Below are 70,034 nucleotides of genomic sequence, written 5' to 3' on the forward strand. Positions count from 1 at the left end.
ATGAAGAACTACATAGAGCTTGTTAAATTTGGTTTGCATGATTGATCTCTGGAGTCTAGATATTTTCTGGTTAAGGTGTTTGAACAACAAGGAGACGATATAAAGTCTTATAATACTTACAATATGTTCATATGTGAGCTTTGCTGCACCTTTTATACTTGAGTTTGCTTCAAACAACCTTGCTAGCCTAGCCTTGTATTGAGAGGAATTCTTCTCGTGCATCCAAATCCTTGAGCCAATAACCATGCCATTTGTGTCCACCATACCTACCTACTACATGGTATTTCTCTGCCATTCAAAAGTATATTACTTGAGTGCTACCTTTAAAATTCTATCCTTTGTCTTTGCAATATATAGCTCATGGGAAAATAGCCTAAAAACTATTGTGGTGGATAATATGTACTTATGTGTCTTATTTCTTAATAAGTTGCTTGTTGAGCGGTAACCATGTTTCTCGGGACGCCATCAACTTTTACTTTTGTTGAATATCATGTGAGTTGCTATGCATGTTCGTCTTGTCTGAAGTAAGGGATATTTTCATGATCATATGGTTTGAGTATGCATATTGTTAGAGAAGAACATTGGGCCGCTAACTAAAGCCATGATCCATGGTGGAAGTTTCAGTTTGGACAATTAATCCTCAATCTCTTATGAGAATTTTAATCTGTTGTTGAATGCTTATGCATTAAAGAGGAGTCCATTATCTGTTGTCTATGTTGTCCCGGTATGGATGTCTAAGTTGAGAATAATCAAAAGCGAGAAATCCAATGCGAACTTTCTCCTTAGACCTTTGTACAGGCGGCATAGAGGTACCCCTTTGTGACACTTGGTTGAAACATATGCTATGCAATGATAATCCATGTTAATCCAACCTAATTAGGACAAGGTGCGAGCACTATTGGTATACTATGCATGAGGCTTGCAACTTATAGGATATCTTATACATAACACATATGCTTTATTACTACCGTTGACAAAATTGTTTCTTGTTTTCAAAATGAAAAGCTCTAGCCCAAATATAGTAATCCATGCTTCCCTCTGCGAAGGGCCTATCTTCTACTTTATTGTTGAGTCAGTTTACCTACTTCTTTCTATCTTAGAAGCAAACACTTGTGTCAACCGTGCATTGATTCTTACATGTTTACTTATTGCACTTGTTATATTACTTTGTGTTGACAATTATCCATGAGATATACATGTTGAAGTTGAAAGCAACCGCTGAAACTTATATCTTCCTTTGTGTTGCTTCAATACTTTTACTTTGAATTTATTGCTTTATGAGTAACTCTTATGCAAGTCTTATTGATGCTTGTCTTGAAAGTATTATTCATGAAAAGTCTTTGCTATATGATTCATTTGTTTACTCATTATCTTTGTCATTGCTTCGAATCGCTGCATTCATCTCATATGCTTTACAATAGTATGATCAAGATTATGATAGCATGTCACTTCAGAAATTATCTTTGTTATCGTTTACCTACTCGAGGGCGAGTAGGAACTAAGCTTGGGGATGCTTGATACGTCTCAAACGTATCTATAATTTCTTATGTTCCATGCTACTTTTATGATGATACTCACATGTTTTATACACATTATATGTCATTATTATGCATTTTTCGGCACTAACCTATTGACGAGATGCCGAAGAGCCGGCTTGTTGTTTTCTCGCTGTTTTTGGTTTCAGAAATCCTAGTAAGGAAATATTCTCGGAATTGGACGAAATCAACGCCCGGGGGCCTATTTTTCCACGAAGCTTCCGGAAGACCGGAGGAGATACGAAGTGGGGCCACGGGGCGCCGCCACACTAGGGCGGCGCGGCCTAGGGGGGCCCGCGCGGCCCTAGCGTGTGGGGCCCCCGTGACGCCCCCTGACCTGCCCTTCCGCCTACTTAAAGCCTTCGTCGCGAATACCCCAGTACCGAGAGCCACGATACGGAAAACCTTCCAGAGACGCCGCCGCCGCCAATCCCATCTCGGAGGATTCGGAGATCGCCTCCGGCACCCCTGCCGGAGAGGGGAATCATCTCCCGGAGGTATCTTCATCGCCATGATCGCCTCCGGATCGATGTGTGAGTAGTCCACCCCCTGGACTATGGGTCCATAGCGAGTAGCTAGATGGTTGTCTTCTCCTCATTGTGCTATCATGTTAGATCTTGTGAGCTGCCTATCATGATCAAGATCATCTATTTGTAATCCTACATGTTGTGTTTGTTGGGATCCGATGAATATTGAATACTATGTCAAGTTGATTATCAATCTATCATATATGTTGTTTATGTTCTTGCATGCTCTCCGTTGCTAGTAGAGGCTCGGCCAAGTTGATACTTGTAACTCCAAGAGGGAGTATTTATGCTCGATAGTGGGTTCATGCCTCCATTAAATGCGGGACGATGATGAGAAAGTTTTAAGGTTGTGGATGTGCTGTTGCCACTAGGGATAAAACATCGATGCTTTGTCTAAGGATATTTGTGTTGATTACATTACGCACCATACTTAATGCAATTGGTCTGTTGTTTGCAACTTAATACCGGAAGGGGTTCGGATGATAACCCGAAAGTGGACTTTTTAGGCATAGATGCATGCTCGGATAGCGGTCTATGTACTTTGTCGTAATGCCCCGATTAAATCTCATAGTACTCATCATGATATATGTATGTGCATTGTTATGCCTTCTTTATTTGTCAATTGCCCAACCGTAATTTGTTCACCCAACATCTCGTTTACCTTATGGGAGAGACACCACTAGTGAACTCGTGGACCCCGGTCCAATTCTTTACATCTGAAATACAATCTACTGCAATTGTTCTTTACTTGTTCTTCGCAAACAACCATCATCATCCACACTATACATCTAATCCTTTGTTTCACAGCAAGCCGGTGAGATTGACAACCTCACTGTTACGTTGGGGCAAAGTATTTTGATTGTGTTGTGCAGGTTCCACGTTGGCGCCGGAATCCCTGGTGTTGCGCCGCACTACACTCCGTCACCAACGACCTTCATGTGATCCTTGACTCCTACTGGTTCGATAAACCTTGGTTTCTTTCTGAGGGAAAACTTGCTGCTGTGCGCATCACACCTTCCTCTTGGGGTTCTGATGTCTACGGGAGCTTCTATTCTTGTAGAGAGTGTTGGGCCTGCAAGAGCAGAGGTTTGTAGAACAGCAGCAAGTTTCCCTTAAGTGGATCACCCAAGGTTTATCGAACTCAGGGAGGAAGAGGTCAAAGATATCCCTCTCATGCAACCCTGCAACCACAAAGCAAGAAGTCTCTTGTGTCCCCAACACACCTAATAGGTGCACTAGTTCGGCGAAGAGATAGTGAAATACGGGTGGTATGAATAAGTAGTAGCAACGGCACCTGGAAAAGTGCTTTGCCCAGGACAGTAAACAAGCAGTAGTAACACGCAGTAGTAACGCGATAGAAACGATGAAACAAGCAGCGATAGCGATATTTAGGAACAAGGCCTAGGGATTAGACTTTCGCTAGTGGACACTCTCAACATTGATCACATAACGAGAATAGATAAATGCATACTCTACACTCTTGTTGGATGATGAACACATTGCGTAGGATTACACGAACCCTCAATGCCGGAGTTAACAAGCTCCACAATTCAATGTTCATATTTAAATAACCTTAGAGTGCATGAAAGATCAATTCGACTAAACCAAGTACTAACATAGTATGCACACTCGTCACCTTCACACTATGTAGGAGGAATAGATCACATCAATACCATCATAGCAATAGTTAACTTCATAATCTACAAGAGATCATAATCATAGCATAAACCAAGTACTAACACGGATGCACACACTTGTCACCATTACACCGTGCGGGAGGAATAAAACTACTTTAATAACATTGCTAGAGTAGCACATAGATAAATTGTGATACAAAATACATTGCAATCATAAAGGGATATAAATAAGCACTTCACTATGCCATTCATAACAGTGAATAAGTATTCTGTGAAATATAGCCTAAGAGACCCACACGGTGCACACACTGTCACCTTTACACACGTGGGACAAGGAGTCTCCGGAGATCACATAAGTAAAATTCACTTGACTAGCATAACGACATCTAGATTACAAGCATCATCATATGAATCTCAATCATGTAAGGCAGCTCATGAGATTATTGTATTGAAGCACATAGGAGAGAGATGAACCACATAGCTACCGGTACAGCCCCGAGCCTCGATGGAGAACTACTCCCTCCTCATGGGAGCAGCAGCGGTGATGAAGATGGCGGTGGAGATGGCAGCGGTGTCGATGGAGAAGCCTTCCGGGGGCACTTCCCCGCTCCGGCAGGGTGCCGGAACGGAGACTCCTGTCCCCCGGATCTTGGCTTCGCGATGGCGGCGGCTCCGGAAGGTTTTCCGTATCGTGGTTTTTCGCATCGGGGTTTTCGCGACGGAGGCTTTAAATAGGCGGAAGGGCAGCCTCGGAGGGGGCTCGGGGGCCCACACCATAGGGCGGCGCGGCCCCCTCTCGGCCGCGCCAGGGTGTGGTGTGGGCCCCCGGGGCTTCTCTCCGGCGGCTCTCGGGTGTTCTGGATGGTTCCGGGAAAAATAGGAACCCGGGTCTTGATTTCGTCCGATTCCGAGAATATTTCTTTACTAGGATTTCGGAACCAAAAACAGCGGAAAACGAGAACTGGCCCTTCGGCATCTCGTCAATAGGTTAGTTCCGGAAACGCATAAATATGACATATAATGTGCATAAAACATGTAGATATCATCAATAATGTGGCATGGAACATAAGAAATTATCGATACGTCGGAGACGTATCAGCATCCCCAAGCTTAGTTCCTGCTCGTCCCGAGCAGATAAACGATAAACAAAGATAATTTCTGGAGTGACATGCCATCATAACCTTGATCATACTATTTGTAAACATATGTAGTGGATGCAGCGATCAAAACAATGGTAATGATATGAGTAAACAACTGAATCATAAAGCAAAGACTTTTCATGAATAGTACTTAAAGACAAGCATCAATAAGTCTTGCATAAGAGTTAACTCATAAAGCAATAATTCAAAGTAGAGGTATTGAAGAAACACAAAGGAAGATGAAGTTTCAGCGGTTGCTTTCAACTTATAACATGTATATCTCATGGATATTGTCAACATAGAGTAATATAACAAGTGCAATATGCAAGTATGTAGGAATCAATGCATAGTTCACACAAGTGTTTGCTTCTTGAGGTGGAGAGAGATAGGTGAACTGACTCAACATGAAAGTAAAAAGAATGGTCCTTCAAAGAGGAAAGCATCGATTGCTATATTTGTGCTAGAGCTTTTATTTTGAAAACATGAAACAATTTTGTCAACGGTAGTAATAAAGCATATGAGTTATGAAAGTTATATCTTACAAGTTGCAAGCCTCATGCATAGTATACTAATAGTGCCCGCACCTTGTCCTAATTAGCTTGGACTACCGGATCTTTGCAATGCACATGTTTTAACCAAGTGTCACAATGGGGTACCTCCATGCCGCCTGTACAAAGGTCTAAGGAGAAAGCTCGCATTTTGGATTTCTCGCTTTTGATTATTCTCAACTTAGACATCCATACCGGGACAACATGGACAACGAGATAATGGACTCCTCTTTAATGCATAAGCATGTGGCAACATTTATTATTCTCATATGAGATTGAGGATATATGTCCAAAACTGAAACTTCCACCATGAATCATGGCTTTAGTTAGCGGCCCAATGTTCTTCTCTAACAATATGCATGCTCCAACCATTAAGGTGGTAGATCTCTCTTACTTCGGACAAGACAGGACATGCATAGCAACTCACATGATATTCAACAAAGAATAGTTGATGGCGTCCCCGAAGCATGGTTATCGCACAACAAGCAACTTAATAAGAGATAAAGTGCATAAGTACATATTCAATACCACAATAGTTTTTAAGCTATTTGTCCCATGAGCTATATATTGCAAAGGTGAATGATGGAATTTTAAAGGTAGCACTCAAGCAATTTACTTTGGAATGGCGGATAAATACCATGTAGTAGGTAGGTATGGTGGACACAAATGGCATAGTGGTTGGCTCAAGGATTTTGGATGCATGAGAAGTATTCCCTCTCGATACAAGGTTTAGGCTAGCAAGGTTATTTGAAACAAACACAAGGATGAACGGTGCAGCAAAACTCACATAAAAGACATATTGTAAACATTATAAGACTCTACACCGTCTTCCTTGTTGTTCAAAACTCAATACTAGATATTATCTAGACTCTAGAGAAACCAAATATGCTAACCAAATTAGCAAGCTCTAAGTGTTTCTTCGTTAATGGGTGCAAAGTATATGATGCAAGAGCTTAAACATGAGCACAACAATTGCCAAGTATCAAATTATCCAAGACATTTTAGAATTACTACATGTAGCATTTTCCAATTCCAACCATATAACAATTTAACGAAGAAGAAACTTCGCCATGAATACTATGAGTAGAGCCTAAGGACATATTTGTCCATATGCTACAGCGGAGCGTGTCTCTCTCCCATAAAGTGAATGCTAGGATCCATTTTATTCAAACAAAACAAAAACAAAAACAAACCGACGCTCCAAGCAAAGTGCATAAGATGTGACGGAATAAAAATATAGTTTCGAGGGAGGAACCCGATAATGTTGTCGATGAAGAAGGGGATGCCTTGGGCATCCCCAAGCTTAGACGCTTGAGTCTTCTTAGAATATGCAGGGGTGAACCACCGGGGCATCCCCAAGCTTAGAGCTTTCACTCTCCTTGATCATATTGCATCATACTCCTCTCTTGATCCTTGAAAACTTCCTCCACACCAAACTCGAAACAACTCATTAGAGGGTTAGTGCACAATAAAAATTAACATGTTCAGAGGTGACATAATCATTCTTAACACTTCGGACATTGCATAAAGCTACTGGACATTAATGGATCAAAGAAATTCATCCAACATAGCAAAAGAGGCAATGCGAAATAAAAGGCAGAATCTGTCAAAACAGAACAGTCCGTAAAGATGGATTTTATAGGGCACCAGACTTGCTCAAATGAAAATGCCCAAATTGAATGAAAGTTGCGTACATATCTGAGGATCATGCACGTAAATTGGCTTAATTTTCCGAGCTACCTACAGGGAGGTAGACCCAGATTCGTGACAGCAAAGAAATCTGGAACTGCGCAGTAATCCAAATCTAGTACTTACTTTACTATCAAAGACTTTACTTGGCACAACAAAGCACAAAACTAAGATAAGAAGAGGTTGCTACAGTAGTAAACAACTTCCGAGACACAAATATAAAACAAAGTACTGTAGCAAAATAACACATGGGTTATCTCCCAAGAAGTTCTTTCTTTATAGCCATTAAGATGGGCTCAGCAGTTTTAATGATGCACTCGCAAAGATAGTATGTGAAGCAAAAGAGAGCATCAAGAGGCAAATTCAAAACATATTTAAGTCTAACATGCTTCCTATGCATAGGAATCTTGTAAATAAACAAGTTCATGAAGAGCAAAGTAACAAGCATAGGAAGATAAAACAAGTATAGTTTCAAAAATTTCAGCACATAGAGAGGCATTTTAGTAACATGAAAATTTCTACAACCATATTTTCCTCTCTCATAATAACTTTCAGTAGCATCATGAGCAAACTCAACAATATAACTATCACATAAAGCATTCTTATCATGAGTCTCATGCATAAAATTAGTACTACTCCCAACATAAGCATAGTTATTCTTATTAATTGTAGTAGGAGCAAATTCAACAAAGTAGCTATCATTATTATTCTCATCAAGTGTAGGAGGCATAGTATAATCACAATAAAATTTACTCTCCATAGTAGGTTGTACCAAAAGACCACTATTATAATCATCATAAATAGGAGGCAAAGTATCATCAAAGAAAATTTTCTCCTAAATGCTTGGGGGACTAAAAAGATCATGAAAACCAGCTTCCCCAAGCTTAGAACTTTCTACATTATTATCAACAATCGTGTTCAAAGCGTTCATACTAATATTACTACCAGCATGCAAATAAGATTCCATAGGTTTTTTAATTTTCGCATCAAACAATCCATGTTTTAAATCGGGAAATAGAATAAGAAGCTCATTGTTGTCCATTATGCCAAACTAGTGTAAACAAGAAACAAAAAGATGCAATTGCAGGATCTAAAGGAAATAGCTTCGAGCACGCACACAACAGCAACAGAAAAGTACTTTACCTGAGACCGGAGTATGAGTGCCTTTTACCTTTCCTCCCCGGCAACGGCGCCAGAAAAGTGCTTGATGTCTACGGGAGCTTCTATTCTTGTAGACAGTGTTGGGCCTCCAAGAGGAGAGGTTTGTAGAACAGCGAGCAAGTTTCCCTTAAGTGGATCACCCAAGGTTTATCGAACTCAGGGAGGAAGAGGTCAAAGATATCCCTCTCATGCAACCCCGCAACCACAAAGCAAGAAGTCTCTTGTGTCCCCAACACACCTAATAGGTGCACTAGTTCTGCGAAGAGATAGTGAAATACGGGTGGTATGAATAAGTAGTAGCAACGGCACCGAGAAAAGTGCTTTGCCCGGGACGAGTAAACAAGCGGTAGTAACACAGCAAGTAGTAATGCAGTAGAAACGAGTAAACAAGCGGCGATAGCGATATTTAGGAACAAGGCCTAGGGATTAGACTTTCGCTAGTGGACACTCTCAACATTGATCACATAACAGAATAGATAAAGGCATACTCTACACTCTTGTTGGATGATGAACACATTGCGTAGGATTACACGAACCCCCAATGCTGGAGTTAACAAGCTCCACAATTCAATGTTCATATTTAAATAACCTTAGAGTGCATGAAAGATCAATTCGACTAAACCAAGTACTAACATAGTATGCACACTGTCACCTTCACACTATGTAGGAGGAATAGATCACATCAATACCATCATAGCAATAGTTAACTTCATAATCTACAAGAGATCATAATCATAGCATAAACCAAGTACTAACACGGATGCACACACTGTCACCATTACACCGTGCGGGAGGAATAAAACTACTTTAATAACATTGCTAGAGTAGCACATAGATAAATTGTGATACAAAATACATTGCAATCATAAAGGGATATAAATAAGCACTTCACTATGCCATTCATAACGGTGAATAAGTATTCTGTGAAATATAGCCTAAGAGACCCACACGGTGCACACACTTGTCACCTTTACACACGTGGGACAAGGAGTCTCCGGAGATCACATAAGTAAAATTCACTTGACTAGCATAACGACATCTAGATTACAAGCATCATCATATGAATCTCAATCATGTAAGGCAGCTCATGAGATTATTGTATTGAAGCACATAGGAGAGAGATGAACCACATAGCTACCGGTACAGCCCCGAGCCTCGATGGAGAACTACTCCCTCCTCATGGGAGCAGCAGCGGTGATGCAGATGGCGGTGGAGATGGCAGCGGTGTCGATGGAGAAGCCTTCCGGGGGCACTTACCCGCTCCGGCAGGGTGCCGGAACAGAGACTCCTGTCCCCCAGATCTTGGCTTCACGATGGCGGCGGCTCTGGAAGGTTTTCCGTATCGTGGTTTTTCGCATCAGGGTTTTCGCGATGGAGGCTTTAAATAGGCGGAAGGGCAGCCTCGGAGGGGGCCTGGGGGGCCCACACCATAGGGCAGCGCGGCCCCCCCTCTGGCCGCGCCAGGGTGGGGTGTGGGGCCCCCAGGGCTTCTCTCTGGCGGCTCTCGGGTGTTCTGGATGGTTCCGGGAAAAATAGGAACCTGGGTCTTGATTTCGTCCGATTCCGAGAATATTTCTTTACTAGGATTTCTGGAACCAAAAACAGCAGAAAACAGGAACTGGCCCTTCGGCATCTCGTCAATAGGTTAGTTCCGGAAACTTCATCTTCCTTTGTGTTTCTTCAATACCTCTACTTTGAATTATTGCTTTATGAGTTAACTCTTATGCAAGACTTATTGATGCTTGTCTTTAAGTACTATTCATGAAAAGTCTTTGCTTTATGATTCAGTTGTTTACTCATATCATTACCATTGTTTTGATCGCTGCATCCACTACATATGTTTACAAATAGTATGATCAAGGTTATGATGGCATGTCACTCCAGAAATTATCTTTGTTTATCGTTTACCTGCTGTTTTCGGGTGCCATTGCTCTCATATTATCATGTATCGCCACTGTGTTATCATGTACTCTTTGCTCTCATATTATTGCTTGCTTTCACATCACCCTCGTTACTAGTGCTTTTCCGAGTGCAGCTGAATTGACAACTCAGTTGTTAAGGCTTATAAGTATTCTTTACCTCCCCTTGTGTCGAATCAATAAATTTGGGTTTTACTTCCCTCGAAGACTGTTGCGATCCCCTATACTTGTGGGTCATCAGCGGAGAAGAAGACAAACTCGGAATGTCAAACAGGGAACAGCCAGCCGCTTGGTCGGCAGACATCATGCAACACCATAGGCAACCGGGCAGACGCCACTGGGCCTAGATCGGCCCGCCCAGCCACCATCAAAGGTTGTCGCACCACCACCAGCGAGCGATGTCGTCGTTGGCCGCCCCTCCTATCCTCCGCAAGATGCCCATGGTCCATCGTGACGTACCCAAACGCCCGAGGAGATCGTCCGTACATGCCCTCACAGGCCCTCCGAATTTGGCAAGATGGTGATGCATGTAAAATGCATACATGAACTTCGCACTTTATTGCAGCATATTACCGCATATTTGCTTCTTATATAATGTTATTCCCGTGTTTTGTGATGTTTTAGGGATTTTCTAAACAATCCCCTCTCCTCTGGTTCTAATTCTGTTTAGCAGAAAACACCTCTTTTTAGTGTTTTTGACATTACAAGAGCTATAGGACTCAAGAAGTGAGCCTAGCTCACTTGATTAGGGAAGTGGATGTACAACCCAGCCACCCAGGTTCAAGTCCCCAGGGACTGAATTTGGGTTCTTATTATTTAAAAAAACAAAATCACTGTAGGGGCTTCCCCTACCGTATTCCTTTCAAAAAAAAGGGCAAGGTCAGGGACCATGCTTCGGAAATTTCAAGACTGTGAGACTACCGGCAACCGGGGTGCCTTGTCTCTTAGGTTGTTGGGAGCCCAAAGGTTACAATCACTCTGGGAGGAAACTCCGGAGTGAGGCTCCGCGAGGGTCGAACCCTTGTGGACCATCCGATGCCCCTCCAGAAGGGGTTGGGAGGGGCACCAAGTCAAAGAAGCCTTGGATGCTCCTCGCACGGGCCCCGTACCGAAGGGGCGTCTAAGGATCCCTTTCCGGACCACCGGACAAACCAAGAAAGCATGGCATGCGTCACGGCTGGGCTCAACAAGCTCCATCCTGAGGAGGAGAGGTACAATTACCCCTTTGGTGAAAGCGGGCTCGACGAGGACCAGAAGACCAAGGCCCTGTCATTGCCTCTTTAGTGCAAGACCGGGTAGACGGCGCTATTTGCCAACGGAGGTGTCGTTGGCGACCCCATCACCTGCCATGGACCGACACTTTAATCGGACATGGACTATGTCTATCTTGTAAAGGGCGGGAAGTTTCCCGCCCTCAGTTTGGAGATGTGGGAACCCTTCCCCCTCAAGATATTTCGAGGGGAAGAGGAACAACTCCTCTATAAAAAGGGCTAGCCCCGCTAGCATAGGGGGACGATCCTTAGCGATCACAAACCCTAGACATCTGAGAATTGAAGTGGGCCACCAGGATATCAACAGGGAGATTCCAATCACCTTCTTGTAAACACATGCCTCCTCGCCATTCTTGATAAAGCCAAAACCCTTGACTACTTCATCAAAGCGAAGATTTCAACTTTGTGATGCTTGCTTCGGTCCATTGAACGCCGAAGTTTGCATACTTTATTAACATTTGCTGGATCGACAAAACCTTCGGGTTGTATCATGTATACATCCTTGGAGAGCATTCCATTAAGGAACTTTGCTTTGAAATCCATTTGCCATATCTCGTAATCGAAATATGCTGCAATTACTATTAGTATCCGACTAGACTTTAGCATCGCTACGAGAGAAAAAGTCTCATCGTAGTCAACTCCTTGATTTTTTCGAACGTCCCTTGCAACAATTTGTGCTTTATAGACGTGAACATTTTCATCAGCATTTGTTTTCTTCTTATATATCCATTTACATTCGATAGCTTCACGCCTTCGGGAGGGTCTATCAAGTTCCAAACCTGATTTTCATACATGGATTCTATCTCGGATTTCATGGCATCCAGCCATTTGACGGAGTCAACCGGCTCATCATTGTCCAACAATAATAATTCGTCCTCAAATCTTAAAATTTTGATTTTGAAAGAGCACTATGAGCAACTAGAGGGGGTTGAATAGGAGCTAGTCAATTTTTAGTCTTTTTTCAATTTTAGGCGGTGCAGGAATGTAAATGTGATGACTTTAAGATGCAAATGGACATATATCATGCAACAAGTAATAGGCATAGTACGACTAGATAGGAACAATGAAGAAACAAAATGAAGGAGTTAAAACAATCGAGCTGGTGGCGGAGATGATGAGATGTGGCAGATGTTTCCCGTAGTTCATTGCCAAGGGAAGTATGTCTACGTTGAGAGTGTGTGGCACCACGAATGTTGCCAACCGCCACAAAGGCGCCACCCTATTCCTCGGTGAGCACACCACAAAGGCGAACCCACTTCTCCACTAAGCAAAGCCGATCGAGGAGGCAAACCTTCACAACGCGTTGGGGCAATACTCCACAACCTTGGAGGCTCCCAACATCACCTAGGGCTAGCACAACACTAAGCTAGCCTCTAGGTGAGCTCTTCTTCAAGGAATTCGACAAAAGGAATTATAGGGTTCCTAAATCCACAAGAGGATCAAGGGGAATTCGATTTTTTTCTTTGGTGGAAAGTTAGACCAAGGCCCCATCCTTTGATTTCCCAAGTATGGGGTTGATTGGTAGGTTGAGGAGGGAAATTTGTGAGATTTGAGCTTCAAAACAATAGAGGATAGAGCGCGAAAGTCATGGTGCTGCGAGGAGGAACAAGACCTTCTTATATATCTCTCCGCTCGCTGGATATATATCCACTTAGTCTGGAGATTCTGTCTCAGGAGTCCAGAGATTCTGGCCCGAATAGATGGACATTTTAGCATGCTGGTCCGGACATTCCAACCTCACCCATAGGTTCGAGTCGAATGTCTGGCTAGCTCCCAGCCTGGCATCAATGTTGTGCGCAGCCTGGCCCGTCCAAGTTCAGGATAGAGATTTTGGACCGACAAAACGGAGATTCCGGGTAGGTTTGGAACCGATATAAGTGAGAGACGCATCTCGGGCGGGCGCGGGGCTGGAAACCTCTAGGCCGAAGATTCCCTGAGGGACTAGAGACTCCGACCCAAAGGTCCGAAAATTTCGGTATGTCCAGAGACTCCAGTCTACCTCTGACATAGCAGCTGTGCGATACACACTAAGATCCAACACATGTGGGAATGCCACAGGAGGAGATTCCAGCCTGGACAAGTGAATTTTGGCATCTAAATTTCAGAGAGCTCTCTCCAACCATCTACAAAACTACGAAAACAACACACACCTACAACTTCACCACCATGAGGTGTAGAGCACCGTATTCGATTTTTTCAACCTTTTTGAGGGGTCTCACATGGTCTTGTGGCTAGAAGTGATTCTTCCCTAAATAGATTATAAAAATATATTATAATGTGAATCTACCAATATTGATTTCGTATTGTAAATGTTAATGTTTCTGTGTATGAAATTAGTCAAACTTAGAGGATGTTAACTTGTAACTAAATTTATAAGCCTTATTCATTGGTTGGAGGAAGTATCATTTTGTATACGATATACAGATCAGATGAAAAGTATTGCAAGCATACTAAAATATGTTGCATGGGGAGGCTTGGTGTTGTATTGATTCGGTCGTTGTTGATTTTATCAAAGTGATATTGTTGTCATGGCATTACCCCTATGGGATGCTGGATGGATTTTTTTCGAGTTAACTATTCGCGCGACCATCACTCTAACTGAACCGAGAACTACTCCCTCCGTCCTACCAAAAGTGTCTCAACTTTATTGAACTTTGGATATATCTACTCTGTCTCGGTTTACAAGGCCTACATGTATCCCAAGGTCGTCAATTTGATCAATATAATATAAGTTTTACGCTATAAAAATTATAATAGTAGAAAGTACAACATCTAAACTTTCTAATGATATATATTTTGTAGTATATATCTTGTATTATGTTAGTTAAATTGGCAATGGGCAGTGCTAGAAATCCTTCGGAGGCTCCAAACTTTCCAGCCTCCTGCTTGCATGCGTGACACGTGTCCACTTTCACCTGAAATTTAGACTTTGCTTCATCGCAGAAAAAACCTCCGTTCGACTAAAACAGAAGGAGTGTTGTAACTCGTTTAGACTTTGTTTCTTCACAGCAAAAAAGTCATGCTTTTGATTTAGTGAAGCAAAAAAAAACGGTTCACGTAAATACAAATAAGAAAAAGACACGTCAGACGGAGCAGGCCGGAGACTCGTCGGAGATTCACCGGAGACCTCGCCAGTGGGGGATGCTGCGATCGGCAACGGTGGTGCTGCAAGCCAGGGACGGAGGTGCTACAAGCCGGGGCGACGACGCTACCATCTGGTGGAGGCGGTGCTTCAAGGAGTGGGCATCGATGATACGGTAATACAATATTGTTGCTTCAATTGTTCCCCTATTCCGCTTTAGTAGAAATATTTTGCTACAAGGTTTCCGACGATGTTCTCCGACGAGGTCGTGTTTTTAGTACAAATAATGCTATAATAGTATATATTATTTTTCCTACAATTGTTCTGTCATGTTGCTACTTCAGTACAAATGTTTTTTTCTACGAGGTCTTCGGAAAAGTACGTTGCTCCGGTGAAGTACGGTGCTCCGGCGAGGTCTCTAGTGAAGTACGGTGCTCTGGCGAAGTCTCCGGCAAGATCCACAGCCGAATGGTCTTTGTGTTTTTGTTTTTAGTCAAACCGTTTTTTGCTTCAATGAAGCAAAAGCGGGGGTTTTTTTTTTTGCTTCAATGAAGCAAATGTGTGATTTAAAGCAAAACTGAAGAGAGAACCGGATCTAACGACTTAATTGATTGGATCCAACGATGGAGAGTCCGGAGGCTAGGAGGTTTGTAGCCTCCGGAGGATACAGAGCATTTTCTATTGGCAATCTAGAAATACGCGCATGACCTATAAATCGGGACGATGAAGGTAGTAGTCGAGACACTTATGGTGGGAGGGATGAGACTAGCTACAATGGGAGTATCATAAGTAGTATCATGCACGCCATGTTGGCAAAAATCTGATGTGCCACACCAATTAATGAGGTGAGAGATGGGAGTGGTATCATAATATGATACCGTATCATATCATGCAAAACTAGAAAACTTTTAGTGACAAACACATCATGTAGACCAATTTGCATTGAGATTCTACAAAACATTAAATATGATGATATATGATACTATCTTATGATACTATGCATTGTGGGGTAGTATCATAAACTAGTATCATGTGCATGATACTAGTGTATGATACTTCCCATTGTGACTTGTCTTACTCGTAGCAATGCTCATATCATGACAACGCCATAATAAATTAATAATTAGGCATCTTAATAACTAATTACCACACTCTCACACGGTGAGGAGGTTTATAAAATATTTTAAACAAGAACTAATCCACCTCCAGGCAGGACAAAAGGCGGTAACAGGATTGCGGAACTTGCGGGTCGCGAAATGTCCAAACCGACATCCTTTCTCTATGAAACAGGAAACATATAATAGTCGTATGCTCAAAATCCTACGGACGAGATTTGCCTCAGCGACAGCCACCATCCTTAGATCAGACGGCCAGGAATTAACCCTAGCGCCCGTCGTCCCTGATATAAAGAGGGGAGCCATTCAGATCGTCCTAGCCCCACCCCCAGTTCTTTCCCTGACAGACGCCTTCCGCCGCCGCCTCATCTCGGTTCCAACTCCATCCTTCGAGGTCAGTGTTCCGAATTCCGATCCAGCTACCTCTCTTTAGACGCGGTGTTCATGGTTGGATAGAAGCATTGTCTAGAAGCCCTAATCTGCCAGTGGATCGAGTTTTAGTTGCTTTTGCGCTCGGATGCAACGCTTTTTTTTCTTCTTTCTCATCGTCTGTGTACTCTGGCTCACTTTCCACTCATACGATCGCATTGATCTGTAGAATTTTTAGGGTGTAATTTAACATTTTGTTAGAGCAGCTGCAATCGTGAAATATTACCGAATGATCTCCGTGCTTGGTTGATTTATCACCTTGATATGTAGATTTTCTACGGTGCAATTTAATATTTTGTTAGAGCAGCTGCAATCGTGAAATATTATCAAATAATCTCTGTGGGTGGTTGATTTTGTCGCTATATAGATGTGTAGCATAATTTCGTGCGTCCTGGAATTGACATCCTTCACTTGTACTGTTATCATGTGGTGATCTAATCTTGAATTGTTTTCCTCCTATCTCTAGTCGCGTTGATATGACTCTTGTGGTGTAGTTCTGGCGTTATATTTTTTGTTTCCGTCTTTGTGTAGTGCCTAAATCTACTAGTCCTTATTTCTGATAGGCGAGTGCTGAAGTATCTCAACTATTATAATTGATCTATCAGCTTTGTTCACGTAGTGATTATCTATCTCTGTCATTTTCAATCCTTGTTTGTTTTGGTGTTCAGTTTGTTGGCTGACACTCAGCCATGGGTAAGGAGAAGGTTCACATCAACATTGTGGTCATTGGCCATGTCGACTCTGGAAAGTCGACCACCACTGGCCACCTGATTTACAAGCTTGGAGGAATTGACAAGCGTGTCATCGAGAGGTTTGAGAAGGAAGCCGCTGAGATGAACAAGAGGTCTTTCAAGTATGCGTGGGTGCTTGACAAGCTCAAGGCCGAGCGTGAGAGGGGTATCACAATCGATATCGCTCTCTGGAAGTTCGAGACAACCAAGTACTACTGCACGGTCATTGATGCCCCTGGTCACCGTGACTTCATCAAGAACATGATCACTGGTACCTCCCAGGCTGACTGCGCTGTTCTCATCATTGACTCCACCACTGGTGGTTTTGAGGCTGGTATCTCCAAGGATGGACAGACCCGTGAGCACGCTCTCCTTGCTTTCACCCTTGGTGTGAAGCAGATGATCTGCTGCTGCAACAAGGTATTACTTCTCAAAACTTTTGTGGAACAACGTAATACTATGTAGTCTAATACTATTGATTTAAGCTTGCTGCATGATGTGAATGCTTATTTAACATTTACTTTTTCTGTTGCTTGATTTCAAACTAGTGCACACATGGATCTTAAATGTGATATCTAGTTGTTCACTGAAATTTCTGCTTGTGGTTATACCACCTGCTGTCAGTAGTCATGTACGATTGTATATTAGCATATGCTGGATACCACCATCGTTGCAGTTTTTTGTGCAGCTAGTTTGATTCTGCTCTTGTATATTAGCATATGCTGGATACCACCATCGTAGCAGTTTTTTGTGCAGCTAGTTTGATTCTGCTCTTGTAGCTTGTCTGAACTCTATTTGCTCATGGAATGACATGTTACTGCAAATTGTGGAACTAATCCTTGGTTTGATTTACTTTTGCTGCCTGATTTGAATGCCTGATCTTAATTAACATTTAACTTTCTGCATCCAGTGCTTTATTTTGAAATTAGTTCACATGTTATAAAAGTAATGGTCTAATGCTATCCGTAATCATGTAAGATTATGTATTACTATATCCCTGATAGTGGTTATTTCTGTCCGTTTTATTGTACTACCATCCATGCTGTTTTAAATTGGAACTTTCTGTTGCTTTTATGTTATCATCAAATGTCTGCTACTGCAGTTTCATTACATATTTTTCCATGTCTTTTCTTATCGATTGGTATGAGCTGGAAGTTTTATTTAACAAATGCCATTGTCCTGATGCTCTTTGTAGATGGATGCCACCACTCCCAAGTACTCGAAGAGCCGTTATGAAGAAATTGTGAAGGAAGTCTCATCCTACCTGAAGAAGGTTGGCTACAACCCTGAGAAGGTCCCATTTGTCCCCATCTCTGGTTTTGAGGGTGACAACATGATCGAGAGGTCCACCAACCTTGACTGGTACAAGGGCCCAACCTTGCTTGAGGCTCTTGACCAGATCAACGAGCCCAAGAGGCCCTCAGACAAGCCCCTGCGTCTTCCCCTTCAGGACGTTTACAAGATTGGTGGCATTGGAACTGTGCCTGTTGGCCGTGTTGAGACTGGTACCATCAAGCCAGGCATGGTGGTCACCTTTGGTCCCACTGGTCTGACCACTGAGGTCAAGTCTGTTGAGATGCACCATGAGTCTCTCCTGGAGGCGCTCCCTGGTGACAATGTTGGCTTCAATGTCAAGAATGTTGCTGTGAAGGATCTCAAGCGTGGGTTTGTGGCATCCAACTCCAAGGATGACCCTGCCAAGGAGGCTGCCAGTTTCACCTCCCAGGTCATCATCATGAACCACCCTGGTCAGATCGGCAATGGCTACGCCCCAGTGCTTGACTGCCACACCTCGCACATTGCTGTCAAGTTTGCTGAGCTGGTCACCAAGATTGACAGACGATCTGGTAAGGAGATTGAGAAGGAGCCCAAGTTCCTGAAGAATGGTGATGCTGGTATTGTGAAGATGATTCCCACCAAGCCCATGGTCGTTGAGACCTTCGCCACTTACCCTCCTCTTGGTCGCTTTGCTGTGCGTGACATGAGACAAACAGTTGCTGTTGGTGTCATCAAGGGTGTGGAGAAGAAGGACCCAACCGGTGCCAAGGTGACCAAGGCTGCTGCCAAGAAGAAGTGAGGTGTTTACCGATCCATGTCTGGTTTTGCGATACCTACTAGTTTAGTGTCTGAGTTTTGTTAAGAGGACATCGTCATCTTGCAGTGTCTGCAGTTTTCTTACTGTTTGCACTGTATGATATTTGCCCGTGATGTGTCGTTTTAAGTACTTTCTTTATTTCGGCTTTAGGCAAACCTGATGCTTCTGAGACTTCTGTTATGGCAAATATATGCAAGTTAGGTAGTGAGTTATCTTTGGCCATGCTGTTTCTCGTGATCTACATGAAATCCTTTGCTTGATCTGTCTTAATTTACCATTTTGCCTGCTGCTTTTGTAATTGTCATTTTGTGTTGAGAACTATTAATTGCTTTGTCATTACACCGATTCAATCACAGGCTGCACAACATGTAGACTTAATTAATTCTAACACAATTTTATTGAGGTGGGAGATGGTGCTTTCTATACAATTGATCTAGCAGTTATCTTTATGTCTAGAAATGAACAATTTAATTATGAATGGCCACTCGCCCACTCCCACACACTGAAGAAAAATGAATTTTAACCATACTTTAGGCTGGCCATAATAGGTAATGTTCTTATTTGCTGAAATCTTAAGATGAAAATGTGATTTAGGTTATGTGCTGTCTTCCATCTATATATATGTATCTTCAAGTAGACCAAAGGGGCCGCAAGCGTCTTGGAATTGTTGTCTACCATAACAACTGTAGAAGCCAACGCCATTTTTGCTAAGGACGTTGTGTTACCGTCATATCTTCAGTTTTCTTTGTATCTAAAGAGGAGTAGATGCGAACTTAAGCAGTTTCCATACGATATGGAGTTCGGTATACATCAAAGCAATGTTTGTATGCCCTCAAACACACAATCTCTGGAATGCATGTTTCGTTGAGCTGTGGACAACTTTTACAAAATAATTTCAGTCGATCTTCAGATGAACAGACTTGATTTCAAAATATTTCTTCTTGCATAAGACGTACAAGCCAAGTAGCCAACTCGATGAAACAAAAATTGTATAGGTTGACCAGTAATCGAAAGTTGCTTGACCGGAGTGTCATTGTCTATCAGCATGTGCCTGCTACCAATACCCTACAGCTCATCTTGAAGCCCTGCCTCTCCTGCTTTCTCAGCTTCGTTCAACACAAAAATATTGAGAGCCTCCACGTCCCTAGGTCCTGCAATACCATCGGGGAGTCGGATTAGGCATTGGCTAGCTGAATACCGACATGAAAGGACGTAGGAGGTCATAGAAAAACGAACAATAGCAGCAGCACGGCAAAAGATTACAGACAGTAGGTGGAAAATACAAATAAGAAACGCAATGGCAAACTGCATATGATCAAACGACAAATTTGTTGCATTAATTTCGTTCATGTCCCCCTGTTACGTGAACCAGAAGTTAGAGAATCACTGCCAGAAGGAAGTCATCAATAGATGTGTAGTTTTGATCCTTGATGTCAGGAATGACAGCGCAACATGGTGAGATACAGTCTATTACAAGGATTGTGATTTGTTGAAAGTGGATACTTGCTGTTGAAGAGTATTTTCACAAAGTACTACAACAAATCCAGTGGATGTAGCAACATGGTGAGATGTTCATCAAATATTAAACTAGCACCCCTTCATGACAAACAGAACAATAAAAGTTACCGAGACATGAGCAGAGTTGTATGCGAAGTCTTCCACTGAACGGCTAATAAGAATTGGCTGGTCTAAACAGCGGACTTTTCGAAACAGTGATTGTCATGTTAAATCCTGGTATATAGGATAATCGCCATAAGATTTTTCCAGCCTATTGGTGCAAGTTCACATAGACATAGGTTTTGATCTTTTAGAGCCATGTTCTACTCAGAGCCAAGTTCAGAAGCCCTCGTAAATCGTAAACACTTTCCCTGGAATGCATGTTTCATCGAGCTGTGGACAACATTTACAAAATCATTTCAGTTGATCTTCTAACTCAGAAAAGGCTTAAGATTACAAAATATTTTCTTCTTGCATCTGATGTAATAAGTACTAAGTTAGCAACAAACGACAGGAGGCAGTACAAGCCAACTCGATCAAACAAAAATTGAACAGGTCCAGCAGTAATCGAAAGTTGCTTGACCGGAGTATCTTTGTCTATCAGCATCTGCTTGGTACCAACACCCTAAAGCTCATCTTGATGCGCTGCCTCTCCTGCTTTCTCAGCTTCATTCAGCACAAAATTCTTGAGAGCCTCCACGTCCCTAGGTCCTGCAATATCACCCAGGAGTTGGATTAGGCATTGCCTTACCTGAATATTGACAAAATGAGGATGCAGGGGATGATAAAAATAGAAGCACAACAGCATGGGAGAAGGTTACAAAGGGCAAGTTGAAACTAGAGAAATAAAAAAAAAACGTATTGGCAAACTGCATATGACCAAGCACAAAAATGTCCAGAAGGAACTCCATTTCATTTATGAAGGAAAACATCCCCTGTTTTATGAAACAGAAGTCAGACGATCACTACCGGAAGGGAAGCCGTTAGCGGATGCGTAGTTTTGATATTTTGAGTGATGTTGGGAAACCACGAATCCACGATGCAAGAAAAGTGTAACAGTTACATGTAATCATCTTCTGAGTAACAATGGTTATGATTTGGTTGTCGAAAGTGGATACTTGCTGTTGAATAACATTCTGCGAACAAAGCACCAGAACGAATCCAATGGATGGAGCAACATGGTCGGATGTTCAAACATTAAACAAGCACACCTTTATGACCAATAAAATCATAAAAGTTACTGACATATGGCAAGAGTTGTATGCAAAGTCTTCCTGTGATGTTTTTTTTTTACTTATTTATGAAACACTGACATCTTGGCTACTAAGGACTAGCTGATTATTTGCAATATCCAGGTCATGGCTGGTCTAAACAGGGTGCAGCGAATGTCATGTTAAATCCTGGTATAGGATATAATCTCCTAAAACGTAAGATTTTTCCAACCTACTGGTGCAAGTTCACAGAGCCATGCCCTACCTACGAGTCTCTGAAAATAAAGTCCACATTGAACCGAATGCAACGGATTGTAACATGGTTTTCATGGTAGTACTAGTATGTACTTTACCTCCTCCATGTCAATCAAACAGAAGACATAACAAAGATTACCTTTATATTTCGCAACCTCTTCGCCATCGTAAAACACCTTGAACGTTGGGTAAGAATGAATGTCCACCTTCGAGCATACTGGTTTGCTCGCACCACAGTCAACTTTCCCGACCTCGATTTCGTCCGTACCTTCGATAACTTTCCCCAGGTCCTCCCAAAGTGTTCCTAGGCTCTTGCTGCAAAACGCGAACCCGCATCCTAGTTCAGAAGCGAGCAACCAAGTCTTGTGTATGATATAAGTGAATATATCCATCTCACCGCTAGGGCATGCAGAGCTTACCAGTGTTTACACCAAGGGACGCAGAACTGCACAAACCACACCGTGTCCTTCTCCTTTATCTAAACAAGAGATGAATCTGTCATGATCAAACTTGCTTAACTAACAACGAACAAACAAGGGATCATCATGGCAAAGCAACTTGAGTTTCATTGAGTTCCATGGTGCTAAGGGCAATGGCGTGCTAAGGGCAATGGCGTGCTGCGACCTTTGTTTCATTGAATATGAAGCCAGTAAATCAAGGGCATTAATTCCCTAAACCAACAACGATTTAGCTTGCGTGGCCCATCTTGAACCCTGAACATTTCCTAATTGGATCAAGTGAAACCAATGAACTTATGGTAGTCTAACAAACTCGAACAACGGAGAGGTGAGTTAGCACTGAGTCAGTCAACTGACGCGCTCATGAAGCTGGAATTGCTAACGAATCTGGCATACAGCAACTGCAGGTCAGCCGTCAGCCACCAAGCATCACCTGCGCAGCTTGACACAGCAACTAAATACACGGATGTCCCTAAAGGCGCGCCGTGTGCTTTACAGGGCTGTTGCATCTCGTATGGGAAGGTCGAAGACTAGAGGACAGAGAAGAGAAGGGGGGAAAGCAGTAAGTACCTTGTCGGAGAAGGTCTCCTCGGTGAGGGTGATGACCTCGGCGCCCGATCGCGCGGCCAGGAGCGCGAGTACCGCGACGGCCACCACCAGTAGGTGGATGGGGAGGCGGGAGCGGCGGCGAAGAGCCGGATCCATGGCTCCAACGGAGGTCGGGGACGGCAAGCGACGGGGTTGAACGGGAAGCCGGATGCGCCAGTGGGGCCTTGGGGGTGGGTCCATGTAGTACTCGATTGGGCCGGTCCGGAATGGGCTAGGCTGGGTTTAGCATCTCAGTTATGGGCCTACGCGTTTGCCTCACCGGCCCAGTGTCCCAGCTTTCATACTTTGCCTCCTAAAAAAAAAACCTCTCGTCAGCTACAGTGCTCGCCTGCTTGTACCAACTTTATTTGCTCAGAGAAACAGTCATAGTATTGAACTCTTGATGTCGAGTTACTGACTAGCAACTGGCAGCGCTGTCCACTACTACTACAGATCCTACTCGTACCAATTTATTTCAAATTTAATTGTTTCACTGCACGCATCCGTAAGAGCAAGTACAATAGAGTCCAGTCAGCTGGCTATAAGATATTAAATAATATATTTTAGATGAGTTGGAGGAGAGAGAAGAGGAGAGAGAAGAGAGGTGAAGTTACTATCGCGATAACTGAAGCTCAGACGTGCTTCCTAAACGACGCTTGTGAGAGTGAAAGGTGGGCCATATATTAGTAAAGTACTACATTCTTATAGCCAACTATTGTACATGTTAGCTATATAATGACTACAAATGATATGACATCTTGTTATAGCCAAGAGTTGGCTATACTATTGGAATTGCTCTAACATGCTCTCTCCGTGGCTCCGGGAGCAATACAATGACGATACCAACACGAATTAAGTTCCACGATCTTACTCCCGGAGTAACAATCACACCCCTATTAATTAAGGACAATTAACTCTGACGTTAAGCAACTGTACTTATTCCCGGATTAATTCTAGGAATCATGCGAAGGTCAGTTCGGGACAGACACCCGCACGACGGAAGATTCCATTCTGTACCTTTCAGGATATAGCAGAATCCAGGGGACCACCCGAGATTAATCATCGATCGTCGACTGCGTCGCTGTCAAAGCGCCGCTAACCACCACGAGGCTCCAAGCTGAAGAAGATGATGGAAGAATCGTGGGTGTCCCAGAGCACGTTCCGTCGTGCCGGCCCGTCCCCTAGCTTTTGGCAACCACAGCCATCCATCCAACCCGAGCACCGCCACGTTCGACGCCGTCGGTTTGCGGAGGTGCTGATCACTCTTTACAAGTCATCTTATCTCCTTGCTCCGGCTGATGACTCCACTGGATCGCTATCTAATCCATCTGTCTAATCTAGGTACCGCACATGAAGCTGTGAGTCAGCTCAACGTCATCGCCGACACCCAAAGCTAGGCTTTTGATTAATTAATGGAGGGATTGAGTAGTAGCGTATGTTTCTTGCTTATGTCATTACCGGCCACTAATTTTGTAAGTATAGTAGTTCAACAAGTTCTATTGCTACAAATTATAGGCTGCCACACACACGCCAATAGCCCCCATGCAAAAAGAATGAAGAACAAAGATCAGAGTTCGCTGAGCTTAAATGCAAACGAAACCTGATGGGCTAAAAATATAACCATTCCACTAACCATCAATCAAAGGTGGTCAACCAGGTGGTCTCGCCGACGAGTTTGGGGTGACGTGGCAGTCGGTGAAAACCGAGCCTTGACTTCGGTCTGGGCGGATGATGGCGGCGTCGCTTGGCGTCATTACCTTATCGAAGGCATCATATTTGCTTGTCTCGTTATTTCACTTGGGAGCAGCCTGCAGGCTATCGGCGGGTGGCGTGGGGTCTACTGGCTCGGTTTAAATAAAGGAGGCGGTCATAGGGTCCCTCTCAAACCAAGACAAAGATCTGCTTGATGCATGTGTTCATTGATCTGGACGAAGTATCGTGTCGTGAAAGGCTTCGCCGGCAAACCCCACTGGGCGACTCATGCTAGAGATTGCAGGATTGGATGGGATTCGGTCGCGTGCAACCATGTTTTTCTGACCGTTTGGTTTCAGAGGGAGCGATGCGAAGCTTTGCAGTCTATTTTCATCATGGGACATGTCCTTAGTTTCATAGTGATGTCAGTAGTGGAGAATGGCATGGAAGCCGAGATCTGAGGACTAGTAATAATGGTGGTTCGAGTCCTGGTGGAGATGAGGGATTGGCTTGATGATTTGTGACTTGGAGCAACGACATTAGCAAGTGAGGACGGCAATACAGGAGAAGTTCAGAGTATAATTTTCAGGATGAAAACCCAAGGTGTGACCTTAATTGATTGTGCATGTCAATAGCCTTGTTGAATGCATTGTTTTTTAGAGCGGACCTTTTTCTAGGGTGAAAACCTATGATCTATGACTAGGGCGGCATTGGCGCTTGTGAAGTGTTCCCTTCTTAGATGCGTCGTTTTAGGAGAAGATGGATTTCTAGTGTTGTCTTGGTTGCGTTTGATTTGCTGCTACAAGAAATAGATCACTATACCGAGACTTCTCTTTTTTATAATTTTTTTTGTTTGATGTGTGCATCCGTGTTTCCATTAAAGCACCGACAGAGGCTAGGTGTAATTGATATCTTTACGATATTAATACATTTTCTTTATCAAAAAAAACAATAGTTTATGGTTGGACCTCTCTCCTACGATGTAAGTTGTTTTACTAATTTCGAAAAAACCAAACCGAAGGTCTAACCACAAGGACATTCATTTGCATTGCATGTGTTGTTTGTTTGCCATACTGGCCACTAGTGTGTTGGTTGTTTACCGTACACACGACCTATAATTTGGTGGGGTAGAAGTATAACCACTCCACTAACCATCCACCAATCGCTGGCTCTCTCAGACGAGGTAACTATACGAGGTAACTTGTTTGATACAGTAATCCCCCAAAAAACAAACTTAAGGTAGTGACCACTTGTGTGTTGCTTGTTTACCATACTTGGCTACTTTACTCACGTGCCAACTCAACGTATGTATTTTTCACCACTTCTATTGCTTTTGTTGTTAATAGTTTATCTTGGCATAAACAAATTTGCACCACAATTTAACTTGTATTGCCAAATATTACTAACGGAAACATCAATTACCAGAGATCGATGTGCGAGACTATTTTGGAGACAATGTGAAGTCCTAAGCCTGCACATATGCAAGATAGATGTAGTGGCCAGGGAGCACGTAGCGGCAGCCCATCGGCCATTGCAACAATTTATATAATCTTGGGAAGTTGATATGTTCAGTTTACGCACGGCATTTTCACATACTCTACCAGGTGTTTTTTTTCTAAGGGCAACACATGTCATTCTCCTTTGTTTTCTAAATTGGGATATGATAAGAAAATATAATAATAATCATGGACAATGCAATTGGAAAGCGACGGACCTGAATGCTTTCTCTTGCATCAGGAATATGTTGTCCTCGTCCAAGTTTTTCTGTGGCACATGGGACTGAATGATTCATCTCCTCTCTTTTCTAGCTCCCATCGGATTCTCCCATCCTTTTATTTATATTTTTCAACTTCATTCTTATTTTCTTACAACTAAATTTTTTATTGAGTATGTCCAATTTAGACATGTTTTCACATGCTCAACTATGAGATATTTTGGACAACACGTGTAAGACTCCTGAATTAGCAAGACAATGTTCTAATAATATTAGAATCACACAGGTGCAACTGGAAAGGGAGCCTATGCACTTGAATTTTTTTCAACTGAATATATTGTCCTCATCCAAGTTTTCATGTGGCACATGACAATGAATATTCTGCCACCTGTCTTTTTTCTCATCAGATTTTCCCCTAATTTTATCTGTACCTTTTATTTTTCAAGGCCGCGGCCTAACAAGCATACCCTAGAGGCCAAAGCTCAAAGGAACCTAAAGTTTCAGGTTATCACAAAATTTACTCTCTACAACTAAAGACCATGCATAGAGAAACTCCACCCCTCCAATTCAACTTTTTCTTCACGATTTATCTTCTTTTACTCTCAGTTTGAGCTCACCGCTCGCATTAGGGGTTCCTAGGCCAATCACCTTTACCCCAATTTGCCTCCTCTTCATTGCCCCCCGACTTGGGGAAGTACTCGTGCCTTCCATTCCAATTCGACGCACCATTCTTCTATCTTCACTTTCCAACCGGCCTTGCACAACGGGATCCATCGCCTGAGTAGCCGTGCAATTCTCCTCCATATTACTGCATTCCAGTCCAGATTAGTAGGCCGAAAAACAGTTTATTTCGCATTGTCCAAGCATCCTAAATAACAGCAGATGATAATAGTGTATTCACTGTCCCATTTGCTTCGTTACTAGCCCATAACCTAGCCACTTGATCGTAACTGGAGCCAACCAGTTTGTTCATAATAGTGTGTACACTTTCCGATTCATAGCAAAATAAGCATCTTATCCTGTACTGGATGTCTCTCTTAGCTAGATTATCCGTAGCTAGTAAAGACTTTTGTTGTTCCAAACTAACCAAAAAAAGCATTTGTACTCTAGGTGGTGCATCAAGGTTTCAAATTGAAGGGATGAACGCAGGTGAACAGGAAATCTGTCTACTCATATGTTCTCAGATTCTCTGCTAGTTGCTGTCGATGACAGTTAGCATCACAGTAGACATGAGAAGGACAGATTACAATTACATACCGGCCGATCGATGGATCGCCTCCACGGCTGTGCCACCGCACCCACGTTCGCCCACGCAGCAGTGGTTAACCCACGACGTGGCACGGCCCTACTGGCCAGCACACCACACCAGACGTCGCCCAAAGTTAAAAGCTGCAAGGCGGGAGGACCGTAACCAGAAAAGGCAGACCGTACATCCCCAGGCACAGACCCCACCGTCGCGTCGAATCCAAGATCCAGGAATAGAGACGACGCTCGCGACGCAGCTCGGTGTGCGGGGCGGGCGCACGGGATCCCGCCGCGGAACGGCCACCTGCCCCGAAGCGTAGCCGGTACGCGCGCGGTGGGCGGCTCGGATCCTCTGTGCGCGGCGGAACGAATCGATCAGGTGTGGCCCATGCCGTTGGGATATGCCCGTGACGTGGGGCCCGAGGGAAGGACGGTCGGTCTCCGCCCAGCGCAGCCCAGTCCGTCCGATGCGCGCGTCGGCTTGTGCCGCCGTCTCGCTTTCGGATAGACCTCTTCTAGTGCTAGAGCGTGCTAGACACGCTGGCTGCTTTTACTAAACAGATGTTCTGTCCTGTCAAAAAATACAACCCCCTCTGTACAAAACAGATGCCAGGAGGGTGGATGCAAGAAGTCAAGATCGATATCCAGTACTACTGTATTAACGGAATTGACCGAATGATGCAATACGGTAGACTACGGTTGCAAGCGACTGGATGCTTACAAAGAAGAGTTCAGCTTTGGTTTGAAGAATTATTACCCACATGAGGAAGTACTTACCCGGAAATTATAAGGAACAAAGTCCGCCTCTTCTCCTGAATTTTTCATTTGGCTCATATTTTCCTTCTAAATTTTACTTTGTTCACTAAATATTCCTAAACTATCACTAGTGGTCCATTTAGCCCTCTTAACATAGGATTTTTGACCCAACCATTTAAACTAGGCCAGGGGTTAAATAGATCATTATTCATAATTTAGAGGGGTTTAGCGGGCCAAATAAAATTTAAAGAGAAAATATGAGCCAAGTGAAAAGTTTGTAGAGCAAAACAAACTTTCGTCAACTATAATACTCACTCCGTCCCCATAATACATAGCTAGTGAATTGTGAACTTGGCACCATATGTGGTGTTTGAAAAAAAATCTATTATGTTCTTGCAAGAAATTTCAATCTCATGCATAATATCACCTTTTGGCCTGTATTTAATTTTTCTAGCATTCTTGCATCCGTGAGACCCTCTCTAGGCATTGCTGCAGGAACTGGCTAGACGCGATTGATAATTCTCTGGTGGTGGCATCGCGTCGTCTCTCTATAAACATCCAAGCCATTGAGCTCCACTTTCTTTTGGAGTTGTGTCATTACCTCCTTTATTTTTGTTGGGTCTGTTCTTCTTTTGGTTGCTTACCACGCTTATCATGTGGTAGTTGTGCATGTTTGTAATGCTGCCCCAATATGCTCCTTTTATTTTCTGATTTACACTTGAACCTTTTACGGAGTATATAAATGTGGTTACTTTATTTATAAAGCTGGACGAAATAATGTTGCGAGAGATAGATATCGGATAATCCAACTTGTGTTTTTATCTTCAAGCATACTACCTCCGTTGCAATTAGCAGGAAGTTTTTTTAATAAAAGACAAACCACGTATTAAATCAGTAACATGTAAAATACGAGATTAATATGATTGGATAAACTCATGAACTATATTTTCATATGATGTCCATATACTATTATTTTCACTGATTTTTTTAAAATTTAATCAAATTTTACTTGAGGTTTTTTCAAAAAAGGCTTTATTTTCATCTTTGTTGCTGCTCCTTGGTGAAGTTTTCTCGAAAGTAGGCTAGCAGAATTATTTTTATCACACATTGCATCTGCTGGTACGAACGAGAGGGTACCCGTAGGCCGTTCCGCGTGAATCCAACCGCACATTAACAGCGCTTGCCGTTCAATCCTCACATCCTGCGGCGCAGATCCGTGTGCCGCCTGCGTTGCGTGCGTCGACGAAAGCAACCCAAGAACAACCAACCAACAAGAACAAAAGCCACCCAGACACATACCCATACCCGCCGGCGGGGCCCACCCACGAGCCCCGCGCTACAGTTTCCGGTTCGCCTCGCCTCCGTTTCAATTTCAACCCCATTTTCTTTCTTTCTCCCAGTGACTCGCCACTCGCTCGCTCGCTCTCCTACAGCACGCACCCCCACCAAACGCCGATCGGCGGCGAGATGGCGGCGGCGACGACGATGACGTGGCACGAGGAGCTGGCCACGCTCGTCGGCGACGCGGCGCCGGCATCAGCGGCGCCGCCCAATTCGGCCCGCGGCTGGTACGGCAACGACGAGGACGACGAGGGGGAGCCGAAGCCGGAGGAGGGGTGGGCGCAGCAGGCCAAGGGGTTCGCGCAGTCCACGGCCGAGATGCTGCGGGAGCTGGGGCTCGGCGTGTGGGACGTGGCCGCGCAGAGCCTCGCCGGCGCCGAGGACAGCGACCTCGCGCGCCGCCTGCGCCGCCCCGCCGCCGCCGCCGGCAAGCGCCTCCGCTTCATGAACGAGTTCCTCCCCGAGGACCGCGACCCCGCCCGGTGCTGGGCCGTCGTCGCCGCCGTCGCCTTCGTCGCGCTCCTCGGTACGTAACCGCCCGTCCGCCGCTCATCTCCCTACTCTCCTCCGCCGCTCTTGCTCTTGCCTCCCGTGCGTGCGCGTCTCTCCCGCCTCCGGCCCAGCGTCTAGTGCGGGTCGCGCCATGATACGCCTAGTATTTGCTGGATCTAACGGACTGACTCTGGGAACGCGAACTGTGTGCTGATTTCCTTCCCTCCGAGGGTTTGCTTCGGATTTCAAAATCAGTCCCCCCTCTTCCTCTACACGGCTTTTGTTTTTCGTCAATGTTGAGGACAAAAGGTCGCAATGTGGGATCCCATGCCTACTGCCTAGTGTGATTGGGCAAACATTCGTTGGCCGGGTAGAAAGGCAAGGCAGTACAGCCTAGTCCTCAGCATAGAGTGCCTTTGGACTTTGGGTTGGTTCTATGCTGACCTGACCCCATCTTCAGTTTATACGGCACAATTGAGAATCCTCTCTTGACTGATAAATACATGAGCTTCCGTTGAGTCTAAATAGAAGATCGTCATCGCTTCTTCTTAAAACCTGTATTGGTCGTGGCTCTGGGTTGGTTCTATGGTCACTTCCTTCTCCGATTTATATAGCATGATTGTAACTATCTCCTCAATAGTAGACGCCTGAATGAGCTTCTGTTGATTCTAAAAATTACTCTCTTTTAAAATTCCGATAGAGCTACCAAGTCAGCCTAATGGATAACAAATGGGAAGTCATTTGTTTTACTGTTGAGTCACCTAGCTGGCTAGCTGCTTACTTTCGCTGTATGCCCACTATTACTAATATCTTTTGCCTATTATAGTATTTAATCCTTCAAACATATTATAGTATTCAGGTCTCAGGTGAACATAAAAGCTTCTTGCTTGCTAAGTGGCAGGTGTTGTTCAATTTTCAGTGTCTCAACGTTAGGCATTTTGTTCTCATTGCGCCAGGCACCAGTAGAATCTCTTGTACGAAGTATTTCATTCACCAGTGTGTAGCAGTATCTACCTGTAGAAGTAAATGCACTGCTCCTGCATAACTGATTTGATTGCTTCATTAGTGACACTCTTTTTATGCAGTATTAGGTCTGGGAAGCGTCGATGATACCCCAACCCCAGTAGAGCAACCAAAGAAACTCTACATAAGCCCCCCGAATGCTAAAAGGTTTCAACTTCCTGATGGACGGCATCTGGCTTATGAAGAAAAAGGAATTTCTGCTGACAGGGCAAGATTTTCACTGATTGCTCCCCATTCTTTTCTTTCGTCAAGGCTAGCAGGTGAGGACAATTGTTACATTCTTTCTGGGCTATTATATTGGCACTGTGCTGCATTTTTAATCCACTCTGTTGTCTGTTCCTTTCTATGCAGGAATCCCTGGGATCAGCACATCACTTCTAGAGGAATTTGGGGCACGACTTGTGACCTATGATCTTCCTGGTTTTGGTGAAAGTGATCCTCATCCAGGCCGAAATCTCAATTCTTCTGCATTGGACATGCTTCATTTGGCCGACGCCCTCGGGGTTGTGGACAAGTTCTGGGTTGTAGGCTATTCTGGAGGTGGCATGCATGCTTGGAGTGCTCTTCGCTACATTCCTGACCGAGTGGCAGGTACCTGACCCTGGATGCTTTGCTATGTTCTTTTGGAGTATTCTGTTCATAGTCCTGTCCCATGGTTGTGAAATCAGATGATTAAACTGTTCAAACAACCTCTAAATATTTCTTGAATGAAAATCTTATTTTCTATTCTTTAAGTAGAAGATTTCGATATGCTTCTAATTCGGAGCACCGTATGCCTGTTCCTTCTCTGGAGCATTAGTTTTGTCAAGACATAGTGACAATGTTTTTAATTCCATGTCTGCCATTATTTGATCATAAGCTGTAAAATTACGATCAGTCAAAATCATTTTTGGTTCTATATTACAAGTCTGCAAGAGTGTAGGCTTGCATTTTCTGTTGAAGTTTTTGTGATATTTTACACTTATGATAGAATACTCATGGTTGACACATTCTCCTGAATCCAGGTGCAGCAATGTTCGCCCCTATGGCAAATCCATATGACTCCAAGATGAGCAAAGATGAGAAGCGTAAAATATGGGACAGGTGGTCAACTAAAAGGAAACTAATGCACATTTTAGCTCGGAGGTTCCCATCACTATTGCGCCTCTTCTATCATCGGAGCTTCCTTTCTGGAAAGCAAGGACAGCCTGAGAGTTGGTTATCACTGTCGCTGGGAAAGAAGGTATTGCTGTTACCAGTGTTTTTTACCATCTTCAGGCTCAAATGCTATCTCGAATCTGTTCTGGGTATACCATTAGCCATTATTGTTTATAAATGAATCAGATGCAGGATTCGTAGTGGGGTATCTTGTACCTCGGACGATGATACAAGAGTAGGCCATACGTTGTAGTTAGGAAAAGAAAAACTTCTGTTATATATAAAAAAATATAACATCACATTTTTGTGTGATTTAACTCTTCCAGTGATCTTACGTATCCAATATAAGACCCAGAAAAATGCTATAGATGCATCCATTTGGGCTTGAGCTCGTGAGTGAACTGTCGTTTAATTGCTGTTAATGCATTGGTTTCCCTGTAATAACATAACTGCCGCATCAGTTCCACTTCCACAAAGGATAGCAGCATCTTGTAACTGATTCTTTCAATTATGTCCATGGCATTCCTTTGACAAAGCCTGAAACTAGTAATGATTTTCTGGGCTTGATCATTCACCTTTTTTCATGCCAGCCGCTAATCTTTTGTACGCTGCTCAGGATAAAACTTTACTGGAAGCTCCTATGTTCAATGCATTCTGGGAAAAGGATGTTGCAGAGTCTGTGCGCCAGGCAGATGCGCAACCATTTGTAGAGGAAGCTGTGATGCAAGTATCTGATTGGGGTTTCAGCCTGTCCGACATTCAAATGCAGAAGAAAGAGGACCAGGGATTATTTGAATTGATCATGTCTCTGTTCAGCCACACTGAACGAGAGTGGGTGGGATTTCTGGGCCCAATACACATATGGCAGGTTTGTAATCTGTTTGCTAGAAATAACTGTTGATTTCGAATCAAGATGGCATATTCGTGTACAGTTGCAGTTACTCCAACTATAGGGATATTTCAGCTCAATTTCTAGTTGAATGACTGTGGCTTGTGGTTAGTAGAGCATACTGTCCAGCTGCTTTTCATGAGCACTATTGTTAAACAACCTTAGTAGTTGAATTTGTTTGGAAAATGAATTATAACAGCACAAGGAGGCCGCATATGCATTTAATTATACTAGTTGAAATGGTCATGGATTGCATGATTAGGAAGCTCAAGGTCTACCTGTTGATATTGACAGCAACGACTTGCATTTCAACTACTACTGAAACATGTCATCATTGGATGCAATTAACTGCTACTGTCCAATCAATATACTGCTTGATGAATCCTATTGTCCTTCGAATTATACCTTCTGCATCCCCACTTGGCTAAGTTCATCCTGAAACAGTGAACTCATTAATTTTTTTCGTAACAGGGAATGGATGATCGGGTGGTGCCTCCGTCAGCGACCGAGTTTGTCCGGAGGATGGTTCCAGGAGCCACGGTTCACAAGCTCCTCGACGAAGGCCACTTCTCGTACTTCTGTTTCTGCGATGAGTGCCACAGGCAGATATTCTCCACCCTGTTCGGCACTCCGCAGGGCCCTATCGACCCCGTACCTGAAACCAATGAAGCGACCCCAGAACCCGCAGAAGAAACAACAACAGCATATGAAGAAGAAGCTGCGGAACAGGAGCAAGAACCAACAGGCTCAGCCTGATTTTCAGGATCGTCAGTATAGATACAAGAAGACGTTACTACTACCTACGACTTTTAACACAGACCTCACAGGAAAGAGATAGGCTTTTCTTTGCCACTAGTGGAGGATGCTGACCTTGCAGAGCGCGCGCCCGCCCGCGAGTATAAACAAAGCTCTGGACTTGACTTGTGGAGTCTGGACGGGAGAAGGCTTGTGCTGGTGAATGCGCTGGTTCGCTATAATGTACAAAGAGTCTCGATCAGAAGGTCTGCTGCACATCACCTGCTCGGTGCGCCTCTAGTGTAGTTATCCGATATTGACATTCGATTGGCTGTTGATATCGCGACGCCCTTGCATACTTATTTTGCACAATTGGATGTACTTTGTGATGTCATGATGTAATGGGGTGGTTGTGTTGCCCCGTCAGCTATGATAGTGGCCTTGCTGTTCCAGGCTTCCAGCCATCCTGTTTCCAGAAATGGTATTGCTTTCGTGTTGTGGCCTTTCCGATTCCTGATGTACGCCGTGGTTAATCTGGGTCAGGTTCTGATTGCGAAATATATTTCGCTCACTCTTGCGGACTTGGAACTGTTTCCTGCACAACTCTTGCATTCGACGAGCCTCGTGGCTCCCCGGCGGTCAGAACAGGACGAGGTGAGGCGACGCGAACGCGACCCTTCCGAGGCATGCCGGAGACGGCGAGGCTGGCTGACATGCGACCCATTGGAGTAGGTACAAATAAGAGGCGATTTGAGCGTTGGGTCGGCAGACGACTGGCCCGGATCGAGCTGGACGGAGCCCATCAGATGTACTGTAGTAGACCATGACCAGTGGAGTGGAAGGCCAAGAGCCCAAGACCCCAAAACGAAGACCGGATCCAACGAAGCTTCGGCCCCCGCAATCTCCCCGCGGCAACCCGCCTCTGCTGCCGGCGCGGCGGCCGTGATAACTCCGGCGGCCGGGTGGCTCCCGTGGACCCTAGGTATACAACCTTCTCCGGCTTGCCTCCCTCCCTCCTGTTCATCTCGCTCGCGTGTCGCGTCCCTCCCCTCTCCCTAGTCCCTACCCACGCCCGCCCGCGCGCATCCCTTGGGCAGCCAGCACGGCCGGAAGGGCGGGGGTTCAGGTAAACCCCACCCCCTTCTGAGAAATTTTTTGAGAAATCTGAGAATTTTTTTAGGTATCCCTAATATCTGGCCCAAAAAACTAGCAACCAAGGGACCGAGGCACCGAGTCGACGGAGACCGAGCGTCTCGTCTGCTCGTCTCCTGCTTCCGCCGCCCCCCAACTCCGCGGCAACTCCTCTTCGTCTCCCCCGGCCGCGGGCCTTCTCTGCCCTAATCTCGCCGGATACGGCGCTCCGCCGGCAACCGCTCGCCGCAGGCCCGCACTACCTCTGCTCCAGAAGCCAGCTCGCCGCCGCACCACTGCAGGTACCGGACATGTACCGATTTGGCGATTTACATCCCTGTTTCCGATTCAAGAAACAACTAGCTCCTATCTCTGTCCATTATTTCTAGTTAAAATGACATTAGGTACTCTAGGTTTCAGATGACTTTTGCTTTCCACTTGATCTAGTCATGTACAGTACGAACTGAATGTTGTAGGGCACAAGCCTCTCCAGTCACAAAGCAGTATGTACATTGTGTTATAATATGATGCCTTCACGGTGTTTTAGTATGTAGGTATTGTAGTTATCTTCTAGGGTTACACCATACGGTAGAACAAAATTCAATTGGAGAATGTGTATGGATGACAAGACAAATCTGAAAGAATTACCTATACGGTAGAACAAAATTCAGTTGGAGAATGTGTAACAAGAGAAATCTGAAAGAATTACCTAAAATCAAACATATTCGTGTGAGAATGTTGTTTAAATTTAATCCAAGCCGAAGAGAATCTGGAGAAATAGTGTCGATGCTTACTTGTGATAATTTTGTAAGGAGGCATTCAATCTGGAATCGCTTCTATCCTTGAACATCCCATTCACAAGGGCAGGCAAAGTAGGTCTTACATTCAATTTAGGATTTTTATATCCAGAAATTTGGCTAGTTGTGTGATCCTCACTGCTTGTTTATGCATCTGAAACTTATTATCTTTCCCCATTCTATTTTTTAAACTGCTTTCATTGAGCTGCATACAAGTCATGAACTAATAAATAGGGAGATAGTTCATCTTTAGCAAGTATTTGATTTATGTATTGAACTTCAATGTTGACAAATATTGTTCATTTGGCAACAGTTTTTCACAATTGAGGGGGTGCAAAAATTTTTTTTTGGAGGTGTGCCCCCCTCCAGTTTTTCCCTGCGTCCGCCACTGCACCGCCCTAGACCTAGGTGTTTGAGATGAGTTTTTAGGAAAATTGAGAAGGATTAAGGAGTATAGGAGGTCAAATACGGAACGAATCTCTAATCAGTAACCCCGCTGCTTCATTTTCCGTACAATTCGTTGGCTGGAGTTGCAGGCAGCAGCGCTTGCTGCAGCAAGCTGGCCGGAGGTGCGTGCATTGGGCGCCCCAGGGCCCAGGCAGAGAATCCCATCAATGGCGAATTAATATTTTTTTAGGGTCATTTAATTAATCTGTATTTGCAGAAACGTCCCTTAAGATATCTCCTCAAATCAGAGAGTCTAATCGTGAACCGAGATTCAGATTCTTCTGATTTCTCGATTTAGTTTTCATTAGTCAGTGTGTTAAATTAGTGAATATAGTGGCAACCAGCAGTATCTTTGGATGGTACATAAGTGAACCGAATCCTTTTGACCGTATTTTTCTTATGTGATGGTCTTCGTGGAACATAGCCAGTTCTTCCTAACTAGTTAATTTTGATGTTTCTAGATTTGCAAAAATGGAGAGATGAACCTTGCTGCTCTATGTATCTTTTTAGGCCAAGATGCGGCTGTTCTATGATTTAGTCTTCAGTACCCTGGGTTGTTGCATATCTGCATGTATCGTCCAAATAACTTTAACATGCCATGCCCAATTTCTTCTATGGAGCTGATATGTTGAAACATGCATATTTCTACCAAATTGGGTTATGTTATATGCTATTACGCTGCATGGTTGTTACTGGTCAGAATACTTAACCCCAAGGAAATACTGCTGGTACTGGACATTCATGTCTAGCTTTCACTGTGCAGGCATTTGTTGACTCATTTGCTAAAACTTTATCTGCTCTGCTGTCTGGGTCATTAGAGGTTGGTTTGATTGCTATGATAATCTGGAACCTGTTATTAATTTGGGGCTGTCAATGAAGTCTAATTTTTTTTTTTTTGTATAATTGAACCTTAATTGAATTGCAAAAAGGAAACTGCATCCTATATGCTGATCTGAAAATATGAACGATCACAAACCATTTTACAGCATCCTACTCACCCAAGAACAAATCCTTCTTGCTGAGATCTCTTACTATCAACTGTTATGATCTTAATTCTACTTTCTGTTATCATGACAGTTACCTTGCAAAGGTCAAATTCCGCGATGAATGCGACTCAGAGAGTTGACCCTAAGATTGCTCAACAAGCCTCACAATTCAAACGATGGGGGCGGAAACATCCATTTGTTCGATATGGTCTTCCACTCATTTCTTTGACAGTGTTTGGTGCGGTCGGTCTAGGTCATCTTATACAGGGAGGGTAAGCCATTCACCTTTCTGCACTGGCCAAAATTATTATGCTAGCTTAGTATCAAATTGTATATAGGCATTCTCGTATTTCACATATTTGACGGTGCTAGTTCATTTGTATTTTGCAGCAAAGAGGTAACAAAGGAAAAGGAGGATATAGAATGGGAGGTCGTAGAGACAACAAAAGCTCTGAGCCGAACAGGGCCTGTGGAAGGGGCCTATAAGCCTAAGAACCTCTCACTCGAGGATGAACTGAAGGTAATGTCGTGTTTTTTTTTTGTTTGTTTACATGTGCTCACCGACCGTGCCGCTCAGTAAAGGTAATGTCGTGTTCATCATATGTGAAAGAAACAAAGTCTGCTAAATTGTTTTCATGATCGGCCTGACTTATGAGCTCCCTCTCTCTGCATTATAGGCTTTGCAGCAAAAGGTGGACATAAACAGCTACGACTACAAGAGAATTCCGAAACCAAATGAAAATAAGTGAAGCAAAGCGTCGTTACCATCCCGAATGGGAAATTGCTTTAAAAGCTTTACAAGTAGTTTATTGGTGTTGTTTCTTCACAATTTCATTCGGATGTTGTTGTTGGAGTGTCAAAATGAGACAGGGAAGCCACTAACATCAGACCTTTCTGCTTTGTCGGCTACCTCCTATATATAAGGAGCTAGGTTGAGGATCCTTGAGCCTGTAGGAATCAGTGTTTGTAGCGACAGGAGCCAGGCATGGCATACCTTTGAGATTTTGTGGCCATCAAATATGGACTCATCAAGGGGGCAATAAATTGGTGCAGAGTAGATGTTAGCAATCAGATTTTGTATAACATTTCTTGGAAGCGAATTAAGATGCATTGCGATCAATTGTTGCCTTGTTGTCCAAACGCTAGACAAATGGGAGGGAAGTTTGTATTCATACATATACATATCTATATCTCTTTCCATTACTATTAAGATGCGTACATTGAGTGCTCCAGGTAGTGATATCCAGAAATGGCGAATTAGTCTTCTTGGAAAGTTTATTTTATCTGTATTTTTATTGTTATATGCAATGTATAGTTATTCAAACATATTCACATGCTGTAAGGAAGTATAATGCTATTTCTCAGTCGCCTGAGAAAAGTCCAGGTCTCAGTCGATTTTTTCAGCCGTTCGATCATCTTTGAGATTCGTGCGCCCGGGTTGTCCATTTTATCATGTTCTTTGCCGGGTTGCCCGTTACCCGTTACCCGTTTATTTTGTGGGACTTGTCTCTTCGGCTTATCTATCCGTTTGTCGTTGTCATCGTTTCATTTCAACAGAAGGGGAGAGGGGAACGAGTTCGCAAGGTGGTCGGCGAGTTCGCCGCCGCCGTCGTCGTCGCCGAGGCTTGGAGAGTTCCTCTCTGAAGCGGAGGTTTCAAGGCGGTCGGCGAGCTCGCCTCCGTCGTCGTCCTCGCCGTGGGATTATAGTAGATCTCAAGGCGGTCGTGGAGCTCGCGCGTCGTCCCCGATCCTCACTGGCAGGCCCGATTTCAGCAGGTTTTTCTCGAATCAGCTATCCTATTCTCCTATTTCTGCAGTGTTATGTTACGAATTTGTGTTGTGTGTTCTTAATTTTGCTTTTGTAGCTTGTATGTCTTCGTGTTTATCCGGCGATTTTTGGATGCCTCGTGTGTTAGGGTTGTCTGATTCAAATCCTGTGCGCCGTTTTAGTGTTTGATTTGAGCTAAGTTGCAGTGTAGGGAGATGTGGAGATAGGCTAGTGTTGTTTCGTTGTTGGTCAGGGACGTAGACAAGGGGTGACGAGCAGGTGCTACGCCCCCCCTATGATCCTGATTTGATTTGAGTTTGATGCTTGTCCATGGTTTGTTTAGTTGCCTCTTTGTTTACCTGCTATACTGAGCAACTCACTATATATCATGCTCCTGTCTAGTAATCATTTGCTTCAGTAAGTCATGTCCATTTTAGTTGCCTGTTGTTTTAGCTGCAACTTATTGAACATGCCGTCTGAAATGTTTCGGTACACATGATTTTGGGTCGTCAAGTAATATGCCAATGAACATGTTGTCTGATGAGAAGTTATAAAACAACATGTAGATAGCACCATCAGACCTTTTTAAAGTAGTGATTCCAGCAGTAGAAACTAGCAGATTTTATTTGTTGTTTCTTTATGTCTTGCATGAATTTTATGAACTACAATGTTTGCCTTTTGCTGCAATTCTAAATAGAATCAGCTCACTATTAGCTAACATAGTTCGTGGAGTGTAGTGGAAGTCATGACTGTATTTAGTTTGGTTCGGTCTATCCCACTGACTGATAGCAGTTTGCACTACTGCATCTACATTGCATTTTGGTTGGCTTTCTTGAGTAAGCAACTCTGTAGTTTGATAGTGGCCTGTTTCTATCTATGTAAATATGCTTTCATGCTTTTATCCGATGTTCTGTTTTACTGATTTAATTAGGGTATACTCTGCCTGATACCTTAAGACCCTCATCTTTTGAATTAAAATATAGTTTTCATATGTCCATAATTTCATGATGCACCTTTCTTTTGAGAAACTTGCAACCTGGGTCGAGGTGCACATTTCTTCATGAAACATGCAACTCGGGTTGAATTGCACTTACCCGGGCCGAGTTGCACCTTTCTTCGTGAAACGTGCAACTCTGTCGGGAATGGTGCAAACTGGGTCGAGTTGCACTTTTCTTCGAGAAGCGTGCAACTAGTGTTTTAGTTGCAACTTTATTGGAGGAACGTGTAACTCGTGTCGGGTTGCGCCTTTCTTTTAAAAATGGACAGCCATGGTCGAGTTGCACCTTTCTTCATGAAAATGTGCAACTCGTGTCGGGTTGCACCTTTCTTTGAGAAACATGCAACCTGGGTGGAGTTGCACTTTTCTTTGAGAGCGTGCAACTAGCATCTAGTTGCCTCTTTGTTTACCTGCTATACTGAGCAACTCACTATATATCATGCTCCTGTCTAGTAATCATTTGCTTCAGTAAGTCATGTCCATTTTAGTTGCCTGTTGTTTTAGCTGCAACTTATTTAATTCCATGTAATCGCCTCCTGTTTACCAGTAGACACTTTTTGGGAGATTTTAGTGCTTTCCGTTCAAGTGTCACTATTTTATGATGCTTTTCTTTTGTGTATGTATGCATTTATTTATGATGCATTTACTGTTTTACCATGAGGTATGTTTTTACTCTTGCGCTCTAAACTTTATCTGTTGTTCGATGAGTGCATTAGTGCATTAGATTATGAATTCAGTTTGTTTCTGCCATCCTGTTAACTTCCTTGCATTTAGTTGGTGACAATAGAATGTGCTCAGATGCATGCATGCTGTCTACACTTTACTGTGCAAAATGGTTGCAGTTTCTATGAAATCAAATGATATGTATTGCCATTGTACTTCCCCGCGAGAGTCTCGATGAACGAGCGAAATTCTGCCCATCCATATCGACCTTCTGTAGACATAGCCAGGGCAGCATTTTGGTTCCACTTCAAAAACCCCACTTGTTGGGAGATCATGTGCTCCAAACCTATATTCGAAACCATGAACTGTTTCATTTCCGTAAATAATAAAGCAATGATTTCAAGCTCATAACTCAGTACAAGCAACAAAATGCAGTGCCCGAAAAACTGATACTGTCCTGTTTCAATTTACTGTCGCCTGCCTATATCATGTTTTTGCTTTTTCACTACCAATGTACAGTTTTTGTTAGTTATTGAGGTGGTTTTTCATACGTATGTGTGAGCAAAGCATAACCATCTGAGCCAACTCTAGAAGTACATAATGATCGTCAAGGCGACATCTTGTTGAATGTGTACTACTGCTTTACACCAAATTTTTATATTAGCAATTATGTATGGCTTTCCTTGAACATGTTATATGCATCATATGAAATGTTTCGGTATACATGATTTTTTGTCGTCAAGTAATATGCCAATGAACATGTTGTCTGATAAGAAGTTGTAGGACAACATGTAGATAGCAACTTCACACCTTTTTTACAGTAGTGTTTTCCAGGAGTAGAGAACTAGCATATGTTGTGCTGTGTTATCCTTTTTGTCCCTCTTGAGGACTGTGCCCTAAGTTGCATTTTTATCTTTTCATTTTTTGACTAGACCAATGGAAAAATTTCCGGAACAAGTGCTTAGTGTCATCAACATGAACGACAGAGATTTTCCGCAGAAACACAATAACTCTGACAGTAGTGAGGAGGTAAGAATATCCTTCTTTTTATTCTTTTTCTGTATCTGCCTTTTGTTTATATACTTAACCTTTGTATACTCATGACAGTCTATTCTTTTTTATACTCAGGATTGCTGTAATTCCGAAGAAGAAACCATTGTCCTGGAGGCAGTTAGTTCAATTGTAAGTATGGATACTTTTTGTCGGTTGATGTTTAATTGATGGAAAAGTGATATATTTTGATCATGTTAGTGCATGTTTGTTCAGATAAAAAGAAGTCTGAAACGTAAACGCAGACCTAGCAACATTCAGAAACAAAAGAGAACGGTGAGTTCTCAATATGTACTTAACCTTTTTTCATCACAGTGCATTTCTTCTCTTTTAGTTTCATCTAGACCATTTGAACTCATAGTTTTTTTTCTGTCCTGTTTTGTTATATTAGAAAATTGTTCGAGATAGAAGGCAAGGAAGACATCTTGTTGACAAAGATGTTGTATCAGCTAAAAGTAGATACAATGTCAGTTCTCTGGTTCAGAAAATGCAAGATTTGGATGAAAACCAGAAGCAGTATCTAAGGGACATAGATTTTGGATCAATACTAGATCTCACTAGTGGTACTCGTGCCATGGTCTTTTGTTCAATGGCTAGCGAGATCATGTCGACATAAAGAATGAAGGATTTGCTTTTCAAGCACAAATTTATTCCTATCACTTGGAATCATTTGCCCATGTCCTTGGTGTTCCAGCTATAGGAGTTCCTGTCCCTAATGAGTCCAAGATAACAACAGCTGAATTTCTGCAATTATTTGGATTATCAGAAATGCCAACCATCAAGTTCTTCCGCGACAAGATTAAGAAAGGGCAAGAGAAGTTTGAGTTCTTAAGGTGCTTCATGATTGTAGCTCTTTCATCCTTTTACTGTCCAACCTCAAGTACAAAACCTAGCACAGCTTATCTTGGTGCCCTTGTCAACATTGAAAACATCAAGAGCTACAATTGGGCTAAATTCTTTCAAGAGTGGAATTTATGGTATATCAAGAAGTACCAGAACTCTACATCAACCTTAGCTGTATGCAACTACTATATTGCGGTTAGTATCTTATCTTGTACTTGTACTTTTTTATATTTAATTTCTTCATTTTTCAATTCTTCTTTTACTTTTTTGTAACATATGTAAGTTTGCCTTCTTCAGGTTCGCTATCTTGATTTCTTAGACTTTGGATCAGTCCAAATCCATTCTACCCTCCCAAGAATATCAGTGTGGAAAGGAGATATGATCAAAGAATATATCAAGTTGGACATGGATGATGACAACTTTTATGGCAAGCTGGAAGTAAGTAACTGTTTCTATACTGTGATATACTTCATTTTCTTTTCGTGTGTGGTCATCTTTGTTTTGTCTGCAAAGATGATCTTCATTTATTGCTTCTGGACAGTAAATTAACCTATTATTTATCTTCTCTATTTTGTTCAAACAGATCAAGGATATTAAGGATACATGCTATGGACAAGCTACATCAGACACTGCTGCTAACAGTGGCTTCTCTATTGAGAGTTTCAGATTGTCTCTCGATTCTTTTCAGCAGTGCGCTTTGAGTGATAAGGTTACTTACTTTTTTGTTCCTTTTTTCTTCCAGTCCACTCTGTCATGTTCTTTTTAGTTAATTCATATGTTTTTTGACGCACATACATATTCTCTGTTGTCTATTTTCGAAGAAGGTTAAAGACAATATCTCCTCAATGTTTGAAGACTTCGCTGTTAATGAAACACACTCAATTTCTTCCAAAGTGCAAAGTCTGCTCATAAATGTACTACAATGCCTAGTACAAAATAACTGCTTATCTTCCCAAAGCACAGAGAAAGTGAATTGCTCTTCACAAGATGAAAACATATCAGTCAGTACTAATCGGGAGTCTGGCGACACTTTGAAATTGCCCTCAACTGATACAAGCAAAAACCTGGAAGGAAACCAAGGTTTGTTTATTTTGCACATTGATTTCACCTTATTTATTTTTTAGTCTGATAGATAAGTCTTTTTTCATTTTAATTATTTGATTTTTTATGACTAATCATGTATGTTTTTTATGACAGGGAACTCAATTAGATGTTCTGGCAGCCAACAATCCAACAATTCAGTAAATGCAATTAATAACAACAAGCATCACCAAGAACAACTACAAGAGAGCAACCAACATAAAAAAGATCAATTGATTGCATCAACAGAGCAGGTTATTTAACTTATGTACCACTATATGTCTATTTTTCAAATATTTTTCATTCATCCAGCTATTTTTTAAAATATATTTTCCTTTTTCTAAATAATATCATTACAGATAATTGCACGACTTGTAGAGCCTGAAAATTTTGTCAAAACTCATGATGAACCTATGCTCTATGTCAATAGTGCATTGTGTAACCTTCAAATAAAAGACAGAGAGCTACCACAACACGACAGAAATGTAAGAAGAACATTTCTTTTTTAGGTCTTTTTCTGGATCATTCTTTTTTATGTTCCTATTTTTATTTTGATTGTTTCTTTTATCTTAAGGATGAAAGGAAAGAAAAATTTCTTGCCGAACAATCATACGGTTGTAGCGCAAGCTTGGACCACATGTTGAACAATGAAAAAGAAGTCGTAGTTTTAAATTGTGATGCTCACACATCCAGAGGTATTTTTCATCTGCCAAACCATTGCTTTTTCCACCCAGGTTTTTTTTTCTGCTACTATAGACTGATTAGTTTATCTTTTCTACATGTTTTTGTCCAATTTATACAGATCATGACTTATCAGACAAGAAGAAAGAAACAGAAAAACCTATCAACTCACATTTTACCACTCCACAGAAGCTTCATGCAATGTTTTCAGGAATCAATAACATGGGTAAGAACTAGCATGAAGTTTCTCCCACTTCTCCAAGCAAGAAAGTATTTGATTGAGTTTTGTCCTATATACTTGTTTGAATTTGATCACAATATTCCAAATTTTATTCTATCTAACTTTTAATTATTTGTTTTTTAAATAGGAAAAGAGAACTCACCAACATTGATGGAGAACTCATCTGGTTGCAAGAGCAGTTCAATTCAATGTGGTCAAAGAACACATAATTCTGAAAACCAATTATCATCGAAGCGAAATATTTACAACATATTATCTACAACAACAACAACTCCAGAATTAAGTTCAGAATCAAGGATTCAAAGTTACTCCAGTTATGATTATGATGGATTTGAGAAGATCGGTGCCGATGATTTTGAGGTATCATATCTGTTTTTTTCTGTTCTAATTTTGTTTTCAAACACAGTATACACTACCTACATTTTTCTGCTGAACAAATGTGCAACTAGAACATTTCTGCTACTAAACATAAGAAACATGCAACTACTGTCTTTTTTTCTGAAGGAATTTTTCAGCTACTGTGTACTGATTTTCATCAGGGGGTTGCACATTTTCTAATATGGTTTGCACATTTTCTTTTTCTGTAAGAATTTGTGCATCTAATGTCTAGATTTTACCAAATGAAATGCATCCTTCTTGGGTTGCATTTTTGGCAGAGGTACACACAACTCACTCTAGGGGTTGCATGTTTCTTGAAGAAATGTGCAACTCAACATTTTTTTCTTCAAAAAATACGCAACTAGTTTCTCACACGGGGTTGCATGTTTGTCAAAGAAATGTGCAACTCTTCATGGGTTGCACCTTTTGGTCGAGAAACATGCAACTAAATACGGGGGTTCTCACAAGTCATATCCATTTGCACTTTTCTTCAAGAAATGCGCAATTAAAACATGTTAGAAATTTTGTCTAAGAGTCATATCTATAATAACTATAGCAACTAATGTCCACTTGCACATTTCTTTGAGAAATGTGCAACTAGTGTCTACTTTTTATAAAATGAGGTGTATCTTTTCTTCTTTGGTTTGCACCTTTTTTATCGTGATACGTGTAACTTACCCCACCCGGAGTTGCATGTTTCTCAAAGAAATGTGCAACTCTTTCATGGGTTGCACCTTTTGGTCGAGAAACATGCAATTAAATACGGGGTTCTCACAAGTCATGTCCATTTGCACTTTTCTCCAAGAAATGCGCAATTAAAACGTGTTAGAATTTTTGTCTAAGAGTCATATCTAGTATAATTATAGCAACTAATGTCCACTTTGCACATTTCTTTGAGAAATGTGCAACTAGTGTCTACTTTTTATAAAATGAGGTGTATCTTTTCTTCTTTGGTTGCACCTTTTTTCTCGAGATACGTGTAACTTACCCCCACCCGGAGTTGCATGTTTCTCAAAGAAATGTGCAACTCTTTCATGGGTTGCACCTTTTGGTCGAGAAACATGCAATTAAATACGGGGTTCTCACAAGTCATGTCCATTTGCACTTTTCTCCAAGAAATGCGCAATTAAAACGTGTTAGAATTTTTGTCTAAGAGTCATATCTAGTATAACTATAGCAACTAATGTCCACTTTGCACATTTCTTTGAGAAATGTGCAACTAGTGTCTACTTTTTATAAAATGAGGTGTATCTTTTCTTCTTTGGTTGCACCTTTTTTCTCGAGATACGTGTAACTTACCCCCACTCGGAGTTGCATGTTTCTCAAAGAAATGTGCAACTCTTTCATGGGTTGCACCTTTTGGTCGAGAAACATGCAATTAAATACGGGGTTCTCACAAGTCATGTCCATTTGCACTTTTCTCCAAGAAATGCGCAATTAAAACGTGTTAGAATTTTTGTCTAAGAGTCATATCTAGTATAACTATAGCAACTAATGTCCACTTTGCACATTTCTTTGAGAAATGTGCAACTAGTGTCTACTTTTTATAAAATGAGGTGTATCTTTTCTTCTTTGGTTGCACCTTTTTTCTCGAGATACGTGTAACTTACCCCCACCCGGAGTTGCATGTTTCTCAAAGAAATGTGCAACTCTTTCATGGGTTGCACCTTTTGGTCGAGAAACATGCAACTAAATACGGGGTTCTCACAAGTCATGTCCATTTGCACTTTTCTTCAAGAAATGCGAAATTAAAACGTGTTAGAATTTTTGTCTAAGAGTCATATCTAGTATAACTATAGCAACTAATGTCCACTTGCACATTTCTTTGAGAAATGTGCAACTAGTGTCTACTTTTTATAAAATGAGGTGTATCTTTTCTTCTTGGTTGCACCTTTTTTATCGAGATACGTGTAACTTACCCCATCCGGAGTTGCATGTTTCTCGAAGAAATGTGCAACTCGTCAAGGCTTGCACATTTCTTCGTCTAGATACATGCAATTAAATACGGGGTTCTCACAAGTCATGTCCATTTGCACTTTTCTTCAAGAAATGCGCAATTAAAACGTGTTAGAAATTTTGACTAAGAGTCATATCTAGTATAACTATAGCAACTAATGTCCACTTGCACATTTCTTCGAGAAATGTGCAACTAGTGTCTACTTTTTTAAAATGAGGTCTATCTTTTTCTTTCTTGGTTGCACCTTTTTCTCGAGATACGTGTAACTTACCCACCCGGAGTTGCATGTTTCTTGAAGAAATGTGCAACTCGACAAGGCTTGCACATTCTTTCATCGAGAAACATGCAAGTACTCACGTGGTTCTCACAAGTCATGTCCATTTGCACTTTTCTTCAAGAAATGCGCAATTAAAACGTGTTAGAAATTTTGACTAAGAGTCATATCTAGTATAACTATAGCAACTAATGTCCACTTGCACATTTCTTCGAGAAATGTGCAACTAGTGTCTACTTTTTTAAAATGAGGTCTATCTTTTTCTTTCTTGGTTGCACCTTTTTCTCGAGATACGTGTAACTTACCCACCCCGGAGTTGCATGTTTCTTGAAGAAATGTGCAACTCGACAAGGCTTGCACATTCTTTCATCGAGAAACATGCAAGTACTCACGTGGTTCTCACAAGTCATGTCCATTTGCACTTTTCTTCAAGAAATGCGCAATTAAAACGTGTTAGAAATTTTGACTAAGAGTCATATCTAGTATAACTATAGCAACTAATGTCCACTTGCACATTTCTTCGTGAACCAGGAGTTGCATGTTTCTCAAAGAAATGTGCAACTCGACATGGCTTCCGCATTCTTCATTGAGAAACATGCAACTAAAGATAGGGTTCTCACAAGTCATGTCCAGATATATCTCAACCCCAGAACTGTTACATAAGTGGTACTCATCCATGTGTTGTATCTTTCTCGAAGAAATTTTTATTTTTTGACATATATGCAAATGCCTATTTTTCTAACTTTGTATTTTTGTCTATAATAGATTGACGATGGTAGACCGTCATTATCTCTCGAAGAAAGTTGGCTTGCAAGTCCAAGAGGACAGGTAAATTTTTTATAAATTTTTCTCTTTTCTATTTTTATAATCAACTATGACTTTCTTTTTATCTGTATCTAAGCTATATAACATGGATTTGTTTTTATTTTTTAGGAGCTTAGACATGAATATATGAGAAAGTTAGCAGAAAGGAAGTCTTTCTGTATAAATGAAGAAGAATTGCAACCACCTGAAGCCTCAGTACATGCTTTTCAACCTCCTTCTCCTCAAAAGATTGATTCATTTGGAACAAGGACATCTCCACAGAGGACATCTCCACAGAGGACATCTCCACAGAAAACATCTCCACAGAGGACATCTCCACAGAAGACATCTCCTTCTCCCAATTCCCCAGCTAGGAATGCAACCAATGAAATAATATCAATAGTAAGTTTTATCTGTTTTCAAATTTGGCTTTCTTTTTATCTGTATTTTTGTAAATTTGGCCTTATTATATTTTTCTTCTATATGCTTACCGTCTTCTAGAATTAATCCTGTTATTTCTTACAAAACCAGAGCTCACAAGAATCACCAGAGGTTGTGTTTCTTCGGGAAAACAGAGGCAGCCAAATGATGAACTCCCATGAGAATTCTGACGATGTTTACATTGGACAACATCGACTCAGCCCAATTCGAAAGAATATATCCGAAGACATTGATGCAATGTATGACGAGCAACAACTTGTCTAAGCGGAAATCACAAGCCAGTCTGCTCATCAATATTGCCACCAAGACGTATAGTAATGCCTAGCAGATATGTTTCATCTCCTTACGATATCAACATATCCAGTTATGAACAAGATGAAGACCAGAAAAAATACTATCAGGCAATTGTCCGTCTAGCAAATATGGAGGGATTCAAGCAGTAAGTATATCAATTTAATTTTTTCCAACCTTATTTTTTGAATATATTTGATTGTTCTTCAACATTTTTTCATTTTTGCTTATATGTGTCTGTTTAACTATCTAAAACAGCAAGAAGGCAATACAAATTGGCAACTGTAAGGTCAGCCTTGATACATTCGGGAATTCTTTAAAACCAGGAGGAACAATTGAAGCTTGGGTCATAAACTTGTATTGTCGTATTCTATTCTTGTCTAACCATCCAAAGAACTCTAATAGGCACACATTCTTCCATACATCAAGTGTAAGTAATTTTTACTTCTAATTTTTATGTCCTGTTTGTTGCAGTAACTACACTGGATGTGTACATCTTTGTCCGTTTTCAGTCCTGACTGATATTTTCTTGTCATGTTCGAATTATTACTTTAAATAGGAATACTTTCTTGAAAAATGGGAGAATGAATCAAGAAGATTATATATGAAAGATCAAGCAATTAAAGCTTTTGAAGGTGCTGGAAAAGCAAGGAAACTACACTTGACAGATTCGGTATTTTTTCTTCTAGTTTTAAACCTTTTTCTTATATCTTTTTCATGTTCTTTTTTTCTAACAACACCACTTTCTTTGTTTCAATAGCTACACTTCCCATCCCTGTTCAACTATCACTGGTTCCTTTTCACTGTCGACATAAGGGACAAAAAATTCATCTTTATGGACTCCCTATTTGACAAGGATTCAGATTTACACCAAGAAGTTGATAACAGAATGGTATACTATAAAATTCATTTTCTATTTATCTTAATGAAATCTAGGTTGTCGGTTTTGTCTTTGTATGATCTAATATTATTTGTGTGGCCAGTCTTAGTAGCATTATCTTCTTTTTAATCTATACCTGTTTCATTTTTTTTGTGTTGTCAAGCCATGTCTGAGAGTGGCTACTGTGTGATTTTTGGGGTGTGTGCGTGCGGTGTTTCAAGTTTATTAGGTTAGTTAGCGAGATAGGAGGAAAAAGAGCACGTCATGGAAATACAGGTAGACCATGGTGATCATGTCAGCATGCGGTCATGGACTTGAGTTGAGGCGTCTGGGAGCGTCAAGTTTTTTTTATCTCTGTTGATTTTAACACCAAAAATCAAGCAAGCCACTGTTAACTTTTTGTGGTTTTAACAATTGTGTGGAATATCATTTGTATACTTCTTACTAAACATACCAGTTACAGATCATTAGTGCAAACAGCGTGTTTTTTTAGTGTGGAACAGCGTGATTTTTTCATCTTTAATATCTCACAATGTACTGCAGAAACTTTGAATTGTTAAATGTCTTTTTTACTGTCATGTTCAGTAGCAAGCTTTTGGTGTTAACTCCCATTATGTCTGTTATGTCTAATGATTGTTTGTATCTTATTTTTCCCTGTTTTTTATTTAACAGATTATGAACTTTGAAAGAACTTGGAACGAATGCCGATTGAAAGAAATTGACTTCCAAAATTTTGAAGTTATATACCCACCTGTACCAAAGCAAAACAATGGGTAATTTTTTTTCCAGAAACTTAAAGTTCTTTTTCTGATTGTCTTTAATTACTGAATCTTTATTTTCTGTATCTTTTTTCCTGACTATGATCTGACTATAATCTGACTTTTTACAGCAAAGACTGTGGCCTACATTTGATGAAAAGTATTGAACTATTCAAGCCAAGAACTAGTTTGATGGGCAAATTCTCGTACAAAGATATGCCAAATTATAGAATTCAATTAGCAAATGACATGATGTTCTGTGAACACAACGAGATGCATGAAATCCAAGAAGCTGTCATGACCTTTAAACCACATGTAAGATATAATGTGCATAATTATTTGTTTAAACTTCATTTTTCATATTTTGTTACAATGTCTTACATATGCGATGTAGCTGATAATTCAATAAATCTTTTCGACAGTTCACTGAAATCTTTTGTACTGTTTTTATTTTTTCTAGTGCAATAACTTGATTAATGTGGCTTTCTTTTTCCGCAGGTTCATGGAAAATATGCAAGAATGGGGTGATCAAAGAAGTCAAGTGCTCATGTGTCTTGTAGATATGAAAGAAAAAAGCATTAGTAGTTCCAAGTTTGTTTTTGCTTTTGTGTAAACAGAGTTTTGCGTCAAAGTTAGATGTTGGGAGCCAAATGGAAGATAACAGTTGGTTTTTTGTGTCTGTCTACATATTGTTATCTAGAGATTCGAACTATCGTTCGTTTTTCCAGTTGCATCTTGTTGCAGAGTTAAGTTGGACGGTTGCTGTGCTATATATGTTTGACATTATATATGTAGAGTTTTCGTTATATGTAATTATATATGTTTGTATATATGCTTCTTTTTTCATTGTTAAGTGACACATCCAAGTATTAAAATTTTCGTATTTTTGCAATTCGCCAATCTAGTTTTAACTGCACTTGTTCAAAAAAGAGAAGCATTCACAATAAAGTAGACATAGAATACTTTCTTTTGCAGATACTAGCTTTTGTAGAAGCAAGCAAAAATTCTGGGAAAATAAACACGAGGTCAATATTACAAATATCAATTCAAATCAAGCATAGTTCAAATATCTATTTTATTACAACTTATATCACTTATTCTAATTCTTCCTTTTTTCGAAATCTGAATTTTGCAGCATAACACTACACCATGCAGAGCACTCATCCTGACAATCTGATGTAAGTCTTCTATCACTTCTCTTTTGCCTTCTTCGTCTTCTTGCTAGTTTCATCTGTAGTCTTTTTCTTCCCTAAAATATAATGAATTGACAACTAGGTAAGAAAAGTACAAATAAATACAACATGACTAAACAATCTTTCTTCATGCACATAGTATGTACCTTTAGGGTTATTTTTCGCTTTCTTGTTGTTTGCAAACAATGACTCATCCAAGTGTAAACTTTGACATGTTTGAATGTTATGGTAATGTGACCCACAGTGGCTGCATGTAATCTGTTGTTTGCCCAAAAACTCTTCTGCAAATGTCATGTATCTTCTGTCCAACTTGTTCTTTCCCAAAACAGTTGGCCTCCCCTTGGACTTTACAACCTTGGGGTCGTTTAAGTAACCATATTCAGTTTCGACAACTTGCTCCTTACTTTTCTCTTTTGGATCAACTTCTTTTGTTTTGTCCTCAGCTAATGTCATTGCATCTAGTTTCTCTGCAATCTTCTTAACCTCTTGAGTGACAAACAAATATTTCTCATTACTTTTTGATCCATCAGATGCTATATTGATGCAAACTTTGGATAGCACATTGAATCTCATTTGGCTGCACTCTCCAGTCATCTCCAAAGGTACATTGTATCTCAAATCCCTTATATCTTTCTTCTCTCTAGGCATCCATCTAGCAATGAAATACTTATCTGGAATGTGCACAATGTTTAGATGGACAAGAACCTTGAGAACATGAGAACATAAAATTCCATCCTTGTTGAACTTGGAACAAATGCAATTGAAATCATCACTTGTTAAATCAACAATAACCAAGTATCTCCTTGTCCTGTAATCTCTAGCTGCAGCCAGGCCAGATTTGAACACTTCATATTTTTTGTTTGGCTCAACCTCTTGAACATGTAGATAAGCGATGAAATTTCAGCCGCTTCTGAAACCTGTAAAATATCTTGCGATTGTACTTTTTTCCAGCATGCACTTCCATATCATTTCCACACCAATAGCTAGGTGTTGTTGTCCTAGTGATTGAATCTTCATGTTTCTCATTTTCTTCTATATTTTCTGCAATCTTGTCATACTCACTCAAGAAGCTGCTGACACTGTATGTAGAGCAAACATTGTCTTTGAAAATAGCATTGGTGCCTTCACTCCTAGCTGTACTGTGAATAAAGGGGAAGAAGTTATTCTTGAAGAATACAGGTACAAACTTTGCTCTATTCTCCCACATAGTTTTCAAGTACTTGAGGTTGCTCACTCCATATTTCTCTATCATTTCTTGCCATGAAGATTCAAACTCTGCTACTGTCAATGAAAAATGAATAGTGTCCTTGAATTCATTGTGTAGATTAGGTATCTTTCCAAAGCTTCTAGGATGTTTCTCTTCAGCTTTTTTTACAACATGGAAAAGGCAATTCCTGTGTATAGCATCTAGGAAAACTGCAGGAATTGCTTTGGCCATAGCTGCATCTTGATCAGTAATTATGGTCTTCGGACACTTTCCACCCATGCATTTCAAGAAAGTTCGAAATAACCACTCAAATGTTTCAGCACTTTCATTCTGAAGGATAGCACAACCAAATAGACAGTTGTCGCCATGTCCCGTTACTCCGACAAAAGGAGCAAACGGCATGTTATATCTGTTTGTCTTGAATGTGGTGTCGAAACTGATACAATCACCATATAGATCATACATTCTTCTAGATGTAGCATCACACCAGAAAATGTTCTCCACTGTATTTGTTTTCTTGTCCACTTTGAAATCAAAGTAGAACATTGGATCATCAGTTTGCTTCTTCTTAAAATATTCAAGGGATTGCATCATGTCATTCAGCCTGCTTTCCTTTCTCATTGCAGTTCTTAAGTTGCTTACATGTTTTTTGGTATATGGAACAGCCCTTGAAAAACCTCCTCTCAAATAAGTTAGAATTGCCATGATCTTTCTTGTGGGAAGCTTCACTGAATTGAATGTCCTTATGAAAAGTTTTTCTTCATTTGTCATGTCCTTGTGTGACCTCAAAAATCTGGATTCTTCGGGCGGGCTCAACTCATGGTTGTGTTCCATATTGAAACTAGTTACTGTCCATTTATCTCCTTTTAGTGTAACAATCATTTCAGCTAGACAACCTGTAATTTCCAGATTGTTACTCTTCCTCTTCTTAGGTTGATCCTTAGGTTTATCTGCTTCGGGTTCCAGAGGTTGCTGAGGTTGCAAAGGTACAGTCTCTCCTTTCTCTAGCATCTTCTTTCTCTTTGTCTCCTGCCTCTTGATTTCTTTATTCTTCTTCCTTTCTTCTTTTGTTTTCTCATCTAGAACTTTTCCAGAACGATTGCATTTGAAAGTACACCTAGTAACTTTATTATCCTTTCTACAGTGATAATTTCCAGCTATTTTTGCTGAAAAGCCGATAATATTTGAATATGAGTTGTAGAACTCAAATGCAGCCTCTTTTGTATCGAAAACTTGATTCATATGGGGTACATGGTGACTACGGACCTCCTGACTGCATGTTTGAGCGGCTTTAACACTTTCATTCTCAAGGTATATCTCTATATCTTCCTGATCCAGTTCTTGTACACCTCCATCTTCTTCTACTCGACCTTACTTCACATTCACTTGCATCTCGTCGCTAAATCATCTGCGCTGCCAACATTTTGATCATTTGTACTCGTCAAGTTTATCCGGTCGAGAACATTCTTGTTCATCACATGAACTTTTTCCTGAATTCCGATCCGATCGCTCTTGATTGACCCATGTATCCTTGTACTTGTATGCACTATCTCCATTAGCCTCTGAATTCTCTTCTGGTTCAAACATATTTCCGCAGATGTCGTTGTTTCTTTGAGAAAAATCTTCCTCACTATTATGAACATATTCACTTCTGCCTGTTATCATGAACATTCTATTCTGCAAATTTGAAAACAGCATAACAACATGAGTGAAACATTAATATTTTATTTTCTGTAGTCATTTTTTTAAGTTGTTATAATTTTACCTCATCTCCCATTGGCCCAGTTAGCAAATCCATAAAACTGCAATTACCTTGCTGAAATAATAAACATATCAGTACAATTCATTTCTTTTTCATGCATTTTTCCTGAATAAGTGTACGAATTAAAATTGTTTGTCTGAACTTAACCTGTGAAAAATGCATTGCATCCATGCTCTGCATCATTTGAGAATATGACATGCCACTGCCTTGTGATAAATTAACCTGCATTTTTAAAAGTTTTTTCAATTAGTTCATTTTTTCATTTTTTTCAAATGTACCGTTTCATTTCCTAAAGCATGGAAATTCCAAACTAACCGCAAATTCATCCATTTGTATACTTGCAGGCTCTAGGTCTAATTGTGATGTCGGAGGAGCCTGTACATATATGAGTATGAATTATTATCAATTCTTGCTCATTACATTAGAAACTACAAGACAACAAGATAAGTGTTACGGAAACATTTTACATTCACATTCTGTCAACTGCTACTGCATTCTACATTCTACATTCTACATTAGAAACTCACCTGTGTACATTCTACATTCTGCATGCCTTCAAAGAATTCAAACTGCATTACAAAAACATGTTCAACATCAGTACTAGCAAAGAAAGAAATCCAAAATAAACCATGCACTGTAGGTTTTTACACATTTTATCTCATTTTTATCTCAATTTTTATCTGTAAGATGTAAGAATGTAAGAAATCCAACATCATCATCTTTTTCTTATCACAAGTATGCAATGTTCATCGCTATTTTTTTTGACTTTTCTTTCTTACCTGTGAACTAGATGAAGAGCCCATAGTAGGATTTCTTGTTGAAACATCATTCTCTTGAGGCTGCCCATTCAGAGGTATGTAATATGGAACCTGCATTGTCAAGTAATCATTGAATATAGGTCATGCTATTCCATTCTGAATTTATAACAAGCATTAAGTTTTAAGAAATATCACCTGACTTCTATCTTTTAATTGTGAACTGTCTGATCCATATTTTTTTGCTTCCTCTTGATATGTGTCTTTGCCTGTAAATTTAAAGTCAATTTCATTTTATTTAATCAACTGAAAAAGTGACTCATCCAACATAGTTTCAGTACATCTAGACTTGGCAGATTGTGCTTCTCAATTTCTCTGCCTTATTTTTACATGCAATGTTTTTTTTGGTCATAATGAAAGTGCAAAATGCATTACCCTGTAAATCATTCCCCTTTATTTTTCTGTAAATCATTCGCCTTTATTTTTTAAATCCTGATTTTAGTTCTTCTTTTTGATCAAGACCTTTTTACGAATCCGACGTGATGAAAGCAAAACTGATATCCCCAAGCAAAGGCACAACATAGCAAGCACAAGCTCAGGTGTTTTTCCGATGTCATCACCCTATCTCGTCGACTTATTGTACTAAAAAATATCGGTGACAAGTGCTAGCCATATTCATTGTTATTCAGCGGGAGACAAACGGAAAAAACAACTAGCCATCTGATGCGAAAGGTAAATCAGAAATTTTCGTCCACTATTCCATTATTTTTCATGATATATCGGTGATTATCATTTTATCATTATAACATCATACTGTGCTTGCCCTAACCACAGTAACCCGTCAAACAGAGCCTGTGATATACCACATATTTTTGTGCTCTGTTTTTCATCAGTTTTTGAGCCTGTGATCTACCACATATGCTCTGTTTTTTATCTAATTGATCCTGGTTCATTTTTTCAGTATGCAAATTATATGCTGGTAAAGTACAGCCTCTGAGAGAATGCTGTTTTACATGGATTACATGGCTGGTCATGGATGAATGAGTAAGACAAGAATTGATGTCCAATTTTCTGGGAAGAACAGATATGACAGAAATTGCACAGAGAAGATCTGGGAGGAGCAGAAATTGCACAGAGAAGATCTGGGAGGAGCAGAAATTGCACAGAGAAGATCTGGGAGGAGGAGAAATTTCATACCCAGGTAAGATCCTGATCCATACTCCATATTTCTGCAAGATTCCTGTCCAGGGAGGGGTAGAGGGAGGGGGTGAACAGAGCAGATCTTCCTTTTTCTATATTTTTCTGGGATTTTTTTCGTGGGAGATGCTGTTTTCCTCTTAAGGTTTGCTCCACTCTCTTTTCCCCATGGCCACGATGGTGAGGACGATGAATGGGGAAGAACTGATCAGGAGATGCTCGTGTCTTCTTTTCTTGCAGAAGGGGTTTGTCTTCCTGACATTATGTGGGCTGGTTGACAGCTGACACATGAAGCCCACGCACAGATCAGTTGACATGAAGACAAGAAAAAGCCCAGGTGACAGGAAGACAAGAGGAAGCCCAGACAGAGACCACATTAAAGTCAGGTGACAGCCCACATAAGCCCAGACAGAGACAGACATCTCCTTTTTATCGATTGACTGAGACATAGGTTTGTTCTCAGTCGATTGCCTGACTGCGTGTTACAAAGGCGTCGACTGAGACGTAGAAATTTCTCAGTCGACTGAGACGCAGGCGCTCCGTAATGATAATATATTGTTATAAGACTGCAATTCAACACTTTCACCAATCACCATCCACATAGGAATAGGCATCGGTGGCTCTCTTGATCCAAGTTTCAAATACATGAACATCCAAACACTAGAATTGGCATTAATATCAATATCAAACATTTGTGTTGGAGCAAGTTGAATGCCAAGCCCTTCAATGTCTTCCAAGTTTCTCCTTGTGCATGTTGCTCTCATTCCAATTCCCCCAAATATGAAATCAGAAACCTAATGGACTCTTCTAAAAAAGCCAAGTGGACTAATTTGCAATTGTCACACTCGGACGGCCGACGCGATGGCCGCCACCGGAGAAACTCCGCTGTCGCAGGGGAACTACCCCTTCGGGAGGCCATGGCCGGAGCTCAACGAAGGACTCTCCTACACCGACACGTTCCGGTGCGCTGGTCAGCCTCCCGACCCCTCCCTCCCTCCTCCGCTCTCTTTCTGTTACTTCCTCTGATTTCTTCACACGCGAGCAGATGCGGAAACCACCACCACCTTGATCGATTTCTACTCCGAGAACTACAAGAGCTCCGCGCCATTGCCCGGGTATGTATCTGATGGCTACCTCACTTGCTGATCTCCGGTGTTGATTTGATTGTGGTGGTGCTCGCCTCTGCAGGTGGATTCATAGGATTCGTAATGGCCAGGTACGCAGAGTATGCAGCATCCAACCAGTAGCTAATTTCCCTCGCCGTTCTGTTTTTTCGACCCTTCTTTTGTATATTCGTGTGTCGTCGTTTGGCTGGTGTATTAAGATGTGCGTATGTACTAGTGCAGCTTCATTTAATTTAATTTTGCAATTAGTTGATATTTGTTGGTATGCATTTCTAGCTGTGAGGTTTATATGATCATTCATGCTGATGTTTTTTCCCTTTGCCTTTTTGAGCTATTGAGCGTCTCAAATACACGCATGAGAAAATTGTGTGATATGCTGTAGCTAATTAGTATGTTTCGGAATTTTTACTTCACATGTGAGTTGGAGTACAGATGAAAGCTTTAAGATTATGTTTGCAGATAACAGTTGATGGTCAAGTTGTCACTGATCCAGATATGATCCTCCGGTACTTTTCTTCTTCTGGAACAAAAGTGTTATCATTATGACATGCATTTCATTTGGATCTGATTTTTCAGGGAGGGTTCTAAATTGGTATATCATCGTCTCGCATGGCAGGAGCCATCTGCACCACATTTGCTTCAAGTGCTTTATGAAGATGAGGACATGGTATGCACATTAACCTGAAATTCTTGCTAAATTGCATGAAAACACATTCTATCCAACCGTCGTTTAGCCTAGATGGTTGGCAAGGTCCAAGTCGCATCGGATTTTCCTCTAACTTTTGCAAGCCACATCTTCTTTCCACTGTCATGCTTGTCTGTTATTATTGCTAGGGTAGTTTCTTTTGAACTGAAAACTGTATGAAAGCCCCGTAAAAAAAGCTTTATTAATAAGAGAGAAGTATGTACAAGAGACTGCTGCACAAGAGGGGAATTTCTACTGTAGTTGCAAATGATGCACTCCCTCAGATCCATATTACTTGTCGCTGATTTAGTACAAAGCTCTACCAAATGGCAAATCAGCGGCAAGTAATATGGACCGAAGTGAGTATTGATTGATTTTTGGCTAGCGTGAATCTCCATTCATTCATATATATGCTTATTAAAATTAGTTATAACACATGAAGCTATAGAATCATAGTCAGAAATCAGCTGATTTTGTCAGGTTGCCCTTAATAAGCCTTCCGGTTTGCAAGTTCTGCCTAAAGGACTCTTCCAGCAGCGCACTGTTCTAATACAGCTTCAGTGGAAAGAGTGGAAGATGCCCCCATCAAGCCGCTCCAAGAGAAAAGATGTGCAATTGCATCCTGTACCTGTTCATCGATTAGGAAGGGGCACATCAGGTTGTTTCTTGTTTTATCTGGTTCCCCCCTACCCAGAAATTCTGTGTCGTAGATGATCAGTTGAGGTCTAGCATACATGAACTTTGTGTCTGGCCTGTGAAACCAAGGATCTAGTAGGAGGACATATTGCCTATTCCTGGTATTACTCTGAAATGTTGCAAGGTGTTAATGCCAAAATTTTATTCCATACACTATCTCAGAAGAGGCACAACTCGTAAGCTATTAATATTATTAACAGGATGGGTTGTTCACTGGGATGATAACTAACTCTTTTCTTACCATAATGTAACAAAGAGCTCTTCTACAATGAAGCCTCAGTTTCCTACTATTTTTTTTTTTGGTTAAAATACGTGTCTCGCAGCAAAATGTTTGTTACCGCTGCATTGCCATATTTAATGCCGTTGCTATTGCTGATGACCTGTGTACTCCATGTTAGGTCTACTTCTTTGTGCCAAGACAAAGCTTGCCAAAGTTCGACTTGCCTCTTATTTTGCAGAAGGTGCTATAAATGCTAGGAAAAAAAGGTGCACAATCTTCTATTTTAAATTTGAAAAGAACAATGTCTACTGTTAGCACCATCCAGTACTGAGTAAATGATTAATTCAATTTATAGGGATGAAACAGAGGTCGGCAAAGAACGAAAAATTTCAAAATTCTATCGAGCATTAGTAACTGGTATACTTAAAAATGATGAGGTGCTGTTCCTACCGCCCTCGCGCCTATGAATTTCACCATTATTCTATTCAGTATCAAACTGATATCTCTCTTAAAGGTTGTCTATAATGGATTTTTACAAATACATAGGTATAATTTTTGTCCTTTAAACCTGCAGGATGTGGTTACTCAACCCATAGGACTGGTTCATTACCCTGGAGTTGCAGAGGGTCTTTATGTAGCATGTTCCTCAGGTACTACAAGTTCACTGAGCCAATAATGAGCTTACTGGAATCACAATATAGGTTATATTATATCGAGCAAATATTGCTAAATTTCTTGTGTAGTTTTATCATGCCTTGTCACTTTTCAGGGAAGCCAGCAATGAGCAAAGTTTGCGTACTTGAGAGACTTGCACGGCAAAATCAATCGCTGGTTCAGGTGTGATGCTTTTTTTTATATTGGTGTTCTGTCCTACTTTTATATATTCCTTTAGATATTATGGTTTTACATATGTCACGCTTTCTTTTCCTCGCTTGGTGCAGGTCGAAATTCATTCAGGACGGCCTCACCAAATAAGGATACACCTTGCATACATTGGACACCCTCTTGTTGGTAAGTCAAAGACTTCTGTTTATTGGGATTGGGGGTAGACGCGAATTCATTAAAATGTAACATACATTCCAAAGTTTAGAACCACCTGATTTCTCTTCCTTCGATTTATCAGATGATCCTCTCTATGGTATTGGTGGGCAGCCTAAATTTGATGACCTGGAATCTAGTAGTACGGATGTTTCTTTCGCATACGACGGGTAATTCTTTCACTTATTATTTCTGCTGAGGTTACACCTCCACGGATAATTCCCCCTGTTCCTGTATTTTGCTTATCTAATTTTATGAGCCTCTTTTAGAGGTTATGAGAGACCTTTACAGCCTGTTCCTGGAGACTGTGGGTATCACTTACATGCGCATTGGCTGGTCCTTTGTCATCCAACTACAAATAAGGTATTGAGAAGTGAATCTTTTCTAAATTGGGTATTATTATCCACTCAAATGAAAGAGAGATCCAGATCAAAGTAGCTATTGATGATGTATCTTAAGTCTACTCCACTCCATCTAAATGATTTTGTTCAGAAAAAAAACATCCAAGATATCAAATTCCTGTAGAAGGTCCTTTCTTCTAGCCGGTTCAGTGTTGATGTTCCATCCCCTTACTTTCTTCCTGCATAATCCAATGTTTGATCATCTTTTTCTTCCTTCCTTTCATAGGAACATTGACAAATAAATTTCTTGTTAGCCCCCCTTATTTTTCCCGGTTCACTAAGCAACAAAGGCAATGACTGAAAATCAGTAACAGGTGTATCTGAATTAAAGAGAGATCCATATCAAAGTAACTTTTGGTGCTGCTGTCTTCTCCTAACCTCTTGTGGTTGGCTTTTGCAGATGCTGAAGATAACTGCCCCTTTGCCACATATCCTACAGACTCAACAGGAGCGATGCGATCAGCAAGTTGATGCTTGAGCTCATAAACTTCCGTTTGAAGATATATGCACGCATGAAGCGAGCAATCAGCATATGCGGCCCTGTCTTTACCCAGCACGCTAGATTTTACAAGCCCGCGGAGATGGAGTCCAATGGACGCTGGAGTGCATATTGGCATAGGTGTCATGTGTAGCTTGCTTACGGTGTATGTCGGTTCTTCGTGGCTGTAGGATATGTGTGGAGGATACTGAAATTGTACCTGGATTGCTGAGGGGAAATTAGGAGGAATATATTTTTTTAGATAGTCTCATTTAGTTATGTTTTTTTTTTTTTGTAATGTATGGCCAAAACCAAGTACCCACTTATGAAAGTGTACTCGTATATGCATTTTGGCTAAGATTACATGATGTTAGTCTCATACTGAAATTGTATGATGCCATGTTTGGTTGCGCGGAATTGGCCTCCGAATAGGGTTTTTGGAATTGGAAACCCGAATACCACCGTTTGGATGTGTTCAGTATACGCTTCTGGAATTGGAAACCAATTCAGAGGGCACCCCTGCCCGCAACTAACTAACCCCCTCTCAATTCAGAGGTCTAGACCTCTATATTGGCGCAATATTCCCGAACCGTTCCCCGCTCGCACTTGTCTCCTCCACGCGCGACGCTTGCCTCGCTCGCGGTCGCTCAGCCAGCGCCGCCGCGCAGGTATACTCCGCCGCCCTCTCTCTGTCCCCTACCCTCTCTTTCCGCCGCCACCATCCGCCGCCCCTGGCCCCCCTTCTTCCCTGCCTCCCCTTCCCCCTGGCCGCCCCCCTTCTTCCCCGCCTCCCCTTCCCCCTGGTTGCCACCTTCTTCCCCGCCTCCCCCTTCCCCGTGGCTGCCCCCTCCCCGCAGTGGAACCCTAACCCTAGCAGGCGACCGACGGCGGCAGGTGGCTCCACGGTGACTGGAGATGGTTACGCGACCGTAGGTGGTGCAGCGTGGGAGTCTCCTCCCCTCTTTGTGTAGCAGCGCCCCTACCTCCAGGCCTCGCCCCCGCTGGGCCAGCCTCCTCCCTCCCCATCCCTGGCCTCGGGCCGCCGCCGCCGTGGCCCCCCTTCTTCCCCGCCTCACTTCACCATTCCACATAATGTGCATCCAAATAGGTTTTAGAATTTCATTGGTCTTTTGATTCTGCAAGCGAATACCATGCGCATCCAAACATGTTTTATGGTATTCCATTGCAATCGTTGATTTGGTTTTCCATTGCCAATTGAATTCAGAGTTGAATTATGTGCATCCAAACATGTTTTACTTCTGAGGGGAAACTATGTATTGCAAACCAACTTGTAATTCGATTCTGAACTCATGGTCATTCATATTTTGATTCTGATACTAGTAGAACAAATACAAATGAATTCATCTGTGACATCTGCACACTCGAAGTTTCGCCACTACGTTATACACCGGTGACTGGCCTCGTGCTGAACGCGTAGGCACTTGGAAGCAGAGTCCAAACCATCCTCCCCAAACCTGCCCAAAGCGACAGGAATTGAGGGCTGCGCGGCGACACCTCACTCTCCCTGCGAACCAGACACCAATGGAAGCCTCGCCGGCGACGCGTCTCCCGGAGGCGGACGCGCTCCCCGACGGCTTCGTTGAGAGCTCCTCCGCCGACCAGGCCCCACCCACCTCCTCCGCCCCCGCCCCCGCCGCCGCCGGTTCCCCTCACCCCGCCCTCGGCCCCGATCACGAGGCCGCCACCGCCGACAACGGCAGCGAAACCCTAGGCGCTCTCTCTTCCTCCTCCACCGCCGCCGATACCCTTCGGGGCCTCGATCTGAACGTCGCTTGGGAGCCGGAGACCGATCCCGGGCAGCAGGGGCCCGCCGCAGACATAGGAGGTGATCTCATCCTCCCCCCCTCTCCCTAGTCCCTATCCCACGCACTCACATCTACTACCTGGTATGCTGGTGTGTATTTTTGACACCACATCGTCAGTTACGGTTCAAGGGGAAACCTAAGCGCGTTCCCCCATGGCACTGATCTTTGGACTATGTTTCTGCGCTCACCTTGTTTTGATGCTCTTGGCGCAGAGGCTAAGGATTCGATGAAGGAGAGCTTTGTGGTAGAGCAGGCAGAACCTCTGGCGATCCAAAAGGTTAATGTCTATGGTTTAGCTGTCTCTGTCTGTTATATTGGTGTTCATAAGAGTATTAGTGTTTTGCTAAATTGGATTAATGACTTCATAGGAGAGCGTTGAGCCGAAGCGTAAGGCTGTGAAGAAGGGCAGTAAGCTGGAGAAGGACAGGGAGCTGCTGGAACTTGCACAGAGGTACCATAGAGTGGTAGCAGAGAGGGATGCAGGCAAGTCTCTATTTCTTCTATGTGAAAATGAAAAATGACCCCAATGCCTATTTCTCCAGCAGTTGAACCTCCATTTCAGAATGTTGGTCTTAATTTGATTCTTCATGACAAGACTTTGACTGACAAATTGCTCCACTAATAAGTGGTTTATGTGGTACAAAATGACAACCATGAGAAAGTACTTCTGAAAAGGAACATCAATTTACTGTCTCATAAGCCACAAATGAACATGTTGGTGAAAGTCTTGTCTTAATTAAACAAATGTGCCTTAGAGTCTGAAAAGGAGGGACTAATGCTTACTCTCAGTTAAGGATTCACTGCTCAAACACTATAACTGTACTTTTGTTGGAATAGAGTTCTCTTATATTCATGTGAATAGAGGAAGTTTTAATTTGAATTTTTTGTTCTGGATTCTTCTCATTAGAACAAAACAAAGTCAATGTAAGCAAACACTGGATTAGGGTTTTGTATTTTACACTCATAAAATCCTTCCTACCTTAACATGTATCCTTATTCCTTTCTTTTATCACAAATTATAGCATGGAATAGAATTCTGCTAGATTATACACATTTAGCAAGAAGAATTTAGCCAAATCTTTTCCTTTGTGCTTCTTCCGTGGACAAGTCTTCCGTTCTATCTATTGGGACGATGTATTAGATGATTACTTTGTTACTATGTAGATTTCTATATTTATTTGGAATCCGGTTAACAAAAAAGATGGAGACATCTTAACTACATGTATTTTATTTAAAGGATTTAGGATTCATCAACATTTCTGTTAAAAGCACGAAAATCCTAAGATGCTTTATGGCTTCTTTAGATGGAGGATTCAAAGGAATTTCTAGGATTTTCAATCAATAGAAAATTTTCTTACAGAGGCACATGGGATTGAAAAACGAGAGCCAAAATTCCGTATGATTTTTAGGTAAAGCTTAGACCTCTAGAAAAAGTTCTGTTGTTCATGCCGTAAAGCAAATTCATGTGGTTTTCCTATGGTGTAACCAGATAAACAAACAGTTTCTGATGTTCATGCAGGATTCAAACATATCATGTCATTCAGTTACTGTTCTGTTCTTGTATTTATCATCCTGTTATCATGATCTGGACTGCACTAGTTTATAGTGATGAAACGATGGAAGTTGTACTACTTGACAAATTTATTTACCTATTTCACTACTAAAAATAAATCTATTTGTTCAATCTTGTCCAGCTATTGAACCGATGAACCAATAGTCAGACCACTGATAGCTTGACCAGTTCGTCATTGGTCCGTTTTTTAAAACTGTGGTCCAAACACTAGCTGCATTTTGTTTAAATGGAATAATGTTCTCTAATATTCATGTAATCATGTTAATTTTTTTCCTGGGCCTTTATTAGAATAAAACAATTCGTTATAACTAAATACCCGAGTAATCTGTTCTTCAAGTCTTGTATTGTCTACTATAATCCTTCCTACTCACTAAGATGTATTGTTTGCATTTGGTCTCTTGCAGCTATTGCAGTTAAAGAAAAATTAGAATCTCTTTGTAGGGAATTTCAGCGCCAAAACAAAATGTTAAAGGTACGTTAAATTAGTTCCGAGTCGTAAATTACTAAAATTAGTAATGTATAACTGTTTTGCACTTTTGTTCAGTTGTGATATGTTTTTACCTTTTTTTTTTGTTCAGGAAGAGTGCCAAAGGGTGTCAACACAGGGGCAGAACTTTCGGACGGACATGTCTGACAAATTTGAGAATGCTATGAAGGTCAGTTATACATTACATGGCAATAATCTGGAACCACTGTTTACTAGTGTCCTTCCTTATTTACCATTATATTTATGATATTTTGTAGGCTGTTGGTGTCAAGCTTGAGGAGCAGAAAAATGAATGCATTGCTCAGTTCGAAGAGAACAATTCGTAAGAACATGTAACTTACGCATGTCTTCAGTTTTAAGAGTTTCATTGGTTTCAGTTCGCAACTTCATTACATATGTATGTGATGGATACATTTATATTCTTCACCTATCAGTTTATTTTAATCTTTTTTTGATGTACACTGATGGCTGCTATTTTGTAGGCTGAGAAATAAACTCAAAGAACTTGCTGATCAGTATAATATCATTCAGCAGAAATATGCTCATCAGGTATGCTGCTTATATCCTGCAAGTTTTCATCCATGAGTATCTTCTCCAATATTGCCACGAAGCCCAAAACCATGATTTGTGTGTTGTTTGTTGTACTTTGTGTGAACATTTGTTTCTCATCGGCTCATCATATATGCAGTTGAAAGAAAAGACGCTGGAACTTGAGCTTGCTGATCTGAAAGTTAAACAGCATCAAGCGAAGGCAGCACAAGAACATGCCCAAATGGTGTTGTACGCTGAGCAAGTTTCTCAACTTGTCAGTACTGAGAAGACCCTGCGGGTACAGCTAGCTGCCGATGGCGAAAAATTTCAGCAGTTTCAGGTACTTAAGCAGAAAGATCCTTCTCTCAGTTCCCTTATTCCTTCGCTCCAGTGTATTCTTAGCGATGGATTTCCCCCACTCGATGAACATGTAATGTAAACAGCATTCTTGTTTATCCATTTTAATGGGGTATTTATATAGGTGTAAATGATAACTGTTCCATTATTTCGTTTCAGGATGCTCTATCAAAAAGCAATGAAACCTTTGAGAGTTACAGGAGGGAGATGGAACAGGTGTTCTACAACTCAACTGGGCTCGTGCTCAGTACCATTGTATCTGCTTTGGACCTTTGTGCTTACTAATTTGTCTGCAGAGCTTAACAAGTATTTTGTGTATCTTTTACAGATGGTGAAGGTAATCAAAGGATTTAGGAAGCAAAATGCAGCCCTGAAGAGCAAATGCGAGAACTCAGATGTTGCTCTTGTGAAGCTCATCGAGGAGGTAATGCATGTACTCCTGTGCAAGTAGTATTATTCGTAGAATCCTAGTATGATATTACCTCTGCGTGCATACTGGGAAAATTGTATGCACTCGTTGCACTACGGTCTGATGCTCTTGAGCCGGGTTTTGCAGCGTGAGGTGATGAAGAAGCAACTGGACAAATATAAGAACCAAAAGGAGAAGCTCGAGTCCCTGTGCCGGTCACTGCAGGCAGAAAGGAAGCAAAGCCCCTCTCTCAACACTCCTGATGCCACCACCTCTGACCAAGCGGATCTTACAGCGAATCAGGAGTCAGCGAATCAGGAGTCAGAGATGTCTGAAGCCTGAAAAATGGATAATATGTGGCACTTAACCCTGTGTTTTGATTGTGAGTTTGCGGAAGTTTTTGACATGTGTATCACCCATCCTATCATCCATCCACCTATCGACCTGATGTCTGAAGCCTGAAAAATGGATAATACGTGGCACTTTAACCTTTTGTTTTGCATGTGAGTTTGTGGAAGATTTTGACATGTGTATCACCCATCCATCCACCTATCGGCCTAGATGTGTCTCGTTTAAGCCACCTTTCTTTGGAAGAAGTCGAAGATTGCTTTGTTTGCTCAGCAACAAAGAGACATCTGTCTAGCAGTGACTTTCTTATTTTTTGCGTCTTTTGTGAGCGATCAAACGTGTACATGCTTGATGAACTGATGAACATTCTGTTCAAGTGAGCTTTGTACTGCTTTAGTTTTACCTTGTAAAGGAGAAATCAAGTAGTGTAGTATACATTCCGCTCTTTTCATGTGCTCATAAGGTTTGTAATTGTCCCAGTAGCAACTTATACTAGTATTGACTCATCGTAGTGAAGCAACCTAGTACAATCTTTTTTTGTTCTGTTTGCAGTCTCTTCCAGGGAGGCCGTTCAGTAGTACTACGTATAACATTGCATTCTTTTGTTGCAATGCTGACACATTATACATCGTTATTTTGACGATCACCACTGCCCACGCTAAAGAAAAAAAATACACCACTTACGTTTTCTTCACGTTTCAGTAACATTGGTGCGCATGCACTTCAATCAAGTACAAAGGAACAGTGAACCAGCGACAGTAATACATGTATAGTTTACTGTGGTCATTTTGTACATGCAAACAAAAATCAATCATCATCAAACTATCTGAAAAAGTAAGGGTCTGGGTCTAGACAGAACAATAGCTTGTGACCAGAAAGGCGAAGTGCCACAAATGCAATGGTATCCCATCTAATAAAACTGTAGCCGGTGTCCAGCTCCAACGACGCAAATATCTCGCCATGTACATTGTTAAGATCTTATCACCCCTGAGATAAACCAAGCATATAATCCAAAAGAAGAACCTGCATTGATATGAGAATATAAGCAACGATATGCCACAATGATATAAGACCAAGTGATTTTATATCCTTGAATAAAGGTTGATCAAAGTTGAAAATGACGGAAAAGAGTCTATAAAGATGTCAGATCATATAAAGATGAGAAAATCCTTTTGCCTCACATAATTTAATAAAGATGGTAAAACCAATAAAGGCTGATTATCTCTTATTATTTGTACATCATCAGTTATGACAAAATGATAATATGAGGTGAAGCTTACTGGATCACGACAACTTTAGGTCCGATAAATATTAGACTAATAGCAGCCTACAATAACTTAATAGTTATATTTAAACCATGTCAAGAATATAAGCAATACCATTAAGTTGGTGCACTGGCAAATAACTGCAATTCAATATACAGCAATCATTTCACTGACCATTGGACTAAGCATCTCGAATTTCGAGAATGCTTCCATGTATGAGCAAAATGGAACAAATGCAATTTCGAAGTTTGAGCAGCATCTGATGAATGAGCAAAATGTTAGATATGCTGTGGCTTACATGCTCAATCAGTAGCAACTTTCTTCCGTGCTGCCCTTGCATTGTCATACTCAAACTTGAGCACATCTAGAATATGTGAAGTATCCTTGATATACAACCACCTTCCAATTGCGCTTTCCTCTATCATTGGGAAGTATTCAACAAGAATGGTGTTGGCAACCCAGTACCAGATAGCACCACATACAAGGCCCACTACTGCTCCGGCGCAAACCTGATGAACTCATTAAAGTGAAACTTCTTAAGATTTTCAGTGGCAGTCATGATACTTTGACTAGAATAAAAGTAATAAAATCAAAACGATGTACAAGTAGGTATGCCGATAGATACCTACTTTTCTAAAGGAGGATATCCTTAGTCAGATCACACTGACTGATTGAGGAAGAATTCTACTATGAAAGAACCACTTCTAAATTTTAATAGTGGTTTGACCCACTTTGCTCCATGGAAATGGAAAGATGATAATAGCTCGTTATCTTTTCCAGCTTTGTCACACCAATTGGTTTTTAACCAGGCATTTTGTTAAGGTTGAAAACAAATGCTAAACGTTGTCAGTAACATTTGGGAAGTGTCAAGTACAGGCAGACAGCAGAAACTTGCAAAATTGTTCATGGGAACCATGGGTTGTCAGAAGTCAGAACTCCTATAGCCCTATTGGCAACAAAAAGTTGCAAGTTGACATCTAAAATCACCAAAATTATTCCCGTACGCCAACATCACGCAAGCCTATCATCAAAGACAAGAAGAGAAAACACTTGGCAGCTGGTGTCGTATAGTCGCTTTTCTTGGCAAATGCCATAATTAGATTGCTGCTAATTGCAATAACTAGACGCTGTTCTAAATAAAGACCATTCTAGTGTAGCAAAAATCTGTTTCCAAGCTAAAGATAACTCTTTATGCTAGGTTATATTTAAACAGTTACGTATGTGGCTTAACGGGCACTAGAAGTTTATAGGGTCTGTTTACAAAAAAATCGTTCCTTTCATCACAAATTATAGCATGGATCATCTGCTAGACTAGAACGACAAATTTAGCAAGAATAATTTAGTCAAATCTTCTTGTTTCTGCTTCTTCCATGGAAAATTGTAGCATTCAAAAGATGTATTAGATGATTATTTCTTTCCGTGCAAATTTATACATATTTTTGAAATGTGGTTAGAACTGAACCCAAAAAGCATTGGACATATCTTAATTACACGTTCAAGGATCTCAAACTCAGGAACATTTCTTTAGAAAACACGGAGAACTCAGCTAAGGTGCTTTATGACCCCTTTAGACTGAAAGATTTTCAAAGGAATTTTCTAGGATTTGCGATCTATAGGGAATATTCTTACACGGGCCTATTGAATAAAAAAGGGCACTAAAATTCCCATGTTTTCATACACTGAAATTCCCTGGGATTCATAGCAAAAGATTGGAACTCTAGATTGCAAAATGTGGCATGAATCTCTAAAGAAAGTTCATGTGATTTTCCAATGGTGCAAGCAAATAACCGAGCAGTTCATGTTGGATTCTTGTCATGACATTCAGTTAATTTGTTATGTTGTCGTGTTTACCAATTCCTGCATTCCAAAAGGCAGGCCCTAAACTATTTTGACGGTACAAAAAAAAAACCATTGCCTAGATAGAAGTGGATGAATTAAGAATCCAAATTCCATCAGATCGGATCCGAAAGAAACAATGAGGGGCGGGCTGTGACCTGCGGCACGGTGTGGTATCCGAGGTAGACCCTGGAGAGCATGGTGAGGAAGGCGAGCGGCCAGGAGAGGGCGGCGGTGACGCGGCTGGCGGTGGACCGTCGGAGCACGA

At 41.4% G+C, this 70,034-nt stretch overlaps 7 protein-coding genes across 7 annotated transcripts in view; 5 read left to right on the forward strand and 2 right to left on the reverse strand.

Moving 5' to 3' along the window:
* Nucleotides 1-15,963: 15,963 nt before the first annotated feature.
* LOC124702155 (elongation factor 1-alpha) lies at nt 15,964-19,100 on the forward strand. Its single transcript, XM_047234269.1, has 3 exons — nt 15,964-16,017; nt 16,721-17,203; nt 17,979-19,100. The coding sequence occupies exons 2-3, from the start codon at nt 16,742-16,744 to the stop codon at nt 18,858-18,860; spliced, it is 1,344 nt and encodes a 447-aa protein (XP_047090225.1). The 5' UTR covers nt 15,964-16,017; nt 16,721-16,741; the 3' UTR covers nt 18,861-19,100.
* A 1,627-nt stretch (nt 19,101-20,727) lies between these two features.
* LOC124702157 (protein disulfide isomerase-like 5-1) lies at nt 20,728-23,040 on the reverse strand. The gene is made up of 4 exons (XM_047234271.1): nt 22,870-23,040; nt 22,261-22,319; nt 21,981-22,156; nt 20,728-21,086 (listed from the first exon to the last, which is right to left on the reverse strand). Exons 1-4 carry the CDS (start codon nt 23,002-23,004, stop codon nt 21,001-21,003), a joined length of 456 nt encoding a protein of 151 aa, XP_047090227.1. The 5' UTR covers nt 23,005-23,040; the 3' UTR covers nt 20,728-21,000.
* Nucleotides 23,041-29,732: 6,692 nt separating this feature from the next.
* Nucleotides 29,733-34,337, forward strand: LOC124702156. The gene is made up of 6 exons (XM_047234270.1): nt 29,733-30,161; nt 31,213-31,410; nt 31,502-31,741; nt 32,155-32,372; nt 32,904-33,155; nt 33,648-34,337. Exons 1-6 carry the CDS (start codon nt 29,762-29,764, stop codon nt 33,930-33,932), a joined length of 1,593 nt encoding a protein of 530 aa, XP_047090226.1. The 5' UTR covers nt 29,733-29,761; the 3' UTR covers nt 33,933-34,337.
* A 3-nt stretch (nt 34,338-34,340) lies between these two features.
* On the forward strand, nt 34,341-38,504 carry LOC124695339. The gene is made up of 5 exons (XM_047228195.1): nt 34,341-34,565; nt 35,122-35,344; nt 37,364-37,544; nt 37,663-37,792; nt 37,950-38,504. The coding sequence occupies exons 1-5, from the start codon at nt 34,341-34,343 to the stop codon at nt 38,019-38,021; spliced, it is 831 nt and encodes a 276-aa protein (XP_047084151.1). The 3' UTR covers nt 38,022-38,504.
* An 18,830-nt stretch (nt 38,505-57,334) lies between these two features.
* On the forward strand, nt 57,335-61,392 carry LOC124702161 (RNA pseudouridine synthase 5-like). The gene is made up of 14 exons (XM_047234274.1): nt 57,335-57,462; nt 57,538-57,607; nt 57,681-57,708; nt 58,076-58,122; nt 58,193-58,283; nt 58,782-58,959; nt 59,396-59,483; nt 59,573-59,654; nt 59,792-59,867; nt 59,987-60,054; nt 60,159-60,228; nt 60,341-60,425; nt 60,525-60,618; nt 61,057-61,392. The coding sequence occupies exons 1-14, from the start codon at nt 57,354-57,356 to the stop codon at nt 61,132-61,134; spliced, it is 1,164 nt and encodes a 387-aa protein (XP_047090230.1). The 5' UTR covers nt 57,335-57,353; the 3' UTR covers nt 61,135-61,392.
* Nucleotides 61,393-62,601: 1,209 nt separating this feature from the next.
* LOC124702159 (alpha-taxilin-like) lies at nt 62,602-66,962 on the forward strand. The gene is made up of 11 exons (XM_047234272.1): nt 62,602-62,980; nt 63,173-63,237; nt 63,329-63,443; nt 64,938-65,005; nt 65,112-65,189; nt 65,278-65,342; nt 65,503-65,569; nt 65,709-65,891; nt 66,068-66,124; nt 66,237-66,332; nt 66,465-66,962. The coding sequence occupies exons 1-11, from the start codon at nt 62,677-62,679 to the stop codon at nt 66,657-66,659; spliced, it is 1,293 nt and encodes a 430-aa protein (XP_047090228.1). The 5' UTR covers nt 62,602-62,676; the 3' UTR covers nt 66,660-66,962.
* A 448-nt stretch (nt 66,963-67,410) lies between these two features.
* LOC124702162 (lipid phosphate phosphatase gamma-like) overlaps nt 67,411-70,034 on the reverse strand; it is a 3,039-nt gene continuing 415 nt past the window's right edge. The window contains exons 1-3 of the mRNA XM_047234275.1: nt 69,925-70,034; nt 68,229-68,439; nt 67,411-67,688 (exon numbers count right to left, since the gene is read on the reverse strand). The exon at nt 69,925-70,034 is cut by the window's right edge and continues 415 nt beyond it. Of these exons, the coding sequence (XP_047090231.1) occupies nt 68,233-68,439; nt 69,925-70,034 (317 nt within the window). The 3' untranslated portion in view covers nt 67,411-67,688; nt 68,229-68,232. The remainder of the gene's footprint in view (nt 67,689-68,228; nt 68,440-69,924) is intronic.

Source organism: Lolium rigidum, chromosome 3 (genome assembly GCF_022539505.1).
Source record: "Lolium rigidum isolate FL_2022 chromosome 3, APGP_CSIRO_Lrig_0.1, whole genome shotgun sequence".
NCBI classification, from domain to species: Eukaryota; Viridiplantae; Streptophyta; class Magnoliopsida; order Poales; family Poaceae; genus Lolium; species Lolium rigidum.

Excerpts from the sequence above, each read along its gene's own strand:
- LOC124702155 (XM_047234269.1), top strand. The coding sequence starts at position 16,742 with ATGGGTAAGGAGAAGGTTCACATCAACATTGTGGTCATTGGCCATGTC. Across the intron at positions 17,204-17,978 it reads TGATCTGCTGCTGCAACAAG|ATGGATGCCACCACTCCCAA; the intron begins GTATTACTTCTC and ends TGCTCTTTGTAG.
- LOC124702157 (XM_047234271.1), bottom strand. The coding sequence starts at position 23,004 with ATGGATCCGGCTCTTCGCCGCCGCTCCCGCCTCCCCATCCACCTACTG. Across the intron at positions 22,320-22,869 it reads AGGAGACCTTCTCCGACAAG|ATAAAGGAGAAGGACACGGT; the intron begins GTACTTACTGCT and ends TCTCTTGTTTAG. Across the intron at positions 21,087-21,980 it reads AGAGGTTGCGAAATATAAAG|GACCTAGGGACGTGGAGGCT; the intron begins GTAATCTTTGTT and ends GTGATATTGCAG.
- LOC124702156 (XM_047234270.1), top strand. The coding sequence starts at position 29,762 with ATGGCGGCGGCGACGACGATGACGTGGCACGAGGAGCTGGCCACGCTC. Across the intron at positions 31,742-32,154 it reads CATTCCTGACCGAGTGGCAG|GTGCAGCAATGTTCGCCCCT; the intron begins GTACCTGACCCT and ends TCCTGAATCCAG. Across the intron at positions 32,373-32,903 it reads CACTGTCGCTGGGAAAGAAG|GATAAAACTTTACTGGAAGC; the intron begins GTATTGCTGTTA and ends TACGCTGCTCAG.
- LOC124695339 (XM_047228195.1), top strand. The coding sequence starts at position 34,341 with ATGATAGTGGCCTTGCTGTTCCAGGCTTCCAGCCATCCTGTTTCCAGA. Across the intron at positions 37,545-37,662 it reads GGTCATCTTATACAGGGAGG|CAAAGAGGTAACAAAGGAAA; the intron begins GTAAGCCATTCA and ends TGTATTTTGCAG. Across the intron at positions 37,793-37,949 it reads CACTCGAGGATGAACTGAAG|GCTTTGCAGCAAAAGGTGGA; the intron begins GTAATGTCGTGT and ends TCTGCATTATAG.
- LOC124702161 (XM_047234274.1), top strand. The coding sequence starts at position 57,354 with ATGGCCGCCACCGGAGAAACTCCGCTGTCGCAGGGGAACTACCCCTTC. Across the intron at positions 58,960-59,395 it reads ATTAGGAAGGGGCACATCAG|GTCTACTTCTTTGTGCCAAG; the intron begins GTTGTTTCTTGT and ends ACTCCATGTTAG. Across the intron at positions 60,229-60,340 it reads CATTGGACACCCTCTTGTTG|ATGATCCTCTCTATGGTATT; the intron begins GTAAGTCAAAGA and ends TCGATTTATCAG.
- LOC124702159 (XM_047234272.1), top strand. The coding sequence starts at position 62,677 with ATGGAAGCCTCGCCGGCGACGCGTCTCCCGGAGGCGGACGCGCTCCCC. Across the intron at positions 63,444-64,937 it reads GGTAGCAGAGAGGGATGCAG|CTATTGCAGTTAAAGAAAAA; the intron begins GCAAGTCTCTAT and ends GGTCTCTTGCAG. Across the intron at positions 65,343-65,502 it reads CAGTTCGAAGAGAACAATTC|GCTGAGAAATAAACTCAAAG; the intron begins GTAAGAACATGT and ends GCTATTTTGTAG.